We start from the raw sequence: 60,948 nt of genomic DNA, 5'->3' as shown, positions 1-60,948 counted from the left end.
AGACCTCCTCAACTTAAGTGCAATAGTCCTTTGGGTGGGGGGCAAGGATACCACCCGAGACAATGGCCTTCACTTTCCTCACTACTTCTGGTGTATGGCTGGTAGCTGGTCTTGGATTTGTCTGTTTTTTGCCTTCTGGAATTAACCCCAGCTGGCCTTTCCCTTTTTTATTCAATTTGATCCCGTTATTTGATATCAAGAAATCACGCTTCTTGCACATTCCTTCGATTGCAGAATAGCTATATTGAGCACTGGAAAGGGCTGTTATGTAGCTCTCCCAGTGCGGGTCAATCTGCTTGGGCATCGTTGCAGCTAATGTCACGAAGCTCTACACAGATATTCTCAGTACTGAAATTGATAACAGTGCCACCCATGGCCTTCAAGCTTGTCACCAGAGATCCCGAGCGATCTTCAACATAACACAACTAATACGGTGAAAGTAAATAATTATCATTAGAATAGCAGGGATCTCTCATAATATTTTCAGTTCCATAACACATCTGGCAAGCAATTTTATTTCTTCTGAAGGTGTAACACTGGTATAGTACAGTGTTCTGGATGTGTTATACTGGTACACTATACAGTTCTAAGATAAACTGCATTCAAAGTGAACTCCCATTGTGTTCTGGATTACAGTAAAACCTCGTAAAGGGATTACTTCAGGGGACAAGGGGGAAAAAAAAAAAAAGTGTCAAGCGAGAAAATGTATTACCGAATACACAAATAAAAACTATCCAACAGGAATATGGAAACATTAGATTTTTCCGACATGAGGGCATTTTATGTCGTGTCTTAGAGTATAGTGAAAACTATATCTACCATTTCTAAAGATAAGAGGAGAGTATTTAAAAGTGTGAAAATATTAGAGAACAAAGATGAAAACCTTTTCCGCTGGAGCTTATAAAATAACATATGAAAACATTTGCACGGAGCCCAATATAAATATGAACGTATTATTGCACATCACACTCTTTCTATAACAAATATTAGTAGAAGTCTTATACTTTAGACCGCTGGACTATGAAACATTATTTTCTGGTCACACTCTTAGACAATGAATTGAAGGTTACACTCAACCATGTGCGACTGCAAGAGAATGACCTAGGCCGCCATTTTGAATCAGACAAAAAATTGACCCACTCAAGTCGAAACTTGAAGGTGCGAGTTTCAACATTCGTGCCACCTCTGCGTGCTTAAAGATGCAGTTGCCACTTCACTGAAAGATTTTAATTTTGCCTTTGTTACCATGGAACTTTCCGTATCCATAACTAGGCTATCACACAACAAATATTCACTACACTTCACTGCAGGTACTACTCAGCTAAAAATAAATTTCTAACTTCTGAATGGAATGCAAAATACAAGCACAAACAGGCTCACTGTGTTATTCAGCAATCTCACTGCTGACCAGCAAGCAGAACTGAACATTCCTGAAGCTAACGGCTTTCTCCCCAAAGGTCCAACTTATCCCTGTGAAGTTCAGGAATTCAAGGCCTTTTCCCGTTATCATGCAGATGATGCCAGGGCTCTTATCCGAATTGGAAATCAAGTTCCTTTTACAAGGGATGAAAAATAACATATTCAAGGTTTGAAAAAATGTGATCGTACTACGCCGTAACAGCGAAAATTTGTGATGCGATAAGTGAGTTATCTTTACACAGATTTATACGATGAGAATCGGAACTCTGAATCTATGACATGCTATGCGGGAAAACGTGTTATTCTGGAATGCACTAACGTGGTTTCATTGTATTTAATAGCTGTGTGCAAGAAGTTGGTCACTTAACCATCCTGGAGAATAAATAAAGTTCAGGAAACTCAATCATCAAAAATTACCAGTGTTTCGCCCCAGTGCGGCATGGGCTCATCAGTTGGATACTGCATCATCCAAGACACTGGCTGGCTAGCACGCCGGTAGCGACACCACTGCAAGCTATACATGTGATAAGCACAATGCAGTGCCGACGTACTGTGGGGGGAGAATTGCATCTCTACTTGCTATATATGTTCTCCCGGGGTAGCATGACCAAAAAATACGGCTTCCGATTGAGATTTATCACATGTATAGCTTGCAATGGTGTTGTTATCGGCGTGCTAGCTGGCCAGTGTCTTGAGAAGGTGCGGTATCCAACTGATGAGCCCACGCTGCACTGGGGCGAAACACTGGTAAATTTTGACTATTGAGTTTCCTGAACTTTATTTAGCTATCTCAATCGGAAGCCATATTTTTTGATAATTCTGGAGAATACTTCTTTCCTCAGACCCAATAATTGCAGAATTAAAATCCATAATACGGGAAACCCTTGAGAAATGATATCCTGAGCCGCTGACTCCTCAGGCGATCCAGCACCTTCATATCCTTACAAGTATACAACATTATGTGAAGATCTGGGTTCTTCACATGACTAGAACCAAAATCAGCAGGAGGATCACGGTTTAGAAGATCAAACTTCAAAGTCTGAAGCTTAGCAAAGCTACACAAAACTAATAAACATTGTGGGGTTAGTCCATGACAAATTCTAATATCGAGATATCTCAACTCCAAGATTGCTTGCAGGTGAGTCACACAGGCATCTGTAATGTTATGGTTGCCATTCAAACATAGGAATGTAAGCTTCTTGAAGTTTGGAACATACCTGAGATCTTCATCACAGATACGCACAGAGGAGAGAGTCAACTTCTCAAGTAAAGGACAGTTGTTGGCAATGATAAGCAATCCTTGTTCCTTTTCTAGAATGCATTTATCTAACTCCAGCCCCACCAGATTGGGGAAATACTTAAACACTGACAAGTAGGTATTGGCATCGTCCAACAGAGATTGGCGGATTGTTAAAGATGATATCTGTTTCAAATGTTCTACCGACTCAACAGGTAAACGGCCAACTTCATAACACAGATCAAACAGAGTCAAACTTTTCAAGTTTGGGCACACTGATAAATACGGCAATCTACAGTTTTTAAAAAGATGCCTTCCAGGGGACTCTCCACAGCAAAAACCTAGAGTGTGAAAGGAGTGTCCTTTCTTCCTCAAATATTTGCAAAAGTTCTTCGCTTCAAAATTGAGTTCACTGCAGTCCAAATGTTCAACATTAGGAAAACAATTGTGAAGGTGCTCAAAATAGTCTTCTACGTCAACGTCAAAATCATATTCATGATGTTCGAGAATCAAGATCTTGATCTTCATTTTGAACAGAAATTTCTTGTATAAGCAATACCAACACACTGAGAGCTGCTTCAGTTGGGGACATGTATTCACTATCTCTGCAGCCAGTTCTTTGGTGACAGTTGAACATTCAACATCACTTAGGTCAAGTGTTCGTAACTCAGGGGATGCCTTCAAGTTTCCTATTATATCCTTGGTTGTGTCGCTCGTGTCTGGTTTGTACATGATGTATCTCCACAAATGTTTGTGCCTGGATACCTGCTGCCACCATCTGCAAACGAACTGCAATTTCACTATATCCCTGTAGGAGCAGTAAGAGAAAATTTTCAGGAGCACATCGGCAGGAAGTAGTCCTGGGTTACGCTCCATTCTCAACCAACACCTGGAAAGAAATCAAATAGTTTCACTTCTTAATAGCATATAACACTCTTTAAGATATGACTGCAGATGGTCTAGGAATAAAATTCATTGAAGCAAAAACTGGTCAAAATATTGGCCTGGATGGATAAGTTTGTAATCTCCCACTAACTAGTATTTACAGGTCCTCTGGGGTAAGTAATATTGTTGGATATGGAATAGAGCCCTTCAATGAGCATCGAAGCTAACCGTCCCCATGAAGCCGGGAAGTAGAATTGAGCTTGTCCAGTGTTCAGAAGAAATGGATGAAAAGAGCAAGTGGTGAACATTTGGCAAAGGAAATGGTCATTTCTTGCAAATGAAAGGTTCCCTAGGCCAACAAACTTAATACCGTCAGAGATGTATGAGAACACAAGTTCAAAAGGGAGGTCAGTTAGGAAAGATGAAAGCGAGGAGCCTTTCACAAGCAAGTTGATATTTTAACGGACACAGCAAGGGGACCCAAGGTCACCAACGCTCACTCCACACAAGAGAATCTCTTATGACAGGCAGGGGACACTGTGGATACATTCTATCCTCTGGGGTGTACAAGTTAAGAGAATAAATATCATGCAATTTTTCAATCATATTTTTGTCTCACCGACAGAATAGATCTTTTAATGAAAAAGTGATAGGAAAGTGCTAGGAGTGGGAATGAAAATTGTGTTAATTAAGGAACTGCTCCAGAATTGGCCTGGTGTGAAAATGGCAAAAATGTGGAAAACCATCTTCAGGGGTTCTGACAGTGGGATTAAATCCCATTATCTCCCAAATGAAACTGGACAGCTACGCAACCAAACAACATAGCCAGTTGCTCGGTCATGCAGAGACTGGTGTAAGATGATGATGATTATGACTGCTGTTTAAAGAGGCCAAAAAGCTGGTCAACAGCCTGATAGCACAGGATGAAATGATACATTTCCATACTGAACGAGACCAGTGGACATGAATAAAATGCATTATTTTAGTAAAATTCTTAAAACGTAAATTACATGTTAATAAAATTCAATAAGGCATTGATTAAAATGAGATGCATAAAAATGTAGAGCAAAATCATATTTAAAACATAAACCAGGTAGCTTCCGCTGTGAACCATGTGGCACTGTCATGGTGGGGAAACTTGTGCGTTCTGATGAAGCAGGTAGCCGAACTGTAGTTGCAACCATATCAAACGGTTTTCAGTCGAGTGCCCAGACAAACGAAGGTTTCATCAAAGTGTCAAAAGTTGCCACAAGCAAGTTGATATTTTAACGGACACAGGAAAGGGACCCAAGGTCACCAAAGCTCATTTCACAGAGGAGAATCTCTTACGACAGGCAGGGAACACTGTGGATACATTCTATTCTCTGGGGTGTACAAGTTAAGAGAATAAATATCATCTGAATGATTCCCTGATATGAGGCACTAACCATTTAGAGGTACCACTACCATACATTCAATAGCACCATTTAATATATACATACATACATACATACATACATACATACATACATACATACATACATACATACATGATATAGATGTTGATTCCCATAGGGAATCTGAAATATTTGTCCTGAATGAGTAAATTTATAATACCAATATAAATGGTCCGTTATTGGACATTATAAATTTTCCAGCTAACTCATTCTTGGTTGCCAGCGTTTCGCCCTCGTGTGCTAGGGTGGGCTCATCAGTTGGTACCTAGCACACCTACCAATACGCTGGCTAGTGCATACCGTGGAGGCCACTGCGTAGGCTAACTGGAGCCACCGGCAATGCCAATGCACTAAGAGACTTTGTCTCATTTTCAAAAATTGATGCCTGCTTGGCCATCAGATGATATAGATGTTGTTTCCCATAGGGAATCTGAAATATTTGTCCTGAATGAGTAAATTTATAATACCAATATAAATGGTCCGTTATTGGACATTATAAATTTTCCAGCTAACTCATTCTTGGTGGCTCCAGTTAGCCTACGCAGTGGCCTCCACGGTATGCACTAGCCAGCGTATTGGTAGGTGTGCTAGGTACCAACTGATGAGCCCACCCTAGCACACGAGGGCGAAACGCTGGCAACCAAGAATGAGTTAGCTGGAAAATTTATAATGTCCAATAACGGACCATTTATATTGGTATTATAAATTTACTCATTCAGGACAAATATTTCAGATTCCCTATGGGAATCAACATCTATATCATCTGATGGCCAAGCAGGCATCAATTTTTGAAAATGAGACAAAGTCTCTTAGTGCATTGGCACTGCCGGTGGCTCCAGTTAGCCTACGCAGTGGCCTCCACGGTATGCACTAGCCAGCGTATTGGTAGGTGTGCTAGGTACCAACTGATGAGCCCACCCTAGCACACGAGGGCGAAACGCTGGCAACCAAGAATGAGTTAGCTGGAAAATTTATAATGTCCAATAACGGACCATTTATATTGGTATTACATACATACATTCATTATCATTATAGACCGTTATGCCTTTCCGTGTTCAATCTGAAAACCTCTGCGAATTTACTAAATGTCGCCACAATCCTCTATTTGCAACTAGTGCTGTGGCCTTAGGCCTTATTTAGTTCTACACCTCTTATCTTTAAAACATTAGAAACTTCGTCTAACCATCATCATCTTGTTCTCCCTCTACTTCTCTTACCCTCCATAACAGAGTCCATTATTCTCACAGGTAACCTATCTTCCTCCATTCACCTCACATGACCCCACCACCGAAGCCAGGTTATGTGTACAGCTTCGTCCATCGAGTTCATTCCTAACTTAGCCTTTATATCCTCATTCCAAGCACCCTCCTGGCATTGTTCCCACCTGTTTGTACCAGCAACCATTCTCGCTACTTTCATGTCTGTTACTTCTAACTTATAAATAAGATGTCCTGAGTCCACCCAGCTTTCGCTCCCGTAAAGTGAAGTTAGTCTGAAAACAGCCCGATGTAAAGATAGTTTCGTCCGGGAGCTGCCTTCCTTCTTACAGAATACCGCTGATTGTAACTGCCTGCTCACTGCATTAGCTTTACTACATCTTGATTCAATCTCACTATATGCTAGAAACCCATTAATCCAAAAGGAAATATTCAATTTTTTTTTTTAAATATCCTTATTGAAATGAAAGAACATATTATAGAATGAAGATTTACTTTCATTTTATTAGTCATATTTCACTAGAATAACTTAATGGAAACATAATTACTCATCATAAACTATCAATCACTGGTTGTTTATCTTTACAAAGTGTGTTAGTTTCTTTTCCTGTAGTGATTGGAACCTACTCGAAGATGCAGTGTTAAACCAGCGCTTCATAACCATCACATCAGAAACGCTAAAGAATGGGCATTCCAAATTACAGTATGTACTGCACTGTATTGAAGAAACTATTTTCCTCAGACGGTTGAGGCACTGACCTTCTGACCCCAACTTGGCAGGTTCGATCCTAGCTCAGTCCGGCGGTATATGAAGGTGCTCAAATACGTCAGCCTCGTGTAAGTAGATTTACTGGGACGTAAATGAACTCCTGCGGGAGAAAATCCCGGCACCTAGGCGTCTCCGGAAACCGTAAAAGTAGTTAGCGGGATGTAAAAACAATAAGATTATTATTAGAAAATATTTTCCGGTTAATCCAAAAATTTCGTAATCCGAACACACTCCGGCCCCAATTAGTTCGGATTAATGAGAATCTACTGTATTACCATCCTGGGAGAATATACAACCTAAATACTTGAAATCATCTACCTGTTCCAGTTTTGTATCACCTATCTGACATTCAATTCTCTTGAATTTCTTACCTACTTTCATCAATTTAGTCTTTGAAAGGCTAATTTTCATACCATACTCACTGTACCTATTTTCAAGTTCCAAGATATTAGACTGCAGGCTTTCGGCACAGTCTGCCATTAACACCAAGTCGTCACCATATGCTAGACTGCTTACTACATTTCCACCTAACTGAATTCCCCCCTGTCACTTTATACCTTTCAGCAGATGATCCATGTAAACTAATAACAGCAAAGGTGAAAGATTACAGCCTTGACTAACCCCTGTAAGTACCCTGAATCAAGAACTCATTCTACCGTCAATTCTCACTGAAGCACAATAACATCTTTTCCCCAGTACTCTGTCGTGCTTTCTCTAGATCAACGAAACATAAACACAGCTGTCTATTTGTCTCGTAGCATTTTTCAATTACCTGGTGCATACTGAAAATCTGATCCTGACAGCCCCTCTGTGGTCTGAAACCACACCAGTTTTCATGCAACTTCCTCTCAACCATTGATCGCACCCTCCCTTCCAAGATGCCAGTGAATACTTTGCCTGGTATACTAAAGAATGAGATACCTCTATAGTTGTTGCAATCCTTCCTGTTCCCTTGCTTATAGATACTGTAGGTGCAATTACTGCTTTTGTCCAATCTGAAGGTACCTTACAAACACTCCATGCTAATCTTACTACTCTATGAAGCCATTTCATCCCTGCCTTCCCACTATACTTCACCATTTCAGGTCTAATTTAATCTATTCCTGCTGCTTTATGAAAATGGAGTTTATTTATCATCCTTTCCACTTCCTCAAGTGTAATTTCACCAATATAATTTTCCTTCACCCCATGAGCATGGCTGTTCGCAATACCACAGGAAGATTTCCTTTTACGTTGAGAAGACGCTCAAAATATCCCTCCACCTCTCCAGTGATTCTCTGGGATCTATTACGAGTTCACCTGAATTACCCAAAACACTGTTCATTTCCTTTTTTCCTGCCTTCCTAAGATTCTTTACCACTGTCCAGAAATGTTTCTCTGCTGCTTGATTTAGTAATTCCAGATTATTACCAAAATCTTCTCAGGACTTCTTTTTGGATTCAACAACTATTTGTTTTGCTCTGGTTCTTTCATCTACGTACAATTCCCCGTCTGCATCGGCCAATGTTTGGGGCCATTTCTGATAAGCCTTCTTTTTACGTTTACAAGCTGGTCTCACTTCATCATTCCACCAAGATGTTCACCTTTTCCCATCTTTACACACAGTTGTTCCTAGGCATTCCCTTGCTGTTTCTAATACAACATCCCTGTATGCCACCCACTGCCTTTCTATATCCTGAACCTGCTTACAGTTCACTGTTCGGAACTTCTCACTAATAATATCTGTGTACTTTTGTCTAATTTCCTCGTCCTGGAGATTTTCTACCTTTATTCGTTTGCAGACAGATTTCACTCTCTCTATCCTAGGCCTAGAGATACTTACTTCACTACAGATCAGATAGTGGTCTGTATCATCGAAACATCCCCGGAAAACTTGTACATTCCTAACAGACTTCCAGAATTCGAAGTCGGCTAAGATATAGTCTATTATGGATCTGGTGTCCCTAGCCTCTCATGTGTAGCGATGAATAGCCTTATGCTTGAAGAATGTATTTGTAACTGCTAAACACATACTACCACAGAAGTCCAGCAAACGCTTCCCATTCCCACTGGCTTCCATATCTTCCCCACATTTACCAATCACCCTTTCGTATCCTTCAGTTCTATTTCCAACTCTCGCATTAAAATCGCCCATTAGCACTATTGTATCCTTGCTGTTGACCCTGACTTCAATGTCACTCAATGCTTCATAAAACTTGTAAACTTCATCCTCATCTGCACCCTCACATGGTGAATACACTGAGACAATTCTCGGCCTAATTCCTCAAACTGCTAAACTACCCATATCATTCGCTCGTTTATGTGCCTAACAGAAACTATGTTGCGTGCAATATTATTCCTGATAAACAGTCCTATCCTATACTCTGCCCTTCCCTTTCTAACACCTGTCAAGTACACTTTATAATCTCCTATCTCTTCCTAGTTACCTCCCCTTACTTGAATATTCCTTACTCTTAGTACATCGAGATGCATCCTCTTTGCTGACTCAGGCAGTTCTACTTTCTTTTTTCCATAAGCCCCATTAATATTGATAGCTTCCCATTGAATTCCATTTCGTTCGCCAAGTTGTTTCCAAGGAGTCCCTCACCTGTCAAATGGGAGTGGGACTCGGTTACTCCCATAGGTCCGAGGCTTGATGCAACAACTTCACATTTACCAAGTACGTTCTTCTCAGGGAGATCATTACATGATGCCCTGCTGCATCATACAACCCTTTAAGTATTAATTCACACTAATAAATGTCAACGTATTGAATAGGTGAACCCCTAATAATTTCAATTATTGTACATATTAAAATGAATTAGTTGGCTGTTAAAACACTTGGCCAGTTTCTTCAAGTTGCTCCGAACAACTTAGTCGACAGTATAAACACGTGATAAATTCAGGTATCCAGTTGCTGAGAATGGTATATCAGTAGGGTCTCCTCTATTTTTGCGTGAGGACAAATTCTATAATGATGATAAACAATCTTGCTGGCAAGTATGCTCAGCTCAGTTGGTGTATGCTAAAATGCAAGACTTAATATAAACTTTGTGTGCTAAAAGAAGGTCTAACATCTTTTTGCCAGATAATTTTAAGGATGAGAAGAATCAGGAATAATAATAAATCCAAATTCTACATGTTATTAACCCAATCCCACACAAAGACAGATCTCTCAGTCCGAGTTACGCTGTGTTTTCTCGTTCTAAGACGGAGCCTGGGACCGCTCATGTTTATGAACGCTGTCTTTTGTTTATTAACTTCATATTACTACGAAGGGTTCTTCATAGATGGAAATGTTTAACATATATGATTTCCTTCGAATTCACGATGAAAATAACACGAGCGAGTAGGATATTTCGTATTTAAGCAACCATGGCTTTTGACGCTAGTCTATCAAGATGGCAGCTTCCAAGCAAAACAAGCAATAAGAGATATTGAAGCTTTTAGAAGAAAGTTACATAGAACTCCAGATAAATAATAAAAATTAGGTTGGAAATGACAGTAGTTCCTTTGACAGTGATAAATTTGTCAGTGACAATGAACAAAATACAGTTTTACCAGCAAGAACGCCATTGAATGTTAGGCTTGCTGCTGATGTATCACCAGCTGATTCTGCTTTTATTTTGGATGAAAATAAGTGGCAATGAGAGCACATGAGGAATTCTCCAAAGCATGATACTTGGAACGTTATTGGTGAAATTGATGCCGTAATTCAAAGACAGTTAGGAGAAGCTCGTAGCATATTGGAAGTTGGGAATGCATTCCTGACTGAACAGTTTTAGGAGCAAGTAACTAGGGAAACCAATGCTTACACTAATTTATTTTTGGAATCAGCTGTCAAGGATACCAAGGGCTACTACTAAGACTTCAGGGAAAGCAGTGGGGACATTTTCCATCCAAAATACCTCCAACCTCAATGAAAAACATTCCCTCAAGGAAATGCAAAGTCTGCACTGTTTGTAGGTTGCGGAATAAATTGTCTGTTGAATGCCATAAATGCAGTGTATCCCTTGCATGTGGAGAACTGTTTTATGGTATTCCATACGCAGTGTTCTCTCCAGAAATTTTTGTTTGCTGGGTGGCAGGAATGAGTAGCCAGGCGGGGAATGCAACGTAGAAAATGAATATGATAAAATTTCAACTTATTCCCCTCAGGCCATTAACAATAATATTAGACAGGTAAACATTAACTGCAAAAATGAACGATTTTAGTGTTATCACAAAGAAGACATTACAGGAGTATTTTGAACTTCTAGTGTTCTACTGCTCATCCATAATCACTCGGTTGCTGTGGAGAGCCAGACGGGTTTGTTGCGTCCCATGGAATCGAGTGCTCGCATGCGATTCCACACTAATCCATACACCGCTCGCGCACGACACTATGCGATAAGCTGAACTCCGATGTAACTCACGCAATTATGCTATCAGTAATGAAGATTTTTCATTTAAATAAACTGTTTTACAGTGTTTACATTCTAATTTGGAACACATAATGACTGAAATATGTGTAGAATCCATGGCACTGGTGGCAGTGCGCCGGCCTCTCGCCGCTGGGTTCAGTGGTACAAATCCCGGTCACTACATGTGAGATTTGTGCTGGACAAAGCCGAGGCGGGACAGGTTTTTCTCTGGGCACTCCTGTTTTTCCTGTCACCTTTCATTCCAGCAACACTCTCCACTATCATTTAATCTGTCAGACATTAATCATTGCCCCAGAGGAGTGCTTCAGGCCTCAGCGGCCGGCACAATTCCTATCATCGCCGCAAGATGGGGGCTTCATTCATTCTATCCCTGTACCGGTCACTGACTGGACAACAGGTTGTAGGTTTTCAACGACTGAAATATGTATTAATATTATGTAAACCGAGCAAGTTAGAACCGCGCAGCTGTGAGCTTGCATTTGGGAAATAGTGGGTTCAAACCCTACTGTCAGCAGCACTGAAGATGGTTTTCTGTGGTTTCCCATTTTCACACCAGGTAAATGCTGGAACTGTACCTTGTCGGTGCGACGTAAAGCAACTTTAAATATTACGAAACTAGCAGATTAGCAGATATCTAGGTTATGATAGCCGGGCGGTCAGTGAAAACTCTCACTAGAAAGGTCCTACGGAGAACACTGAACCTGAGAAGACACCATTCCTGTTTTTTTTTTTTTTGCAAATATAAGTGTTCCAATGCATTGTATATAGCTGCCAGAAATGCATTGCACCGATCCTCGGGGAATTATTTTTCTGCACCATATCGGGCGATCAGTCAAATGCTCCGGCTATTTCCCCTATTATGTCTGTCATATCTTCGGATCGAATGAACAGATCAATGCAATAAATATATGATGCTAAAATGTCGGCAGCTATCCAAGTTTGCATACGTCATGTAGAGTTTAACTTATTATGTCAAAATCATTTCAATCGACGTAGTAAGTCCATCTCTTCGACTCATTGCAATCGTCAAAATATTCTCTAAGTTGCTACGCGACACCTCTCAGGGATTTTTATTACGCATCACCAACAAAAAGAATATATATATTTTACGTAGGGTTCAACCGGGAACCCATTTCTTCATACATAAGATTCACCCACAAATTATTCGTCCGGCAATGTCAATTCTCAATTACTATCTAAAAATCAGTCTTTCAATAGCACGTTAATCATGCAAGTTCAACCTAAACTTATCTGCTAAATCAAATAATTTATCCTCAATAATATCCTTTTTTTTTTTTTGACGCAGACCTGGTAGATCACGAACTGGTGTCTGGTACACTTTATTCTTGACAACCCCCACAGGAAAAAATCAAGTGGCATAATGTCAGGGCTTCTAGGGGGCCAAGCAATTGATGGACTACCTCTCCCAATCCAACGATCTGGGAACTCACGATTCAAGAAATCCCTCACAACATCCGCATAATGGCATGGTGCACCATCTTGCTGAAAGATCACATCACAAGGAAGTTGTGGCACAACATACTGCTCCAATATGTCTAGATAACGTGTTCCATTACCTATAGGCTCCGCGAAGAAGAATGGGCCAATAAACCCTGTCCTTCAACAATCCACACATTCACTTTCGGAAAGTCCTGTTCCAACTATCACTACATGGGGGGGGTTCAGATCTCCATACGCGGCAATTGCGCTTGTTTACCATGCCGGAAATATGGAATGTAGCCTCGTCTGAGAAACAGATCGAATCGAGGAATGCCTTGTTTCCATCAATTTTTGCCAGAATTGTCTCCGCGAATGCCTTCCATAGCGGCCTGTCCTGAGGTTTGATTTTCTGATGAAGCTGCAATTTGTACGCCCGTAGACGCAACCTTTTGTGGATGACATCTTGTACTGTCAAACGAGGTAACTGTAACTGCCTACTTGCTTGTCGAATTGACCTACGAGGGCTCCGCTTGAAGGACTCACGGATTAAATCAACGGTAGCCTTTGAAACTGCGTGCTTGGCGTGGCGGCCCAACATCGACAGCAAGGTCCGAGATTCTCGAAGGCGCCTGTCCCATTTCATGATTGTTACGTAAGTGGGAACATAATCAGTTGCTAACAGTCCATACTCACGCCAAAATCTACGTTGTACTAGTGTAACGGATTTTATCTCTGTGAGCGAAAGCACACAGAACACCTTCTGCTGTGGAGTCCACACGGTTACTTGCGCGCTTCTCGTGAACAATGCAGTTACGCACACGTGCATGTGGTACCATCGCCACCGCAAGCGAACACAGAAAACATTTTGAGTTACCCTAGTTGTGGAAACAAACCGCCAATAAATATTTCCATTATTTCTCAAGTTAATAAATTTTATATTAGTATACCTTTAACCCAGCCACCTTCTATAAATTATGATACAGTGTTTGTTTAATCTGTGTGGTGACATTGTTTGAGCCGTGCAATGCACAGTCTGCTAAACTGAGAATTATCCATGAGGGAAGTTTAGAAAAAAAGCTCCTTGAAGGGACTGTGCCCCCCTGCTCTCTTTTGTGCCAGCCACTGTTCACAATGTTTATGATTTCTTTTTCTGCAGTAACTGGTAACAAAATCTGAGTGTGTTGATTTCTGGGAATGATCTCATATTGTATTATATTTTAGCCAAAGGCAGTGGTAGTAGCTGCAGGAAGTACGAACAATGATGCGTGCATCATTATACTTTAATATTATATAACAAGAGCAATAAGGGAGCGCTACCTGGCTATAAACACTAGAGGAAGGTTGCGGGGTAGATATGGTTGAGGGAGAAATCTGTCCTATAACAATCGTAGACAGAGTAACAAAAGAAAAATGCGTGCGGTCGAAAAGACCGCGGCGTGACGTCCCGAGGGTTAAAGTGAGGTAAAAATACAACGTAAATTACAGTGCAGAGCCGTGAAGTATGACAACCTACAGAAAATGATCAAAACTTGAATGTCACCTCACTTGTCAAAAGTTGAGAAATTCCTTTTCTTCTGCAGTCCGTCTATCACGTGTCTTTCTCCTAGATGATCCTTGGCCTTTATCACGGTGAGACTTCTTCTTTTTGGTAATTATGGGCTCCAATATAATGGCGAGTTTTGGTAGTGATATGCGCGAATGACGCCTGGCCCTGGAATCGCGAGAATCCGTTCTTCTTCTTCTTGATATTTTATTGGGCTCGGTATTTAACTAACACCCAGTTCCAATACTTTATGAATGAAACACTTCCGAATACTCAAAGCTGGTAAAACTGTGAACTTCTTGGCTATTATCATGTATGGATTGGACCGTAGTAAGTGGCAGTAATGCACTATTCAGAAAGTACTTTACAGTGGCGTATACTGTGGGCTATCAAGGCTATCAGTGAAGCCCAAGCCTCAAATGAGAACGATGGAAATCTAAATCTTATTATAATGTAAGCATCTGACACATTCTTCCATTTACAAAACTTGAAAGCATTAAGAAAGAACGTCGCTCGTATTTCTGAGAGCAAGGCATCGCAACCCAGGCCCTCGGCCAGTGGCGGTTTCTGGTATAGCGCAATGGAGCAATGAACCTCCAGTTTATATCAAATTATACTCAACTACGTAATTTTCATAACTCCCTTGTCAATCTCGAAGCTCTTGCTAAGTCCCTCTATCCGTAATATACTCGTACTGGCTTTCAATTCATGTGAACTGCGCAAGGTCTGTGGCTGGATACTTGTCTGGAATGAACCCCCTTGCAAGGGCGATCTCTCCGTCCGTACATAGGCGAAGGGAGTGGCGAGGTGCGGGGGGACGAAAGCCAGCACTAAGGCAAGACCAGGATATCTCAGAAACGGATCTCTGTTCTTTACGCATGCGCAATAGGCCACTGTCTCAAGACTAGCTAGCCGTGTTGGTGGGGTTGGGGTATGTGCCTGCCATCTGTTGGCCTTACGGGAATTTGACTAGGCAACAGAGAATAGTGCACGTAACTAGCGCTAGTGTTGAAAAGCATCGTTACTACCAAAAGTCACATTAAACTGTCAAATTCCAATTAATATCTTGTCCCAAATATATCATTACTTACTAAACATCTATGAATTTGCCTTCTTTGGAATAATTACCTTTCGGAGAGAAACTTAACTCAAAAATCATTGAGGCAAAGAATAGCGGCAAGGTAATACCAATGAAAACTTTTAAATATAGCTGTTACTATTCCCATGACATCGGAAGCAGAAAGGTGTTTCTCTACCCCGAAGAGAATAAAGACTTTCTAGCGCAGCACAATGACCGAGGATAGACCATAGAGTTAGTGTTATTTACTAACTCTATGGGATAGACTTTTTGCTCTTGCTATGTTGTCAATTGAAAGGAACTTTCTTCGAGACTCTGCGGACTTACGAAGCAGTTATTTCTTATTTTGCGTGTGGTAAAACTCTTGGCATGTAGGCCTACCGTATTTTCTGCTCCTCTCGTATTTGATCACATTTCTAGAAGTGTCATCTTAGTTTAGGAGGTTACGGCCCACGATGGAAGAGAAGCTGGCGGAGATGGGGAGAGGAGAGGTTGTGGGGAGGCAATTTTTTCTTCTTTTGAACCCCCAGTGATGAAAGTCACGCGCCGCCACTGCCCTCGGCCCATCGCGCGAGGCTTGCTGCCGAATGTCTGATTGGTGCGGGGAACGAGGGGATCCTAACCTTGAGCTGGGCTAGTCTTCGGTCCGTCAAATCGCCGCCGCTAACGAGAGAGACAGCGGTGGAAAAAGAAGGCCCAAAGACTTGAAGTTCTCCGGAAGTGTCCGAATTGATGGGATTACCCATGAGCTACAGTATCACGATTGTTGATTTGTTAAATAATTTTCTTAAAACTGTATGTATTGAATTTTGTCAGAGAAATTATATATTTTGTATAAACTACAACCCTAACATACCTTATGGTGAAATAGGGTTCACAGCACTTCGGAGATTTCATAATAATAATAATAAAAATTGGTAGCTTATAGTTGGAAATTATTGGTATATTTCAGTTGATCTTATAACAATTTTAGTTTATCTGAAGTTATACGTGTTTAACGTGAATGTGACCTTGCATGAGCGCCGATATGACAGTTTCTAGAGCGGGGCCCAGACCTCGGGGTATGTTGTAGGCCTAATTTTAATATTTTCGAAGATAAATGGCGATTTGTATTTTGCGTTAGAATAACCCACAGTATCCCCTGCCCGTTGGTGGGGGACGGTACTACCGCTTTTACGTAATACTGAATTTTAAATCATTTTCCTGAAAGGAAAAACGTGACTACACTAGATTTTTGCCTTTCCCTGAAAGCTAGAGGGGGGCCGCGGCCCCACCTTGCCCCCGGGTATGGGCGCCCTTGTGACCTTGTGATGTTACTTTTGTGAAATTGCTGAATCGTGTGTAAGTTGTTGGATAAACCATTCTCGCGACTGAAATATGAAGATAAATAGCTGATAATTAAAAATGGTAAGCCTACCCCACCTCTTACTAAGTTAGGCTACATTGTGAACAAGAGGAGAAAAACAAGAATCCATGCAAAGGGTATTTCAACTTAAGTATGAAAAGTATTTGTGGTTATGTGACTCATGCGAACCTCACAAAATTTATTGTTGGCCATGCTTATTGTTTGCAACTGAGATAATAATAATAATAATAATAATAATAATAATGTCCGCCTCTGCGGTGTAGTGGTTCGTGTGTTTAGCTGCCACCCCTGGAGACCCGGGTTCGAATCCCGACTCTGCAACGAAATTTGAAAAGTGGTACGAGGGCTGGAACGGGGGGCACTCAGCCTCGGGAGGTCAACTAAGTAGAGGAGGGTTCGATTCCTACCTCAGCTATTCTCGAAGTGGTTTTCCGTGGTTTCCCACTTCCCCTCCAGGCAAATGCCGGGTTGGTAACTAACTTAAGGCCACGGCTGCTTCCTTCCCTCTTCCTTGTCTATCCCTTCCGATCATCCCATCCCCCACAAGGTTCAGCATAGCAGGTAAGGCCGCCTAGACGAGGTAGTGGCCCACCTTCCCAGTTGTATCCCCCGACCCAAAGTCTCATGTTTCAGGACACTGGCCTTGAGTGTAGAGGTGTGATCTCTCGCTGAGTCCAAGGGAAAAACCAACCTGGAGGACAAACGGATTAAGAAATAATAATAATGCATAGCCTCTAGCTTGATGGTGACCTGATGAAATGAATGGTGAAGACTATATAAGCACCCAGTCCCCGAGCTAGGGGAATTAAGAGTACGAGAGGCTGATTCTTTAGCTACCATCTACATTTATCAGGTGTTGAGTATTGGCAGTAGCAGAGGCTAGGGCTTGTGAACCATCCTTAACACAGCAGGCTACTCCGATGGCTATTAGCTGCAGCTCAAAACCCTAAAGGCTTGAAGTTCACTAAACCAACTATCGAAAATGGGTAACCTGAGTCTAGTGATAGCCCATGTCTTAATTGCAGCATACGCCACTGGTACTTTAGTACAATGATCACTGGTATGGGTGAAAATCTACCTCTTGTGGGTGTAAGGGTAATAGACTTAGGAGTAAGCACGTGGACACAAGGTACTATATCTTCACGCCGAAGCAATCCATCTTGGCGTCTTGCTACTTTGACATACGAGAACGGGTCTACAATTGGGAAGCACAGAATATAACTCAACAACTAAAGGATCTAGTATTAAGGGTGGGATAACACAAATAGAGGGTGTAATGTAGATATTGCTCAATGTATAATGAAAACTTACCAAGGACGTGAGTTATTACGAACGACGTGTTACCCTAAACCAAATACAGTAGAGACAATACGTGACACTTACGGATTTCGCCTTGCTAAAATGGGAGACAATTCGACGGTGGCACTCCTAGTGACTTGACCAGAACAAATCGCACTAAATTCAAATATCAATGGAAATGTATATATGGAAATGGATAAATAAATTACGTCTAGAAAGAAAGTGGTATTGAGATATTCACTTCGAAGTTGCTAAAGCAATTCTGGATAAATGAATGTAGAATTATTTAAAAGGTTATTATTCAAAGACTGAAATTAGACACATAAACAAGATATGAAATGGGCTGCTGTGAAATGGCTTGATCTTTCATTTATGCATTACTTTTTTAGCTTTAGCATTCCTGCCTGAACTTTTACGGTTGGATTTGTCTTTTTTCTCATTTAAAAAACATTGCATGATCACATTAAGACACCTGTCAATAAAAATATCGGCACATCCCTTACACACATGATGCAATGAATTAACATTTAAAAGCTGGACAATTTTCCTCTTAACATGAAGCCTACTAACAGAAAGATAATCTATAAAATTCAGGCTTTAATCTGAGAAGAGGGATTAAAGAAAGAAAAGTATGAAAATGTTGTCGATAGTGATGCTTTGAGGAATATTTACGTACAATTAGAGTAAAAATGTAACATACCCTTGGCTGTATAGTACAGGATTTTTAAAGTCGCTGGCCTGGAAATGATCTGAACAGATCTTATAATTCTTATATAAGCGTAACGTCCCGTATTTCTTGTACACCTTACCCAAATCACTTCTGTGATATTTCAAAACTCACAGATCACACCTACAACAACACATCGGTATTGAAGGTTAACTGCTGCACTATACAATAAAATATGCGTAGCCTATTACATTTTATGCCAGTTAAAATATGGGTCAAGCAGATCAGAAGATTATGAAGTGCTATAAAAATCTCTGTCACTGGAAGAATATATATGCAAACACAATATTACTTACATGTTCTTGTCACGAGGGAACCTGAAGAATGACCGCGCATTTTTCTCTACTTCATAATTACTGCAGCCAAACACAGCACATACCTTTCCCCTCATGTTGAGAGGAGATATCAAGGAATGACACACACTACTATTTAATTATGTCAGCTCACTGAAAACGCATAAATAACACCAAAAACTTCACACAAAAATACACGTGCTCTTATGAGAGAATCAGTACTGCACGTTATAAATTTCTAAATTTTCACAAGAATCAGTACTGTTCAGGTCTATCCGCTAGAATGAGCTCCAATAGCTGTCCCTCGATATTATCTGTAGATGGTCTTGACTAGACTCGTCCTCGAGATACTTCTGACAAGAGCCGCTAGAGTTCTCTTTACTGATCCGTCTCGTCCGCTCATTGCAACACGTTCGAATATGAAAAAATATAAAAATTCTTTAAAACTAGTAATTTCAGAAGGCAGCAAACAGATATGAGATCAAAGATAGACCAAGAGCAATTGTTTGACTTATTTTCTACAACGTATTTCTTACAATATGCTTAAACGAAATAAGTAATTCACGAAAGAAGCAGAGAAATCTGGTAGCGAGTTTGTCACTTCTTACCGATTCCTTTAATTGCCTCAGAGTATCCGATAAGGGGATCGAGATTGCGGTCATAAATAACTGGGTTTAATTGCCCTTTCACCAATTATCAGCGATCCAATCTTTTCCTTCGCTCATTTGATATTTTGATATTCGTATGGAAGCCGCTGTTTGGTGAGCGATGTTATGCCCGTTACGCAAATATTTAGCGTCGTTTCACATTATTTCTCTTGTTTTTTCTTCCCGTAAAATTAAATTTGTGTTCGCCTCTGTGGTGTAGTGGTTAGTGTGATTAGCTGTCACCCCAGGAGGTCCGGGTTCGAATCCCGGCCCTGCCAAGAAATTTGAAAAGTGATACGAGGGCTGGAACGGGGTCCACTCAGCCTCGGGAGGTCAACTGAGCAGAGGTGGGTTCGATTCCCACCTCAGCATCCTGGAAGTGGTTTTTCCGTGGTTTCCCACTTCTCCTCCAGTCAAATGCCGGGATGGTACCTAAATTAAGGCCACGGCCGCTTCCTTCCCTCATCCCTGCCTGTCGTTTCCAATCTTCCCATCCCTCCACAAGGCCCATGTACAGCATAGCAGGTGAGGCTGCCTGGGCGAGGTACTGGTCATCGTCCCCAGTTGTATCCCCGACCCAGAGTCTGAAGCTCCAGGACACTGCCCTTGAAGCGGTAGAGGTGTGTTCCCTTGCTGAGTCCGAGGGAAAAGCCGACCCTGGAGGGTAAACGGATGAAGAAAGAAGAAGAACATTAAATTTGTTCTAACAGGAATAAAGCTCCTAAATGACCAATTTTAGCATGCTTTTCAATTTGGTTTGCTTTTTGGTCAAGTTCAGATACCGTAAAACTTTTTTTCTGATTTCATTACCTGTATGCTACTTCTCAATTTACAGATTGTTTTCTGTAATCTGATATTTAATTTTCTCATCTGTATATTTTTTAGATTTAACAGAGATACTCGTAGACTTTCCTTGATATAGAAACGAGACTTGTACTCCTTTTTCATTTGTGGCTGACGTATGAAGATATGGAATGTTTATCATTATTTGAATCGGAACTTTTACTAAATTTTGATGGCAATACATCATTCTTGGGAGCTGGACGCTTCCTGCGTTTGACATTTTCCTGTTTGTGAATAGGATACACAATGAAAACAGAAGGAAGTTTGATTGATGTGCTTACAATGAAATCTGTTTGTTGAGAAGAAATGCTAGGTACCTAAAGAGATCCTACTATTTCACCTTGCCTAGAAATAGTTTGCTTCCATTTCTCCCTTAAACCGCACTCGGAAGCGAAACTATGGAAAGTCAATTTTCATGCTTTTTTAGTGTCATCCGAAATACAGAGAGGTACACAACAGTGCACCTTCTTCTCAACCTCAGAGATACTCACCGACAGAAACAATATTAGCAATAAATTGCACAAAATCTACACAGCATCACAATTACTCCGCATATCACAATGTTAAAGTCCGCCAAGAACAGAACGGAAACCTGACATCTAGCGGCCAAACCGTGAACACGGTCGGGCTGCTTTTTTCAGCCACAAATTAGTAGCTATGTCCCGGCCTTGTATATCTCGTAGGCAAAGGCTGTACTCTATGAGAGATTTCACTCTTTTTGCACAACTGAGTAGATGGTATTTTGTACATGTTTTGTTGCAAAGTTCACATTTACACTTATCGCCTGGAGTATGGAATGACTTGATCACGCATATTTTATGATGGAGAACACTGACCGCGTAATGAGTCACCATATGCCTGAGCTCATAGTTTGCCATCGTCCAAGTTCTGTTCATCATGGCTTCAGTGCTGTAAAAATCTCCCCAAATACTTGATCTCTTTTCATACCTCTCTTTTATATGTTTCTCTGATGCAATCGTGTATGGAAGTCCTAGTTTGAATTTGATATCCTCTATATAGAAAGACTACTTTGCCAGTTCATATACCAGCCTCATTTGTGTGAATTTTGACACGCACAGAGTGAGTTTGAGGAAGCTTGCTTTCACTCTTTCTATGACTGCCAGGTCTGCAGTTGTTAGATTATTCCATATTAATTGAATCCTGTATGTGATTATGGGTGTTATCTTAGTATTGAAAAAAAACAATGCCATTTTGAGGTCTAATAGTTCCAGGTGTGAAATGTCCTGAAAGACTCAGATTGCTGCTATCGTTTTCTCTTTTACATGTTCTTGTTGATTGTAGTCGTATTCCTAGGTAGTTATAGTGGTTGACTACCATGAGTTCTTCTTTCCATATTATATGATATCCTTTTTGGCTATTTTGCCTCCCTTTCTGAAAATCATTTGCACGGTTTTGCTTCTGTTTATAGTGAAGTCATTCTGCTTAGCCCAGTTTTGTAGTCTGTCAAATTATTTTTGTAGTTCTTCTTTGTTATTGGAGCCGATGACCATGTCATCTGCATACATGTATATTACTACTGGTACATTGTCAGCTATGACCATCTCCACAACATCTGCAGTCGCCACGTTGAATAGTATTGGGCTTATTGGGTCTCCTTGTAGGACTCCATTTGTTTGTATAATACTATCTGAGATACTGGTTCCATCATCTATAGTTATTGTGTTTACTGTGAGAATGTTGTTTATTATGGTGAATAATCTGTTATTTTCTCCTAAGATTGCTTTTAGTTTCTTGATTAATTTCTGCCTACTTAGGAAATCAAATGCCTTGTTGTAATCAATGAAGATTGCAAAGATTTTTTTTGTTTTGGGTGTCTTAACCTGTCGTCGATACTATCGTACTGCATGCAGAGTTGATCTTCCTTGACGAAAGCCAAACTGGTTGTCCGGAATCTTTTCATCTACTTCGTTTGTCAGTCGTTGTGTAAGGAGTCTGGTGAAAACTTTGAATATATTGCCCTCCAGAGCTATGCCTCTATATGAGCCTGGTGCGCCTGTAATACCTTTGCATAAGATTTTTACTTTAGATTCTCTCCACATTTGAGGTACGGTATACAAGATATACAAGGCCGGGAAGTGGACCGATAGAAATGCGGGTCGCAAGTAGTCCACTAGAGGCCTCGACTTTGTGCTATGCTGCTCGCGCAAAATACATTCAATTAATAGTACATGTTGGTTTTTAAAGATGTATAAAAGTACAAATAATGAAGTTAGGACCACCTAAAGGTGATTTAGAGTAATTGGATGTATAGTAAAGCACATTTAAGTGATATTTGGAATTATTTTAGGCAATGTCAAGCGCAATAAATAATCTAAGTAATAGTCTACATTAAAATGGCTTATCATGGTCACTGTTCGTATCACCCACATTTGTAAGATCTTCCAACTTTTTGTCCTGAAGTGCTTTCCCAAGTCATGAGCATCTGTACTTTTGTGAGCTTCATTGTTGAGTATTGATTTTGTAATGAGAGTTACAGTCAGTGCTCTCTGATCACACTCGTCACATGTGAACGCCTCAGTGAACTTCGGAACAGCAAAAACGTTAAGTTTTTAAAACCAAAATCGTATTGTCCAGATAACGTAAGGAGTAATGCGTAAAATTCAACATATTTTGCAGAAAGTAAATACATTTTCTTGAGGGGCAACGTAATGCTCCACAATCTTGCATCCTAATGAGGCACATCAGCGGACTGTCAGTAGTGGCCGAGGATATCTGTTCCAAGCATGATTCACAATTGGAATTTTCTTCCGCAGTTCGAACAAGATAACCACCTATCATGGCCAAGGAAGACAACTCCAGAGTGACAGGTATCTCTGAAAAGGCATGATGTCATTCTTAATATCAATAGCGCCTAAGATAATATAAAACTTGCAGATATTTTAGGCCTATTGAAAATAGTATATCTGAAAGAAAATACAATAATCGCAAATTGATTAGTTAGCTTACTTTCGAGCATCTCATCAAGTAATTCCAAAACTGTTGTTGGTCAAGATTACGACTATAGTGTACTCTGGGCCATTACATCTATGATAAGGGATCCTCCATTCATGTCAAATTCATGGCTTCGTAATTGAGCCCTCCTTTAATAAGGAATGTTATTGTTCCTGTTTCTCCCTTCATAAAGCCAACATAATTCTTATGTGTCTTCTGATGCAGAAGTCGGAGGCAGTGACGTGATTCAATGAATCTGCAGCCCATATACTGAAGTTTCAATATTTAAAATGTAAATTACAGACTCTGGATGATGTCCTGGCAAACAATGGGAACCTAATTTTCCCCCTTCTCTGGATATAGAAATTCTTCACTTCTCCTTTAAAACTGGATCGGCAGGAAACGTTTGAAAACTCCAATTTTCTCCTTTCTTTGACGAACTGGACTTACAGTACGATACACCATATTTTATAGTGTATATAAAATTTACTTGGAGTTGATTTGAACACTAACAATAAGTGAAATCTATACGTAAATTTATTAAAGATACTTTTCTCCATATGTTAATACACTACAGCATGTGCAAACTATAGCACGATGTCGAGACATCTGGCAGCGGTACTGGGAACCTGGTTGAGGACGGTTTTATGTTCAGAACTAACGCACACTTCCCGGCACCGCCGTCTCGATCCACTTATACTGCCTGCTCTATGCCACTAGTTTAACACAGGAAGGCGCGACTACCAATATTTCTTCAAGTCGCCGTAAGAGTGTAGTAGTAGACACACAATCTTCACTCGATGTTAGCCCCTGACGGGACGTACTACAGCTCCACTTTGAAGCCTTACGGAGCAAGCCAAAGTTTTCCGAATGGCGTACTCCGGCTTCATGCATCGAGTAGTTCAGATGAACTAACTGATCTGAACTAAACTATTCTGAAGAACATTTCTGTATGTTTATTTTCACCTACTGCAGCTTCACATGGTCAGCGCTCAGCACTATTTCTATTATTTAATGCTCAGAGTCATTGCACTTGGGCTTCGTCCCTTAAGAGGCCACGGCTTGCCCGTGGTCCAACAGCTCTGTACTTGACCGGCCAACCCAGCAGAGGAAAGTTGGCCATGGCTCTACCGTGGCTATACGCCTCTGCATTCGGGAGACGGGCCTGGCGCACAGTGCCGGACTTCACGCCTGGCTCCACCCGTCGGCTGTCCCGAGAATGGTTTTCCGTAGTTTTCCATTCTCCTGCACTAAGGCGAATGCCGGGACAGTTCATAGTATAGGCCACGGCCACCCACACCCTCATCTTCTCCGCACATCTCCTTCACCGTAACAAATCTCCCGGCCTGAGAAACGGCGTCACCATCTAAGAGGCTCGCCTCCCCCTTCAGGGGAGGAATGAAAACGTTTAGTAGTAGTAGTAGTAGTAGTAGTAGTAGTAGTAGTAGTAGTAGTAGTAGTAGTAGAAGTAGTAGTAGTATCATTGTTTACTCTGTGGAGAAATAATGGGAGAGGCTCATCTATTGAGAGTATGTAGGTGAACTATTGTACTGAGAATTTAATCTTTTGGTGACAAATATAAATTAAAAATAGAAAGAGAGAAGGAATTTTATGCAATAACTAAATTGTTAAATAAAGAATGCATCACTCCAGGATGAATAGCAATTTTTTTCTGCATTTTAAGAAGTATGTGGCAAAAGGAGATGAAAAGAGATTAGCAATACTAGTAGGTTTAATTAATATTGAATGTAGTAATATATAAATTGTTGTATTAAATAAGCTAAGGAAGGGGAAGATACATGTTGCCCTAGACTATATAATATTGTTAACGTCTAGGACAAAATAAATTATATTTAGTATAGTAATAGTCAAATTTGCCATTGTCCGGTCCCAAGTCCGGAATAAGAAAGGAGGAGGGTTTGCTGGTCTGGCACCCAGCTGTAAAACTGCCAACGCCGAGTGTTGGGCGGCGGGAAATAACCTGACTCCCGAAGGGGGCTAACGGCTTCGGGCGAATGAGCCCCTTTGGGTGGGGTGATGGTCCCCACAGTGGAGGAAATGCCACTGCAATCCATTACGCAGCGTCTGTTCTCCAGGTTATGGGTGGCTGCACAAGGCGTCTGTACTCCAGAGGAGCGGCCTCATTATCACTTCACTGGATCACATCCAGAGTTGTAATTCGGGACCTAGTCCCACACAGGTGACACCTTGACAGTCAACCAAGGAAGGTCTTTTAAGGAATACTCCACTGGCTGAACCAAGAGTTCAGAGAAGGCAGCATTCGGATACGTTGGGCTGCCGCCTGAAAGATACCGTGTAGTCGGAGGCACGGAAATACCCCAGTACCACATACACGAACGAGACAAAATCAAGAATCAAACCAAAGCAGGTGTCATACTTCTCTACACACAATATAAACTCACTCATGCAAACCGGTAAACTAAAAGTGATCACCGACATAATGGACCAACACAAAATTCTTATCATGGGATTACAGGAAATTAGAAACACTGACCAGGATGCCTTGGAATATCAAGGGTACAGACTTTATAAAGGTATACCCAGGAAGCGAGTGATGAAGAATGTCCCACAATTTGGAACAGGATTTGTGATCAGCCTTAAAATAATAAACTCAGTTCAAGAATTCAAATCACAGTCTCCACGACTCTCAACGCTCACCTTAAAGGCATCTAATAAAATCTACACAATAATAAATGCCCATGCTCCCACTAATGATAAAAACAACTCCTCAAAAGACCAGGAGGAAACAGGAGAATTTTGGGACCTATTGGATCAGACCATAGATAACATTCCCAAACACCATGTAAAATTATTAATAAGCGACTTTAACGCTCAACTAGGCAGAGAAAGAAAATACCATGACATCATCGGAAAATGGCCAGCACACAAGAAAACAAATAAAAATGGAGAGAGACTAGTTGACCTGTATAGAAACCATAATTTAATCTCAAAATCTACATGTTTTAAGAGGAAACCTCAAAAACTCAAAACATGGAAACACCCTGACTACACTAAAGGAGAATGGCAACTGGATAAATATCTGCATGGACAAATACCACCACAAAGAGATCTATAACGTCAAAGTCCTCCGAGGAATAGACACAGGTTCAGATCACTACGTAGTTAAAATTAAAATTAAACTCACTCCCCAGAGGAGACAACAAAAGCAAGCCCTTAAAACTAAAAGAAAAATAGATCCTACCCAGCTAATCAACAACAAAAATTACCAGAAAGCAACTGAAAAAATAAAAATCACAGATAAACTTGAAGACTTAGTACACAACCTTAAACAAATTGCAGAAGACCTGGCTCCAATTAAACCACATAAAAAACACCAATGGTGGAACAGTGAATGTGATGAAAGAGTGGAGAAAAGACATCAGGCATGGCTATTACATCAGTCTCAAAAAGCAGAAATATCCTATCAAAATCTGGTAAAACAGAGAAAAGAAACTACCCGAAGCTTAAGAATAATAAAAAGACAACATCATAAGGACACGCTGAAGTTAATTGAAGAACAATCCAATAAAACCCAATCAAGGGACTACTACAAAACCTTTAGAAAGCAGCTCCAAAAATATGAACCCCCGACCCTACTGATGAAGGATGAAGATGGTAAGCTGGCTCATAACAATAAAGACAATGCAGAAATTCTGGCTAAATATTTCAACAAGATTTTAAATTGTGAGGAACCTACAGAACTCCTTCATTTGGCTACCAACACCCGATAAAAACACCACCAGAGAACATCAATCCCTCTACAATAAAGGAAGTCTACCAAGCTCTGAATAAATTAAAAAACGACAAAGCGCCAGGAGAAGATCAGACCTTTGCGGAAATCTGGAAATATGCAGGAACATCAGCAAAAGTTGCCCTCCATCAACAACTTGTCTCTATCTGGATTAAAGAAGAACTACCAGAACACTGAACAACAGCCCTCATTCATCCACTGCACAAAAAAGGAGACAAAACCGACCTTAATAACTACAGGGGAATCTCACTCCTAGACACAACATACAAAATATTTTCAATAATCATCCTTAATAGGATAAGTTTACAACTTGAGAAAGAACTAGGAGAATATCAAGGAGGTTTCGGACCCTGGAGGAGCTGTCCTGATCAGATCATGAGTCTTAAGTTGATAATTGACTATAACAGGAGAAGAAACAGAGATATAGTGATAACATTTATATATTTCAAGAAAGCTTATGATTGCATCCATAGAGAATCTCTTTTTAAAATTTTGGACTACACCCCAAATTAATAAACATGATAAAATTGTCTCTCACCAACCACCAAACCAAAAGTGAAGTTTAGGGGTGAAACATCAGAGACATTTGAAATTATAACTGGACTACGGCAGGGAGATGTAATAGCTGATCCCCATTTCTTTCCTATCAAAATTCAGCAATTCGTCGCTTAGCTAAGGCTGATTTATGTTTACGCATATTCTTTATTCCCTTGGATACAGGCTATTAATTATTACAGCACACTATCTTTCAATAATAATAATAATAGCATCTTGATACGCAACTCCAAGAGGTTACTTGCGAGCGTACTTCACAAAAGTAAACAAACTCGCTACCACCACAGAACTTAAAAAAAAAAAAAAAAAAAAAAACAACAACTTATAGTTGTTGGCACTATTGTAGTACCTTCAGGAATACCAATACAAGCATACAATGTTACTCAATGACGGTAGAGTACTGAAATATTAGTCTGTAACAGGCTTTACAGGCTTTACAAATTCATTCAGAAATATGTCAGATATGTCAGATCTTACAGCTGGATTCTGTATAACTATTGGGGGAGGGGCTGTTGGCCAACCCATGGATGCATAATTGCAAAGAAACAGGCATATTTGATTGAATGGAAACGTGACAATGACATTATTACCTAACAAAGCAGTTCAGCAGATGCCACGCTAATTTCTGTTGTGTGCAGTCCAGCAAACAAAGCATTATTAAAGTGATAAATTGTTTGAATTCAATGGAATAACTTCATGACAAGAAAGAAGAAACTCAATCCTTTCAATTTCAGTCATTTAAAAAAAATCGGCAAAATGACCAAAATATCGATTTTTATCTCTGGATTGTCGCCTTAAGAGCTCCTGGCACCTCTCTTAGTTGACTCTTACAACCTGCAGGGGATACCGTGGGTGTTATTATTCAACCACAGGGGGAATAGTGATTACGGTAAATAGTGATAGAGATACAGTATACAATATGAACAAGTATTGCTTCTGGTTGCAGAGTTCTGCCCTTTACACTCTCCAAATTGCGTTTTCAGGGATCAAGAACTCAAGTATCTTTCTAACTGTAAGAAGCTGACGTTCCTGTGTTTTATGAGGATCAGTTACATAACAGATGCTTCTGTGATCCACCCTCAAGCAATCTTGGAGTTGAGATATCTCAAAATATTTGATTGTGAACAACTGACCCCACAGTGCTTTGTAGCTCTGTGTAGCTTTGATAAGCTTCAGACTTTGAAGTTCGATCTTCAAAACCATGATCTTCCTGCTGATCTTGGCGCCACTACTGTGAAGAGTACAGATCTTCACATAATGTTTTATAGACGTCTTAGGCATCAATGGTTTAGAATAACTTTCCTTAAGTTTTTCAGACACAGGCAGAAGTGCTGTACTGAACTTAAGGAGGAATGTACTTAGGGTATACATACTCAGATGTAGCTTTAGTAGTTACTTGAGTGAAACAGTTGATGTGAAAACTTACAGCAAACATCTGTTGAATAGACTAAAACACAAACTGTGAAAAAAACCTGATTTAAAACACCGTGTACTATACCAGTATTACACCTTCACAACACTGTGTACTACACCAGTATTACACCTTCAGAACACTGTGTATTATACCAGTATTACACCTTCAGAACACTGTGTATTATACCAGTATTACACCTTCAGAACACTGTGTATTATACCAGTATTACACCTTCAGAACACTGTGTATTATACCAGTATTACACCTTCAGAACACTGTGTACTACACCAGTATTACACCTTCAGAACACTGTGTATTATACCAGTATTACACCTTCAGAACACTGTGTACTATACCAGTATTACACCTTCAGAACACTGTGTATTATACCAGTATTACACCTTCAGAACACTGTGTACTATACCAGTATTACACCTTCAGAACACTGTGTATTATACCAGTATTACACCTTCAGAACACTGTGTATTATACCAGTATTACACCTTCAGAACACTGTGTATTATACCAGTATTACACCTTCAGAACACTGTGTATTATACCAGTATTACACCTTCAGAACACTGTGTATTATACCAGTATTACACCTTCAGAACACTGTGTACTACACCAGTATTACACCTTCAGAACACTGTGTATTATACCAGTATTACACCTTCAGAACACTGTGTATTATACCAGTATTACACCTTCAGAACACTGTGTACTACACCAGTATTACACCTTCAGAACACTGTGTATTATACCAGTATTACACCTTCAGAACACTGTGTATTATACCAGTATTACACCTTCAGAACACTGTGTATTATACCAGTATTACACCTTCACAACACTGTGTACTACACCAGTATTACACCTTCAGAACACTGTGTATTATACCAGTATTACACCTCCAGAACACTGTGTACTATACCAGTATTACACCTTCACAACACTGTGTACTACACCAGTATTACACCTTCAGAACACTGTGTATTATACCAGTATTACACCTCCAGAACACTGTGTACTATACCAGTATTACACCTTCAGAACACTGTGTATTATACCAGTATTACACCTTCACAACACTGTGTACTACACCAGTATTACACCTTCAGAACACTGTGTATTATACCAGTATTACACCTCCAGAACACTGTACTATACCAGTATTACACCTTCACAACACTGTGTACTACACCAGTATTACACCTTCAGAACACTGTGTATTATACCAGTATTACACCTCCAGAACACTGTGTACTATACCAGTATTACACCTTCAGAACACTGTGTATTATACCAGTATTACACCTTCACAACACTGTGTACTACACCAGTATTACACCTTCAGAACACTGTGTATTATACCAGTATTACACCTCCAGAACACTGTGTACTATACCAGTATTACACCTTCAGAACACTGTGTATTATACCAGTATTACACCTTCACAACACTGTGTACTACACCAGTATTACACCTTCAGAACACTGTGTATTATACCAGTATTACACCTCCAGAACACTGTGTACTATACCAGTATTACACCTTCAGAACACTGTGTATTATACCAGTATTACACCTTCACAACACTGTGTACTACACCAGTATTACACCTTCAGAACACTGTGTATTATATCAGTATTACACCTCCAGAACACTGTGTACTATACCAGTATTACACCTTCAGAACACTGCATATTATACTAGTATTACCCCTTCAGAAAGTGGTGGTGGTAGTGATTATCGTTTTATGAGGAGATACAACTAGGCAACCATCCTCCATATAACTACATTCAAAAGGAAAAAATGGAAGGCATCCGACACTTCGAAAAATGATGGTATCAGCCACAGAAATACACAGGCCACAAAGGGTGTAAAAATTAAAAGACTCTCTAGCCCTCAGACCCTAATGGATTTGGAGTTGGGAAATAACAAGAGTTGATCAAGTGAGGAGGAATTGAATAGAAGAAAGGTAGGAGCCTGGCACAAGTAAGTGGAAGCAATGCCAAGACTCAGCTAAGAGCCCTGTGGTCGTCAACCCATGCTCCCAAGTTAAGAGCCACTGGGGCCGCTTGTAGTCGCTTCTTATGACAGGCAGGGGATACCGTGGGAGTTGTTCTACTGCCTCCACTCACAGGAGGGGCCAACCACCGATTTGAAAGTAAACAGGTTCAATTTGAGGAATTTCTTGGCGGCCGTGATTGATGCAGTATCCTTCTGTTACCGCTGCTTGATGGTTGGTTGCTGATGAGGACCTACTTTATTCTTACCAACTCCTAAGTATAACCAGGGGCGGCCGTACCTTATGTGCTGAAGTGCTGCAGCACATTGCCTAATTGAAAAATAAATTACTTTAAAAATATTATCTGCAATCAAATACAGTGCATTGAAAAATACGTTAGCCAAAGAATAGGAAATGATTCAACTCCCCTCACAACCAGGCAACTGGTCGTGTGCTCCACGCCGGGTGGCAGTGCTGGGCTGTGCGATCACAGCTCAGGGAAAATTTTTAAGCCTCTTACCAGAAAGCAGGAACTCTGCCAAGACTGACAAGACATCACTTCACAGCGATTCTTCGTTCTACCACAGAGAGGCAGCACTTGTATTACGACCAAAATGAGAAAGTGGCAGGTGGCACCCTCTTGACTCAGCGGTAGTATTTAAGAGGGGATCGCTCAAAGCAAACGGGAAAACAAAATACTGTAGAGGAAGCCATCAGCTGTTCCCGCCAGGTCTTTTAACACCAAAGATGATAGAATACTCTCAACTTGCCTATTCCATAGCCACCTTGGTAAATCGATGAATGATAAAAATTATACTTTTTATGTTGTGAAAATAAGGACATGATATTGTGATTTTCTTTAATAAAGATGTCTAATTTATAAATGTCACTATAAAACATAACATGTCATTTTGCATTACGACGTTGCTGGTTTTATTTCAGTGATGTTGGTAACATTGGGAAGTTCTGTTTTTGCGCGCTCACACCAACTGTTTGAGTTCATGAATATTTTGCCATTGCAGGTGTTATTGTATGTTTAAATATATAGTAATGTAGTTTTTTTTAAATGAGGAATGTGTATATGTGTTGGGGTTGTTTGCATGTTTGTTCAGTGTGAAAAACTCTGTGGTGAGCCTCTTGAAAGCTGCATTCTGGTATGTTTCTCAATATTTTTATTTTTTGGAAGGGGGATGGGTTACAGCACACAACTGATTTTCTGCACCAGCCGCCACTGAGTATAACCACTGATTTGTTTATAGCATAAGGCAATAGACTTTGTTTGCTTAGTGCCACAGATGGTAATGACATCTATCGGTATTGAATTCTGGTAGTGGTGGTGATTATTGTTTTAAGAGGAAGTACAACTAGACAACCATCGTCTATAAAACACTGATCAGAAAGAAAACAAGGAATGGGTCTGACAGTTCGAAAAATGAAGGTACCGGCCAAAGACAAGGTGATGATCAGAGTCTGCTCCTCGGTAGCTGTTCACATCTGTGACATTGCTTTCATGTCTCTTCTGCATTAGTACACTATTTTGGTTCTTGGTGTTGCCATGTGGCGATATTCATGTTATCTTGTGGGCCTCCATATTTAAATTAACTGAACTCTTTGGCATTGAGATTACATGACACAGAAAAACGAGCTAACCTTGGTACCGTTCAAATTCGTGTTGGAATGGAGGCCCTCCATTTCAGTATGCAGGCTCCAGATTCCTTTCTCTCCAATTTTGCATTAAAATCACCAATGATCAATTTAATGTCATAAATAGGCAAACTCTGGTAGACACACTACAGCAGGTCATAAATATTGTCTTTGCTGTCATTGAGGCTCTTGTTTGTTGGTAAGTATGCATTTATAATGGATTTGTTGAAAAATTTACCCTTCATTCTAATTGAACAAAACCCATTTTTCATATGTTCAAAACATACTGCATTACATAAAATTGTGTTGTTGACTATATAACCTGTAAAAAGTGGTGATGGGGATTATTGTTTTAAGGGGAAGTACCACTGGGCAACTATCCTCTATTAACAGTAATCAGAGAGAACAAATGGGAGCGGTCCGACACTTTGGAAAAATCAGGTATCGGCCAAAGAAAGACAAGGGCCAAAAAGCGTGTGAAAATGAAAGACACCCTAGGCCTCACAGCCCAATACCATCGGGGTCGGAAAAGAGTTGACCAATGGAGAGCGGATAGGATAGATGAAAGTGAGGAGCCTGACGCAAGTAGGTGGAAGCAGTGCTAGGACTCAGCTAAGGGTCCCATGGTCGCCAATCCGCACTTCTAAGTTCAAAGCCCCTGGGGTCCCTTTTAGTCACCTCTTAGGACAAGTAGGGGATGCAGTGGGCGTTATTCTACCACCCCTACCTACAGGGGGATCGGATACGATAGACGAAAGTGAGGAGTCTGGCACAAGTAGGTGGAAGCAGTGCTAGGACTCAGCTAAGAGCCCCATAGTTGCCACCCACACTCCCTATTTCAGAGCGCTCCCTTATAGTGGTCTCTTATGACAGACAGGGGATACAGTGGATGTTATTCTACCGGCCCCAGCCATAGCCAAAGGAAAAATGAAGGGGTCCGAAACTGGAAAAAAATGAAGCTATCGGCCAAGGAATGACAAGGGAATGAAGTGCATGAAAGTCAAGGATTTTCTAGGCCTCGAGTGCTCTAATACTATCAGGGTCGAAAAAGAACAAGAGTTGACCCAGTGAGGGCAGATAGGATAGATGATAGTGAGGAGCCTGGCATATGTAAGCAGAAGCAAAGCCAGGACTCATCTAAGGGCCCTGTTGTTGCATATGAACTCTCTGAAGTTAAAGAGACCCTGGAACCAAGGATATAGGCTGTGGCAAAGTAAGTAAAACCAGGCTGGTGTGCACGATTGGTTCATGCTGGTGGGTCGTACCAATGGCTGCTAGGACAGCTTGTAGACATCCAAACCCAGCATAAAGTGAGCAGCATCATAATCTGCATGCACAAACTGTTCACGTGCAACAATGACCTTGAGACATCGGTCACTCAAATGTCCATTATGTATTTTTTAGGAAGTGCTGGTGATGGTGATTATTGCTTTAAGAGGAAGTACAACTGGGCAACCATCCTCTAATAAAACTAATCGCGGAGAAAAAAAATGAAAGCGGTCTGACACTTCGAGAAACAAAGGTATAGGCTAAAGAAAGACGAGGGTCACACTTCCCTACATTAGGATGACCAGTTGGACACAGTTTCAGAACAGAATCAGGTAGTAGGATCTGTTTCCCATTAACCACAGTCCTAAAAAATGTACCACTTTCATGGGGGGGATATGTGCCTCCACAAAGATACTCCTCTTAGGTAATTTCTGGAAGTTACACGCATGTCTCTGGCACAACAATATTAACTGCGCTACCGACACTTTCAGTTGAAGTTCTCTGCCACACACTTCACAAGGAGAAACACGATAAATCACCCTGTAAGCGATAAAAATGTTTGTGAATAGCACTTCGTCTTTTGTCAATCAATCAATCAATCAATCAATCAATCAATCAATCAATCAATCAATCAATCAATCAATCAATCAATCAATCAATCAATCAGCACTGATCTGCATTTAGGGCAATCACCCAGGTGGAAGATTCCCTATCTGTTGTTTACCTAGACAAAGAATTTGGAAATTTATCAAACATATCCCTTGATAAATTATCCCAATCCCTAATTCCTCTTCCTATTAACGAATATTTGTCCCAGTTTGTCCTTCTTAATTCCAACTTTTGTATTTACGAAATAATGGTTGGAGAGATATGGCAGCTACCATTCGAAACAACTATATAAACTTATTGAAAACACTAATTAGATTTTAAATGCTGGTACATACAATTTTGTTGGTCAGATACATGTTGAAGGCAATGTGATTGCTGACTTGGAGAGCTTAAATGGAAAAAAATTCTAGACATTCTAGCCATCTTGAAACATTGTATATCTTCATATTAATTATTCCTACTTTTAAAAAACACCACTCAACTTATTCATCTACTAATGTCATTCCAAACCATCTCTCCACTAACAGCTCAAACATACCACTTAGTCGAGCAGTTCATCTCCTTTCTTCCAAGTCTTCCCAGCTCATATTTTGCAACATTTTCATAATTGCTACTCTTTTGTTAGAAATCACCTAGAACAAATCAACTTAATTTTATTTGGAGTTTTTCCAGTTCTTGAATCAAGTAATCCTGGTGAGGGTCCCATACATGAAAACCATACTCAAATTGGAGTCTTCCCAGACTTATATGCCTTCTCTTTTACATCCTTACTACAGCTGTTAAATCCCCATTTATGTTATTACCCCAATGATGATCTTTCCTTATGTTAAAATCTAGGTACTCACAGTGATCCCCATAAGGAACTACCACCCCATCAATGTAGTAATTAAAAATGAGAGGACTTTTCCTCTTTGTGACACTCATACCCTCACTTTCCACCCTGTTTATCATCATATCATTGCCTGCTATCCATCTGTTATATGGTAAACATGTAGAATTGAGTTATCACACCTGGCACGTGCTATGGCAGTTTGAAACTGCATGGTTTCCTTCTTTTCAACAAAGGTGGGAGCCTTGTGGGCATGCATGATGAGAGGTCTATTGGAGCAATGGAAAGACTTCAAGACAGCTGACCTTAGGGCCATTAGCAAAACAGAAAATGGTGGCAAATCTGAGATTTACAGTGATTCCGCTTTAATTATTCTATTTTGTCAGTCTCAGGCAAGCATCTCTCCTCTACACTACTTCAGATATTGTTTCACATCATTTTAATATGTTTTTTTCATCTGTTTCACCTGCAAAGTGTCTGCAGAACTACCACATTTGTAAGCAGTAAACTTCACAGATGGATATGTGGAATTTGATGACCTCAACCACAATATCAACAAGCAAACACTGCAAATCATGCTCTAGTATTTTATGTTTGAACAACTTTCAAAGCATTGGGTACAACCTACTGTGATAGATTCAAATCGTAATTCCATACCTGGTGTACAATTTTTTAACTTAATAATAAAAAACAGTGTATTAGCTGTGTATGGTCTAGTGCTTGCTGGTGATAAACCAAAAGTTAGTGCTAATAATCAGAGGGAACTCATCTTTAAAAACAAAAAAAATAAAAAAATAAAAAAAAATTAATAATAATAATAATAATAATAATAATAATAATAATAATTAAGCATCTCCAGAGGAAACTTCCTTTGGTAAGAATGCCGATCTAGATAGGGAACTTCAAGAAATGAAATAAATACTATATACTAATGAAAGACTTGAGTAAGAAACAGAAGATAATACTGTAATTAATATTATATTGAAAAAGAGCAATAGTAAATGTTAAAAAAAAAAGCATGCGTTATGCTAAGGGACTACTGGAAACACTCCTCTTGAAAATTTAGTCCCCGAAAGTTTACAGACATTGTAGACACTGTGACCTTCTGCCACTGCCATTACCATCATATCTTTGTAATCTGTTGAAACATCATTCAGTCAGTGCTATTTCTCAAACCTTTAACAATGATGGTGATGTTGATGATAAAAACAGGTTAGGAATATTTGATGAAGTGAACCTAAAGAAGAATTTGCAGTTTAATGGCACTTCTTTGAAAACAGATGGATAAGTGGACTTTGATGACTTCAACCAGAATATCAACAAGCAAATATTGCAAATCATGCCCTAGTATTTTATGTTTGAACAACTTTTAAAGCATTGGGTACTATTCAAGTCGTAATTCCACACCTGGTGACATACTGTCAAAAAATAACAACCCAAGTTATATTATTCAACTAGAAAATGCTGGGATTCACATTGTTGGACTTGTCTGTGACAGGAGTCAAACAAAAATATTTGGCAAAATCTTGATATTAGTGGAAAACTCAATAACTTCAGTGTGACCTCCTCCAGAAAGGTTTGGGCCTTTTCAGATGAAGTTCATATCCTGAAATGCATTAGAAACTATTTTCTTGCTAAAGAAAATTCCTTTCTTTAATCTTCAAGTTTTTAAGGATTTAAACAGATATAAGCACAAGGGTTTATACATTTCTAAACATGTCTGAGTGTGATTTGATAGAATCTGACGATGTTCTTTCAAGAACGAAACAAGTCATTCAATTTTAATTAAGTTGTTTCTTTTCTACGTATAATTCTGTTACCATATGTTTTCTTTTTTCAGTTAGTTTAAAAATTTATTTATTGAAAATTAGTTTCAGCAGACCTGAGAGCTTAATAGTTATAAAAGAAAATTCTGCCACTACACAATCTACATCTTTTCAACTACTACAGGCTAGTCCCTCCAGGAGGCACGCAGGTATGTCCAAACTGTCCCTCACTTGTCTGCGATCATCGCTGTCAGTTTGTTTTGGGTGCCTTATTAACCTTCAAGGTTTTACATGTAATAAATATCATTTTTGATCCGTATTGATGATATTTGATTAGAATAATAACAGTAAGTTATTTATTAAATTGACCACCTAATCAATACAATAAGTCATTGTCTTGGATGATTTACAATGATCTATTAACTAAACATGGTACATGTTTCGCCTAGTATGAAGGCATCATCAGCCATTATCTTAACTTCAGAATAAAAATAAGCACTTGATTAACATGTAACAAGCTGAAATTAATTTTAAAAAGTCTCGAAGAGACTAAAACTAAAATTAACATTAAAAATGACAATAAATTTAATTTCATCTTATTATATGTTAATCAAGTGCTTATTTTTATTCCGAGGTTAAGGTAATGGCTGATGATGCCTTCATACTAGGCGAAACATGTACCATTTTTAGTTAATAGATCAATGTAAATCATCCAAGACAATGACTTATTGTATTGATTAGGTGGTCAATTTAATAAATAACTTACTGTTATTATTCTAACCTTCAAGGTTTTCAACCAGGTTACATTCCTCTGCAGGGTTGTCCAGCAATGCCCACATTCTGTTGTCCGTCTGTTCATATTGTGTCCTTGTTTAGTGTATGTTGCTTATCTTTTCCTTGTGTTTATTATTATTATTATTATTATTATTCTTATTCTGCAGCCCAGAATCCTCTCAGCAGTTCAACTAGCAGGGGATCTATCTGTTCGCCAACATGGATTTCGGAGAGGACACTCGACGCTAGATGCAGTGTGGGAGGTGGTGAATACAGCAGAAAGGGCACAAATGGGCAACCATCATTCCCGTAAATTGACACTTCTTGTGACCCTGGATGTGAAGAATGCCTTCAATTCGGCAAGATGGAGCGACATGTTGGTAGCTCTTGAGGAAACTTTCAAGCTACCACAATATCTTATGCGCATAATGAGAGATTACTTCAAAGATCGCACTCTGTTGTATGATACGGAAGATGGAGAAAAGACAAAACGCCTGACGGCTGGTGCAGCGCAGGGATCGATCCTTGGTCCAGATCTTTGGAACATAATGTATGATGGCTTGTTACGTTTGGAGATGCCAGAGGACACGAAGCTTGTGGGCTACGCTGATGATGTGGCCGCCTTGATAGTAGCTCGTAATGTTGAAATGGCTCAAATCAAACTGAACCAGGTGATGCGGCGCATAAAAGAATGGATGATGAACCACAGTCTAACATTAGCCGAACACAAAACGGAGATAGTTCTTCTGATGAGGAAAAGGATCGAAACTCTTGTACCAATGACTGTGGGAGAGTTAGTGATTGAAACATCTGCGAGCACAAAAAATCTAGGAGTGACACTTGACTCCAAGCTCACATTCTGGAATCATATTCAGAGAGCGACAGACAAGGCAGTAAAATACATGAGTGCACTTAGCAGACTAATGGGAAATATTTAAAGGTCCGAAATCCAGCAAACGACGTCTTCTCATGTCGACGGTTCAGTCAGTGCTCCTATATGGCTCTGAAATCTGGGCTGAATCCTTGAGATTCGCTTGGTATCGGAGAAGGATAGCTGCCGTACAACGGAGAGGGGCTTTACGTATTGCATGCGCAAACCGCACGGTTTCCGAACCTGCAATCCTCACGGTGGCAGCAATAGCCCCCCAATAGACCTACTTGCATTGGAGCGACATGAAATCTGGCGTACCCAAGGAGAGCTGGGAAAGAAATGTGCAAAGAAGCGTGCCTTCAGTCAACGGATGAGGCAATAGGAACTCAGATTGGAAAGTGACCCTCGAGGCAAATGGACCAAGCGACTGGGACCACGCTTGGATATCTGGGTTGAAAGGGCCCATGGTGAAGTAAATTACTACCTCACGCAGCTTCTAACAGGGCATGGATATTTCTGGAAATTCCTGCATAAAGTGGGCAGAGCGAATGACGCAGCATGCATATACTGTGATGACATTGACGACGTATTTCACACCTTTTTTGTATGCGGCCATTGGACGATTCAGAGAAGATGTGTGGAAACTGAACTAGGAGAATTGACAGCAGATAATATTATTTCGGTGATGCTGTGAAACCAGGAATCCTGGGATCGCGTGGCAGTGTACGTGGAGAACGTCCTTCGTCAGAAGAAGAAGGATTTGGAAGCATACCGAACGTTCGTAAAGGAGAAATGAAGAAAGAAGACGTCTGAAAGACAAAGCACGATATCACCCTGAAGTAATGCAAGAGCGGTTCCGGGGTGATGATACACATCGTGGGAAAAGTGTGTGTGGTTTTTAGTGGGTAAGAATCCCACACACTTTTGGAGTGCGGACCCTTCACAAGTGTATTTTGAAGATTTTCCACAATCCCTCGTAAAAAAAAAAAAAAAAAAATTATTATTATTATTATTATTATTATTATTATTATTATTATTATAATATTTCTGTCATGATCTTATCTTATAATATCTGAATACTTGCTGTGAGTTGCTGGAAGTAGAAAGTTGTTTGTCAACTTACACAGCAGGTCAAAGTCAGCTTTTCAATTTGTAGAATGTATCACTAGGTAATGCTAGAAGTCCTTTTCTTAAAGTGATATTTACTATTATTCCAACTGACTCAAAAATCTTTTTTTATAGATTGACTCAAAATCATCACTTCACCTGGAAAAAACTATACACAGCTATAAAATAAAATTTCTAGAGAAGTGGAAATGGAACATTTTATTTCTTAGCACCATTCCAGTCAATGAGGACTTGGGAATTATGTACCACAGTTACAAATTCTTTTAGTTTTTCCAATTTTTTCTTCTTTACTCCTACTTCCAGTACCTGAAAGGAAAAGAAACAAAATAAATAAACAAACAAGCAAACACAGAGCTGACAACGTTTCTTTTATCAACAACATCAGCTCACGATCCTTTTACATCTATGCAAGACATCCAGAGTACAGAATAAAGAATGTCATGAACTTGTCTATCATTATAATCTCTGAATACTTGCTAACTGTGAGTTGCTGGGAGAAGAATGTTGTCCACTTACACAGCAAGTCAAAGTCAGCCCTGAACATTTTGTGTTAAGAGTAGAAAAACTACTTCACAATGAAACCTGTAAGAAGGTTGACAGGGGAATTTAGTTACCTATTTAGCTGAAGGGTTTTTCAGTCTGACAAGTTTAGGTAATTCCATGAAAGTAAGCATTTTTGTTATTGTCTTAACTTTAAATATTAAAAACTGAAATCTGTTTATGGCAGAGGAACTTCGCGGGATATTGCACAATAAAAAAGAAACTGTATAATATTGTATAAAACTCTAGCTGCGGGATTTTGAAATACCTACACTTTCCAGACATTCTTAAATTTTTCCTTTTTCCATGATTCCTCAACCACGTCCAGTTTACCTTCAACTGTGTGAAATTTCCGTCTGTCTGGCAACAGGCATATTGTGCATAAATCTTCCTACAACCCTGTGTGCCTCTGCCATTTATATCAAAGACCTAGGGTAGAATTTTCACCTGAATAACCATGTGGCGCCAGGAAGGACATTAGGAATGAAGTCCTCAGCTACCGAGTTGCAGACCTCCTTGAAGTGGTGCTATCAAAGCGTCAAAAGCTAAACTCTACTGAATGGTTCCTATAGCTCAGTGAATTTCATTGAGTGATACTGAATGTGTCACTGGAAATATTTAACATGACAAAAACAATGACATGATGTGCAAAGATTTCCAACTGTCTTCAACAATCTATTACCTCAGCTGGGACCAAACAAGAAATCACAAGTCAACACTCTACTACTGATTCAATACAGTGATAAGACAGAGGCGGTGTGACCGTCATGAAGAGAGATCTCTGTTATGTAGAATGAAGATCTACCATAACAGGAATGGCAGAAGAGAACTCACATGATATTTTTGGACACTGTCAGAGAAGACTTTGAGGATCAATATCAGCTGTGAGCAAACATTGCCAACAGAAGGGGTTAATGCTCTTAAATTAAAGAAGAATGTGTGTTCCTACTGTATTATGGTTTAAAAAATAGAAATTTGCGTATAGCGACTGAATATTATACATTCTGTCCCATATTATCTCCCTACACATAGCTCAGCTCAGGTAAGTTTGTTATCTTATATACATAGAAATCTACCACACTCAAGGGACAATGTGTAGATACTTCAGAGTTCAACTATGCAGTCATATCTCATTTTTAAGTGCTAAAAAACTTACCCATAGATGGCAGCTGTTGCCATGTCTTATCCTCATCATCAACATCTTCTATTTCTCCAGGAGATGGTAAAGCAGACGGAATTCATACCTCTTTAAAATGTTCGAGGCTCTCTCCCATCTTTTGAGCAGAACATCTGCACAGCGCTGTAAAATATAAAAAAAGATGAACGTAACTAATAGTTATTTGTACGCTTATTCACACACATATAACATAAAATGATCCGACAGACTTTGTTCCATGCACTCTCTTCGCTTGTCTGGCGGAAAACACGACACAGTCATCGTGGGGGTATACAACGGTGAGTAGCGCATGCCATGTTATCTGTGGTTTCATGAAACAAATTCGCAAATTACCATACAAAGTATACCATCAAAGCATGGTATGATCGATTCGTGAAAACAGGTTGTGTGGCACACCGAGAGAAAGGAAAGGGAATGTATGCACGAAGTACAAAGAAGTCTACACCTAGAGCAAGTTTCGAGCTGGCCAGTCCACAACCTATGGTTTGGAGAATGTTATGACAACAAGTGCAGTGTAATGGGTATATAGGTTGCAACTGGGTCAGGCGATGAGTGATCGTTACAAGCAGAAACGCACTGTTGTACACCTCCATGGCGACTACGTCACATTTGTGAACATTAAAACAAAAACGTCACATTTACCGCCAGACGAGCGAAGTGAGTGCATGGTTACAAGTGATTACTTTAATTTTGACCGTATTGAAATTCAATGATTAAATGTTAAACAATTAATTTATTGAAACCACCTATTCAATACTAGTAAAGTCTTTAGGACTTTAACATTGTCATTATATTAAGTTTAAGTATGGTACATGTTTCACCTGTCATTGAAGGTATCGTCAGCCATGAATTCTCTGACTTGGAGTTAGAATTCATGGCTGACGATGCCTGCAATGAAAGGCAAAACATGTACCATACTTAAACTTAATATAATGTTATAGTCCTTAAGACTTTACTAGTATTGAATAGGTGGTTTCAATAAATTAACTGTTTAACATTTAATGAGAGTGCATGGGGCGAAGTTTGATGGCTAGGCCTAAAACTTTATGACATGGCATGAGGTTTCACAAACATATGAATAAAATTCCATCAGTAATTTTGAAATTATTCATTGATACCTTCAGGTAACTATACCCTATCTCAAATAACCTGGGAGGTAAGGTAAACACCAAGGACACGTGATAGATGTGGTAGTCTGTCTGTCTTTTGGTAAGGCGTTAAAAATACTCCTCAATAGCCCCACCATTAGCTGTCGTAGATGGCCTAGGCATCACCTTAGAAGTGCACTCAGGAAATGAGGAGTGAGGTAGTTTTCCATTGCTTTCCTCACTGAGCAAGAAGTTGCTATTACATATCAGTCTACCAAGCCCACTGAAATGCATGCACCAACTGACAATATGAGCAACATTTTTGCACCATTCATAGCAGGGACTGGCTCCACAAGGAATGGAATTACTAACACTGCTCATACCTCAGTCACTTTCATATTGTCAAAGCCAACGGTAAGACAGACAGGTCAATGAAAGCAACATAATTGCTCTAGCCCATACCAGAAAACACAGTGCACTGAAAAAACTAGTGCTCACAAGCAAAGGCATAAAATACAAGCACACATACCCAAAATATTAGATAGGCTCTTGCTTCTTGACATGATTGAGTTCTCCAGCATAGACATCTGATAGATTAATTCTACCCGACAACATCATTGCAGCAGTCGTCCCAAATGCACGAAATGAGAACTAGTCAGCCAAACAAGAAAACAACAAGGTCACTTCAGAAAGAATGGACTGCAGCAAGTTTCAACTTTTACTGTAAGGATATTCTAACACACTAACAAACAAACAAACAAAACAAAAAAGAGCTGAAATAGACATGCGATGCAGGTCTCATGAGGGAAAATTCACGGCAGATAGTATCAGGTCACAGGAATCAGATGGATACATAAAGACCCGTACATCTCTTGTTATTACAAATCATATTAATTACATGGCATTCCATTTCACCTATTAACCTCAAAAGTCAATAAAGTGCATGTACACATACCCAAGGTATTACATAGGCTCTTCCCTCTTGACATAGCTGAGTCCTCCAACGTAGATATCAGACATTCATTTTACCAGCCGACATGCTTCCAGCAACCCCATATCCACCATGAAAAGGGAACTAGGCAGGCAAACAAGAAAAGCACAAAATCACATTCAGAAAGAAAAAGAAAGAATGGACTGTAACAAGTTTCAGCTTTTGCTGTAAGGATAGTCTAACAATAAAACAACATTTTTGAGCTGAAATATACTTGGACATGAAATGCTGGTCCTGGGATGGAAACATCATGGCAAGTTGTATTAGGTCACAAGAATTGGATGGATACATAGAGACCTGCATATACTTTTTCATTGCAAATCATATTAATTACAAGGCAATACTATTTCAGCTATTAATACATTGAGGTCTTGTTTACTTTCATATATTTTTATCCTCCCGACTGGCCATTTTTTACTATTTTTTGATTTTAATATTAAATACTAGTTTTGAACTTAAGTAATTTTTTTAATTTTACTATATTTGAGTTCATAATTTCTTAAACTGCAGTGTTTATCAACACACATAGTGTATTTCTTTCTTTCTTCTTCTTTTTCTTCTTTTATGACTGCATAGGATCACTTTAGTCAGTCCATCGTTCAGGTCTCTTTCAAGGGATTGTTCGGGCTTCGCGGTCCTCCCAGTATTTCTTCAGATGCTCCGATCTTCGTGCCCTTTCCTCGGTTGAAAAAATGCTTGTTGTTGGTTTGTTTCGTGTAAGGGTAAAGCAGAAGTTTGTATTCTTGAGTTCTGTATTCAATTTTATCTTATTTGTGGTGTCTTCTGTTGTAAGGCCTATTTCTTTCAGATCCTCTGTTACTTCTCTGATCCATTTACATCCTGTTGTGGCATTTTTTGAGACAAGATTGTGTTGTACTAGTTGTTTCAGAAGTCTCGAATCCTGCTTCGTCATGATATATGATAATAACATAATGAAAACAAGGGACTGTGTGCCACGCGGGCCTCATTCTCCGCAATAAATGAGACATCCCATATGGCATATTGCATTCAATCTCAACGTGTTAACCTCAGAACTCAATGAAATCCATGTACACATACCTGAAGTATTACGTAGGCTCTGCCCTCTTGATATGGCTGTGTCCTCCAGCAGAGTAGTCAGACATTAATTTTACCACCAACATCCCTACAGCAGCAATTCCAAATTTTACCATGAATTGAGAACTAGTCAGTAAACAAGAAAAGAACATGGTAACTTCAGAAAGAATGGACTGTAACAAGTTTTGACTCTTACTGTAAGGATATTCTAACAAAAAACAAAAAATAAAAACATTCTGAGCTGAAATATACTTGGACATGTCATGCAGATCTTGGGAGTGAAAATTCGCGACAGGTAGTATCAGGTCACCGGAATCAGATGGATACATAAAGACCCGTATATACCTTTTCATTGCAAATCCTATGAATTACAGTGAAACCTCATCAGTGCGTTCCTCACTAACACGTTTTTCCCACTTAGCACGTTGTAAATTCAAAGTCCCATTTCTCTTTGTATTAGATCTATATAAAAATACCTCATTTATAGAATCAAAAAATTTCGCTGTTACCGCTTAGTACGTTCACATTTTTCCTAGCCCTGAAAACATTTTTTGTTATCCTTTGTGAAATAAACGGGATTTCCAACTCGGGTAAGAGCAGTCCCCACCGTTGTGTGATTATGGGAAAAGGCTTTATATTCCTGAACTTCACAGGATAAGTTGCACCTTCGGGCAGCAAGCCGTTAGCCTCAGGAATGATCAGTTTTGCTTGCAGGTTAGCAAAGAGATTGATGAATAACAGCATGAGCCTATTCATACTTGTATTTCTCATTTCATTCAAAAGTTGGAAATTTATTTTGTGTTGAGTGGTACAGTGAAGTGTCGCAAATATTTGCCGCGTGATACAGGAGCCTATATCTGGATTAGGAACATCATCAAGTTGACTACCGTGGTGCATATTTGTCTTGTAATATCCTAATTATGGATACTGAAAAAGTCATGAAATTCCATACTAATGAAGACAAAATTAAAACTGTCATAAAGTGGACTGATGAACACATCTTAAGCGTGTAGAGGTCACGAATGTTGAAGTTGCACCTTCGAGTTTCGACTCGATCGCTGGAGTTGGTCGAAGTTTATTCAAAATGGCAGCCAAAGTCATTCCTCCTGGTCGCACATAGTTCAATTCACCATCTAAGATTGTGACCAAAAAATAATTTTAACAACCCACTGCTCCGAAATAAAAGGCTTCTACTAACATTTGTTTTAGAAAGAGTGTTATCTGCGATAATACTATGATATATTTATTGGCTCCTGTGTACATCTTTTCATATTTGTTGTTTGGTGTTTTTCACACCATTCAGTGCACCTGTTATCTTATAACCCCAGCGGAAAAGGTTTCAATATTTGTTCTCTCGTGTCTTTCACACCTTTTAAACTTTCCACTCATTTTTAGAAATGGCAGATATAGTTTCCACTGTGCCGCAGATACACGACGTAAAATGCTCTCATGTCTGAAAACAATCATATCTAGTGTTTCCATATAACTGTTGGATAATTTTTATTCATATATTCAGTAGTATGTTTTCTCGATTAACACGTTTCTTTTGGCTGTCCCCTGCAGTTAATTCTTAACAAGGTTTTATTGTACATGGCTTGTCATTTCACTTATTAACCTCAAAAATCAATAAAGTGCCTGTACACATATCCAATGTATTACGTAGGCTCTTCCTTCTTAACACGACTGAGTCTTCCAGTACAGACATCAGATAGATTAATTCTACCAGCCAACATCCTTGCAGCAGTTGTTCCAAATCCACAAAACGAGAACTAGGCAGGCAAACAAGAAAAGAACATGGTCATTTCCGAAAGAATGGAAGGCAGCAAGATTCATCTGTTACTGTATGGATATTCTAACAAAAAAAAAAAAAAATCCATAATTTTTGAGCTGAAATAGACATACGATGCTGCAGGTCTTGGGAGGGAAAATTCACAGCAAGTAGTATCAAGTCACAGGAATCGGATGGATACAACAGTCCGTATATCCTTTTCATTACAAATCATATTAATTACATGGCATGCCATTTCAGCCGTTGTTGTTTGAGTCATCAGTCCAAAGACTGGTTTGATACAACTCTCCATGTCACCCTGTCCTGTGCTAACCTTTTCATTTCTACATAACTACTACATCCTATATCTGGTCTAATCTGTTTGTCATATTCGTATCTTGGTATGCCCCTACTGTTCTTACCACCTACACTTCCCTCAAAAACCAACTGTACCGGGTGAGTTGGCCATGCGGTTAGGACCATGCAGCTGTGAGCTCGCATCCGGGAGATAGTGGGTTCAAACCCCACTGTCAGCAGCCCTGAAGATGGTTTTCCGTGGTTTCCCATTTTCACACCAGGTAAATGCTGGGGCTGTACCTTAATTAAGGCCATGGCCGCTTCCTTCCCATTCCTAGGCCTTTCCTGTTCCATCGTCGCCATAAGACCTATCTGTGTCGGTGCGACGTAAAGCAACTAGGGGGGAAAAAAAAAAAACCCCAACTGTACAAGTCCTGGGTGTCTTAAGATGTGCCCTATCATTCTCTCTCTTCTTCTGGCCAAATTTAGCCAAATTGATCTCCTCTAACCAATTTGATTCCGTATCTCCTCATTCATGATTCTATCTACCCATCTCACCTTCAGCATTTCAGTTATTAACCTCAAAAGTCAATAAAGTGCATGTACACATACCGCAAGTATTACGTAGGCTCTTCTTGACACAGCTGTGTCCTCCACCATAGACATCAGACATTCCCCAAGTATTACGCAGGCTCTTCCTTCTTGACACAGCTGTGTCCTCCACTATAGACATCAGACATTCCCCAAGTATTACGCAGGCTCTTCCTTCTTGACACAGCTGTGTCCACCACCATAGACATCGGACATTCCCCAAGTATTACGCAGGCTCTTCCTTCTTGACACAGCTGTGTCCTCCACCATAGACATCAGACATTCCCCAAGTATTACGCAGGCTCTTCCTTCTTGACACAGCTGTGTCCACCACCATAGACATCAGACATTCATTTTACCAGCCGACATCCTTGCAGCAACCCCAAAACCATCACGAAAAGAGAACTAGCCAGGCAAATAAGAAAAGCACAAAATCACACTCAGAAAGAAAAAGAATGGACTGTAGCAAGTATCAACTTTTACTGTAAGGATATTCTAACAATAATAACAATATTTTTGTGCTGAAACATACTTGGACATGAAATGCTGGACCTGGGATGGAAACATCATGGCAGGTCATAGCAGGTATCGTATGGATGGATACATAGAGACCTGCATATCCTTTTTTTATTACAAATCATATTAATTACAAGGCAATACCATTTCAGCTATTAACACATTGAGGTCTTGTTTACTTTCATACATTTTTATGGTCTCGACTGGCAATATATCACTAATTTCATATTTTAAAATTACCAGTAAATACTAGTTTTGAACTTCAGTAATTTTTTATTCCAGTATATTTGAGTTAATACTTTCTTAAACTGCAGCCTGCCTGGTGACCATGATCATTAAGGTGCTGAAGTCTAAACGGTCTGACACCGTGGTTAGTCGGTTCGAGTCCCGCTGGTCAAAAAAAGTTCACCATCAGAATGTTGGCCGGCAGGGTACGGGAGGTGGTGGTATACAATTTATAATCACTAGACTGCGTGCCAAAAGCCTGAATAAAATTCCAAAACTCTCCGCAGTGCTCATATGGAGTAAGGGCATATGACGCTGCTGATGGTGATTCGTCCATCGGACGGGGACGTTAAGCCTTAAGCAGACTCCTTGGTGCTATTCAACAGGAGCAGCCAGTTATATCTGACGCTGAGTAAAATAAACAGTTTTATAGACAGCAAGAATAATTTCCTAATGTTCAACACAACAAGCCTTCAAACACATCGGCACAAGACTTCCACAACAACTATAACTACAAGAACAAACGTAGACGAGAGAGGTGTTGCCACCAACTACTTCTAAACACAAGCTCGAGACCTGCTGTTTGCTATATTGAAACTTGCCATAGTATATCACAAGTTGGGATATATAACACAACAAAATTTCTTCATGACAAAGGCCCATATCAATAAGACGTACACCAGTTTCAGAATGTTCTCGAAGATTACCTTATGCAACTAAAATCAACATAACTTAGAAGCAAAGGAACTGCACAGAGGACAGAAGAATAGAATCTATGTAGCATGAATTGAAAATTTTTAACAAGTGTCTACTTATACGTACCATTTTAATGTGTTGAAACCTTTTTAAATGTCATATATTGTGGCCTGTGTGTTTTTAATATGTTTTACATACTCATGTTCTAATTTGTAACTTTTTACCCTGACTACTGATATTTTAATTATATGCTATTGTATACATTTCCATCCCCCATTAGACATCTGGATGCCTAATACAATAACAACTTGTGAATTGTCTAATGGCTAAAACAAATCATGTACTAGCTGATGATGGCCGTTAAAGAGCCGAAACCGGTACTAGTTTAATCTATTAAAATAAATTGTGTATTGAATGGTGGAAAAACACATTTCTTATCTATGCTTTGAATCTGTTAATACGGAAAATGAAATTTATAAATAATAGTATAGCCCTAATCGCGGACGTAGAAAGTCAACGAACAACTTTATTGCGCCACGGTATGGCCATTCCGCCCTCGCGTTTTTCGTGCACATACCTCACAATTTTATCTTCGACTTCTTTAAAGCGTCCTTGTAACGGACCACTGAATGCATCGTATCTTTGTCTTCATGCTAACGCCAAATACTGGCTTTAGTTAGGCGTATGCCGTATTTTCTTGTGCCTGCACAATTATTCTATATTTACGAGTGTTTAATAATCATTAACTTAAAATTGGTATCATAATATCGACTAGAACCCGTTGAAAATTTGCCGGCAATACCTTTTCCACGTAATTTTACAATAAGACTATCCATCATGAAAATATTCCTGCTGTCTCATCATCATCATCATCATTTCCCTTTATCCAGCTGTAGCCGGGTAGGGGCAAATATGGTTCCTCTCCACTTTCTTCGGTCTTTCCACCACTCCTCCTCCAACACTGTGTCCCAGTCCAGGTTTCTTTCTATAATGCTGTGTTGGATGGTATCCTTCCATCTCAATCGAGGTCGTCCACGGCCTCTCCTTCCTTGGATTTGCATTTCCATCACCTTTTTTGGCATTCTTTCGTCGCTCATTCGCTTTATGTGCCCAAACCATCTTAGTCGGCTCTTCTCTATTCTATCATTCATTTTTTCCACTCCAATTTCTTCCCGGATTTTTTCATTCCTTATTTTGTCTCGTCTACTCTTCTGTATCATACTCCTCAAGAATTTCATTTCGGCTGCCTGTATTCGACTCTCATCCTTCTTTGTCATTGTCCAAGTTTCTGCTCCGTAAGTTGTTATGGGTACGTAATACATCTTGTACATAGTATCCTTTGCTTCCATTGGCACATCTTTGTCCCATAACATATTTCTTACACTATGATAGAAACAACTTCCAGCTTGAATCCTTTTACTAATCTCAGCATCCAGTCGAGCATTCTCCATTAATTCACTCCCCAGGTATTTAAACGTTTCCACTACTTCCAGGGGCTTGTCTGCAAGTCTAATCTGACCTTTCCCTTCTTTCTCCCCTCTCGTCATAACAAGAGTTTTACTCTTTTCTACACTTATTTTCAATCCACATTCTTCAATCTTCCCATTCACCACATTCAACTGTTCTTGAACCTTCCTGTCGTCTTCTCCCCAAATCACAATATCATCTGCAAATAACATCATGTTCATTTCTCTTCCTCCATACGCTGCTTTTGCTGTTCTCATGATGTCATCCATTACTATTGTAAACAGGATTGGTGATAGAACACTTAGCTGTCTCAGCCCACTAGTTATTTTGAACCAACTTGTCCTGCCAACTTGTGTTTGCACGCAACTACAACATTCCTTATACAATGCCATGATCATTTTTATTAATCCCTGTCCAATTCCTTTTTGCACCAGACTGTCCCAAACTTTCGTCCTAGGGACACTGTCATATGCCTTTTCAATATCAATGAATGTCATCACCATATCCTTCCCGTACTCCCAATGCTTTTCCATTAGTTGTCTCATAATGAAAATGGGCTCTATTGTTGATCTTCCACTTCTGAAACCAAACTGATTTTCCTGTATCTGCTTCTCAACCCTCAACCTTATTCTACTTTCCAGTATTCTTTCCATTATCTTAGCAACATGGGATATTAGAGTAATTCCCCTGTAGTTCTTCAAAACTTTCTTATCACCTTTCTTGAAAATTGGGATGATTATTCCTTTTTGCCAATCCTCAGGGACCTCCTTATTCTCCCAGACATTCCTGAAAACCCGATATGTCCACTGCAGGCCTACAGCTCCAGCTGCCTTTATCATCTCCACTGAAATTTCATCTATTCCAGCAGTTTTTCCATTCTTCATCTTTCTTACTGCCATTTCAATTTCAATTTCTTTATCCATTTCTTCGTCAACTAATTGTCCTTCCTGGTCGTCCATTGAATGACTGTCATCCGTTCCTGCTGTCTATAAAACTTAATTTTACTAAGCGTGAAGTACAATAGACGCGTTATAACTGCTACTGAGTAGCCATGGCCTTTCTAAGAATTCGAAGGCTAACGCCATTTTGATGCCGTTCTGCAGATTTGAGAAACGTTTTTGCAGAAGCTAATAGAATGCCATACTCTCTTCACTATTTCCTGAGATTCAGTGACGTTACACACAGGCACTGCACAAGCGGTTGTCGCAGCTAGCGATGTAAGCTATAGTAAGGAGGCAGTCGTTTATAGTCAATGAGTTTTGTGCGCGTATGAAAAGAAGCAGCGTGGTTACTGCGGTAGTTGCTAGTGGTATCCATTAATTTACTGTTAGGCCGCGAATGCAAGACAACCCCTTGAGTTTTCGCATGAGATTCTGAGAAAGAAAAGTCTTTGATTCGGAGTAATACGGTATCATCCAGAGGTTTCTGTGGCAAACACTTCAGTTTTCTTCAAACGGCATTACCTACCGTAACCGTACATGTATCATGAAAACATATTTGAAACGCATGTAGGGAAATAATAACCTTCACGCAAAAAAATTTACATGTAAATAGCCTTTCCGAAATTTAACTAGACGCGAGAAGATACGAAATATCGTCTGAAATCAGTGATGTAGTCCGCCATATCTTGAGGTGTATCACATTCTTACTTCATTTCTGTATATAACATTAAAATCAAGATATCGTTTACTTCAATCATTATTTTTAAAGAGTTAACAACTGCTCGGCCACGTTATTTACGCATTTATTACGAAAATGTGTTATCCTCTTTCATTTCGAATTTTCTTTAGAGAACGGCAGTCGACGGGTATTACATCACCTTTGAATGTCAACAAGAGAGCTTGCAAATACACAAAGTGAGAAAACTATACCATACTGAAGATTATCGATTGCAATTTGTTGCAAACATTTCAGTATTCTTATTCAAACGGCGTCACCTATCCAAACTTAACCGTACAATAAGTATGATGAAAACACACTTCAAGCGCCAGTAAAGAAATGATAACCTTCTAGCTATAAATTTTCATAATAGCCTTTCCGTAATTTCTCCAGACGCGAGAAAATATAAAGTAACCTCTGAAATCAATTAAGCACTCTGCCATATCTCGAAGTGTATCCCATCTTACTTAGTTGCACTATTTAGCCTCAAAATTAAGCAGTCGTTTAGTCAGACTTAATTTTTAACGAGTTAACAGCCGTTATCCGACATGTTATTTACGCATTTATTATGAAAATATGTTTTCTTTAATTTCAAATTTTCTTTACGGAACAGCAGTCGACGGGCGTTACTAATCGACTCCGACATCACCTTCGAATGTCGACGAGAGAACTCGCTAGTGCACATAGAGAGGAAACGATGCCTGGGGTAATCGATCGCACGCAATATCATCGCTGGGGTGCATAAATATTGGTAACGGAACATATCGTGCGCACTTAATCATTCGTAATAACGGATGCGTCAGTGATAGGGCTCTTGCTGTAACCGCAGGATGATACAGAGTTTAATATAGGAATTTTGAAGGGACAGAAAACAATCGTCGCTATAGCGGAGTTCTTGTTATATGCCGTACTCGCTATATCGGACTTCTACTGTACTTAGAATTGCAATGCTGGTCCCAGGATAGATACATCACAGCAGTTGGTATCAGGTCACAGGAATAGGATGAATACATAGAGGAATGTGTACCCTTTCCAATATGAATCATGCTTTCAGCTTGCTCAGTTTCACATTAAAACCTCCGGAATGTCAATTTAATACTCACTTTTGATTTTTAAATCATATAACAGTTTTTAAGTTAAGTAATTTCTTACATATTTTGCAATATTTGAGTTTATAATGTCTACTTCATATCTGTAAAGGGTGTATACAATTGACAGACACCTAACGATTGATATAGTGGATTGAAATTATTAGGGCTGATCAACAAAGACTGAGAATGATTTTTTCCTGTAGCTTCCGTGATAGTTTCCTATCTGTGACATAAATATTTGAAAAAAGCGGGTTTTTATGTATAATGTCAATAGGCGGCAGTGCCCTCATATCGGTTGGTAGTAATGCTCTATTTTGTAGCCGCTATGCGCAATTCGCATACCAGACAATGGAGGTGACGCGCAGTACAGTACAGTACAGCGCAGTCAAATTCTGTTTTCCTTTCAACCATAGAGCCACTGAAACTTTCACAAAGCTGAAGCATCATTATGATCCTGAAAGAAAACAAGCCAGCACAGTGTGGAAATTGCCAAAAAAGGCAAAATTTGTTCCATCTGCAGGGAAAGTGATGGTGATCACATTTTTTGACTGTAATGGAATGATTTACCAGCAAGCAGTTTCCCCTCATACTAGTGTTACTACACATCAGTATTGGCTACACTGAGGAAGCACATTGCAAAGAAACGACCAGAGCTTTCTCGGACTGGACGGTGACTTCATCATGACAATGCATGGCCTCACGTCGCAAATCAAGTCATGCAGTTTCTGGCTCAGTTCAACATTACCTGTGTACCACATCCGCCTTATAGCCCTGATCTTCAACCCTGTGATTTTTTTTAAAAAATTCCCATCACTAAAGGCAATGCCTAGGGGCATTCGATTCGAGAACTCTGAAGCATTGCTCAAGAAAAGTGAGGACAATCTCAAGGACCTGACAAAGAATAGTCTGCAGCATGTGTTTTAAGGACTGGCAGTGACGCTATAAAAAGTGCACTGAAGTAGTAGGGGACTACTTTGAAAAAGATCATGTAAACATTGAAATGGAGTAATAAACATCTGTGAAAAAAAATCAGTCTCAGTCTTTGTTGATCAGCCTTCGTAGTATCTTTGACATATCCTTTAAAAGTTCAACATATAATCCTTGCTAATGAAATATCCCTGACATTGATTTTTTTGGTTTGTTTCATTTACAAGTATTTATCACCGCCGTCAATCTATGTACGCTTGCAGCTGCCGTTATTTGCACACTGCTGCCGAGTCGACAAAGCTCTGACGCAACTTGAAAGGAAGAAGTATATTTATGTAGAGCTGTAGTTTACTGCCAGCTATGCTTTCTTGAAAAAAACTAAATCTTATACAGCATGCATGCACGAGTACATTTATTTCATAGTAACAACAATGAAAATCAGAGAACGTAGACCATGTGGGGTTCGTTCTCTGCCATAAATTACACAGCTTGTACAGCCTATGGCATTCAACCTGCATGTTTCAAACTCAGAACTCTGTAACATCTATGGACACGTACCCAAAGTATTAGGTAGGCTCTTCCTTCTTGACATGGATAAGTCCTCCAGCATAATGATCAGACTGAATAATTCAACCAACCAGCATTCTTGTTGCGGCCATCCCAAATCGACCACAAAACAAGAACTGGCAAGGCAAACAAAAAGAGCATAAGGTCATATTGAGATAAAAAACCAGAGAAAGGACTGTAGCAAATTTCAGCTTTGAGCTAAAATATACTTAAGACATGTGATATGGGTCCCAGGAGGGAAACATCATGGCAGGTTGTGTACAGGAAGATGAATATACATACAGTAGAACCTCGATAATTCAAACTCGGTTAATTCAAATTCTCGCCTAATTCAAAGCAGCTCTCATTCCCAGAACATGAGGTACAGTTTTGCATGTTATTTATATCGTTTAATGCGAAATATGGATAATTCGTAATTCAAAGAACAATGTCGGTCCCGTTACCAAAATTCTGACTTTAATTCAAAACTGCCTTTACATTTTGAAAAAATAGTATTTTACAGAGTAATTTAAATTTAAAATTTCTCTGTGTCATGAAAGAACGTTTCTTCCAGAACGTGAAGGGGTAACTTTGCGCACTTTCACCTACTTCAGCGTGTCTACAGTGTGCTTCATATCTGCTATGTTCGAGCAGAATCAAAATTATTTTGTATTTGGCGTTTTTAGGAAAGCCACAATATCACCTAGCAGGCAGTGTGCGGAGAGGTAGAATCAGCCAACACTGGTGATGCGGACAGTAGTTGGTGAAAAAGCATGGCTTATAGCCTATAATTAATTTTTACGCACCAAACAATATTGTCAATGCCGATGAAACTCCATTGTTTGTTTGTTTGTTTTATTTTTTTAAGTGCTAAGGCCAAACAGACTTATAGTTTTAAAGGAGAGAATTGCCAGCTGGAAAATGTACTGTGATGCTGTGCAGTGCACACTGCACCAAAGAGAATGAGTGCACTGCACAATGAAACGAGAGACTTCTTTCCCCTATCATAGGAAAGTTCGAAAAGCTACGAAATTTTAAAGGCGTCGGGCACTTTCCATGCCAGTACAAGGCATCTAAAAATGCAGACAGTACAGTAATCCAAAAGATAAAGCATTTGCACAGGGGAGCCAGCATAATTTTTTCTCGTCTTAGAATCGTGTTTTTCTTCCTTTCGTTGCATGAGGTTATGTTTGTCATTGTTTTATACAAGAGCATTATTTGAATAATGTAAATGCACCTTGTTGGATGAATTTCTGAAATAGTGTTTTTCATGGCATTTGAAAAGTTTACACTGAGAATCAAGGTGATTCCATGCATTAATGAGTGTTAGAAGTGCCATGGCAGGAAATTGTACAAGTACAGAATAGTCACTGTACTGTTGTTGTTGTTGTAATGTGGACGGAAGCGAGAGACTTTCTTCCACGTCATAGGAAAGTTCGATAAACCGCGATGTTTGAAGGGCATCGGGTACATTAAGTGCAAGCACAATGTATCTAAAATGCATACAGTACAGTAATCCAATGAATAAAGCACTTGCTCAGGAGAGCCAGTATTGTAGAATTCTCCTCGTCTCGAATCATGTTTTCTTCCTTTTGATTTCAATGCGTGAGGTTATGTTTGCCGGTGAGTTATCCAAGTGCATTATTTGAGTACTGTAAATGCACCTTGTTGGATACCTTTTGGAAATAGATTTTTTCCATGACATTTGAGAGCTTTAAACTGTGATTCAAGGTTAATTGCATTCAGTAACGGGTCTTAGAATATATTGTGACGCCGCAAGGGTTGGCATATCCGAAGTATGGGTTGACAGTTAATTCGAAATCACGTAATTCGAAGTCCAATTTTTGCGTCCCAACGACTTTGAATTAATGAGGTTTTACTGTGTGTATAGAGACAAGTATAACCCTTTTCATTACAAATCATCTTAATCACATGGCAATGCTATTCCACCTATTAACTTCAGAAGTCAATAAAGTACATGCACACTTACCCAAAGTATTAGGCAGTCTCCTCCTTCTTGACATGGCTGAGCTCTCGAGCATAGATATCAGACAGATTCATTCTTCCACCAACACCCTTGCAGCAGCCGTTCCAAATTTACCACCATACGAGAACTATCCAGGCAAACAGGAAAAACACAAGGTCACATTCAGAAAGAAAAATAACAATGGACTACAGCAAGTTTCCGCTCTCACTGTAAGCATATTCTAACATAAAACTATCATTTTTGAGCTGAAACATACCTAGACATGTGACGCTGGTCGCGGGAGGGAAACATAATGGCAGCTCGTGTACAGGGATCAGATGGTTGCATTGAGACCAGTATATCCCTTTTCATTACATATCATATTAATTACATGCCAATGCCATTTCAGCTATTAACTTCAGAAGTCAATAAAGCATGTGTACACATACCTAAAGTTAGGCAGGCACTTCCTTCTTGACATGGCTGAGTCCTCCCGCACAGAGATCAGAGAGATTACTTCAGAACGATGAATTCAATCAGCCAATGTCCTTGGAGCAGAAATCCCAAATCGACCACGAAACGTGGACTAGCCGGGCAAACAGGAAAAGCAAAAGGTCACATTCAGAAAGGAAAAAAATGGACAGTAGCAAGTTTCAGCTTTTAATGTAAGTATGTTCTCACAATAAAATATTATTTTTGAGCTGAGATGCACTTTAACTGCAATGCTGGTACCAGGATAGAAACATCATGGTAAGTGGTATCAGGTCACAGGAACAGGATGAACACACAGAAACCTGTATACCTCTTTCCAATAAGAATTATGCTGACTACATGGAAATATCATTTCAGCTTGATCACTTTCACATTAAAGCTTCCGGAATGTCTATTTATTACTAATATTTGATTTTTAAATCATATAAAAGTTTTTTAGTTAAGTAATTTCTTACACATTTTGCTATATTTGAGTTCATACTGTCTACTTCATATCTGTAAAAAGTGTATACAATTGATAGAACCTAATGATGGATATATTGGATAGAAATTAGTATCTTTGACATATTCTTCAAAATTTAAACATATAGGGCCAATTGCAGAAACAATGACTAGTTTTAAGCCTTAGACAACGTCTACCAAAACAACATCTACATCGAGCTCATGGTCTTTCATTGCATAAACAATGTTCAGCTGATGTTTAACTAGACATTGTTTAAGGTTTCAATATTGGTTTGAAAGTGGAGATGAAGTATCTTTCATGCAAATCTTTGCTTGTCGCAACCAATGAAATTCATTGGTGCGCACACCGAATGCCAGTCAGCTGTTTGTCTTCCTACATATTACTCAAATATGGCTAAGAATGAGCATGACTTGCCCACAGATAAGAGTATAGCTTTTGGTCGAAATTAAATCTCATGATATTGTCGACACTACAGCGACACGCCACCGTACAAGAAGTTTAGCTTTGATTATAGCGTTGTTACAGTGAGTGGAATCTATTCACAAATACGGTAACTTCGACGAAGGGGAGATGAAGCAATGGTAATGTGTAACCTAGTGTGGAGATGGTAGGTTCGAATTGCACCATTGGCAGCCCTGAAGATTGTTTTCCGTTGTTTCCCTATTTTTACTTGAGGCAAATACTAGGGCCGTTATTATGGCCACGGCTCTTCTCTCCCAGTCCTCCTCTTTAAACAATAATCACCACCATCACCACCGCTTGCCTTTTTCTATCTGATAGTTGCTGAAAACTTACACAATTATATGTATAAAAACCACATACAACCTAAGTTTTAGTTTTCACTATTATGTGTGTTTACTTGGCAGTAAATATAAGTGAATCCCTCCCGGTTAATGTATGTGACAGCCCTCTGACGATCAGGACACGCAATTCTGACATGTATGTAGTCGACGTGACCTATAATTCCATGGATATTACCCCATGTATATAATAAAATATATCGGTTGCCAAGAATTGTATTCAAGTTGACAGTTACCGGACTGCCCCGTTTTCAGTCTCAAGAAACAAGTCTCTTGAAAAGTGAAACCTTATTTTAAGATCTATCTCCCCGTACGTTAAATGAATTGCTGTGATTTAGCAGCGGGCGACCCACAGAGAGGCCGTCGGACTAATCTTTCTTTCCGGAAATAACTCAACATGATAACACAAATTACATGTTTCATGGTACATAACCTCGGATTGTGATTCACTCCTCTCATTTGAGGTTAAACAGTGCTCTCAGCAGTGTTTAAACAGGACCGATTGAACATAGGTTTTAGACAGCGTCTAAGTGATAAATAACGTCTCTGCAATGCGCCAGCCATACTTAGGAATTGTTTAACTGTAAAAATTGTCTAAACACCGTTTAAGCAATCCGCCCATAATCTCTGCTAATGAAATATCGCTGATATTGAGTTTATTTGGTTTGTTTCATTTACAAGTGTTTACAAATCACTGCTGTTCAATCATGTACACTTGCAGCCGCCGTTATTTGCACACTGCTGCCGAGACGACAAAGCTCTGACGCGATTTGAAAGGAAGAAGTATATTGTATGTAGAGCTGTAGTTTACTGCCAGCTATGCTTTCTTGCGAGAACTAAATCTTATACAGCAGTGCCAATGCATGCAAAGAATACATTTCTTTCATAGTAACAACAATGAAAATCAGAGAATGTGGACCATGTGGAGTTCATTCTCCACCATAAATTACACAGCCCATACAGCCTATGGCATTCAACCTGCATGTTTCAACCTCAGAACTCTATAACATCAACGAACACTTACCCAAAATATTAGGTAGGCTCTTCCTTCTTGACATGACTGAGTCCTTCAGCATAGTGATAAGACTGAATAATTCAACCAACCAGCATCCTTGACGCGACTATCCCAAATCGACCACAAAACAAGACCTAGCCAGGCAAAAAAGAAAAAAGCATAAGGTCATACTGAGATAGAAAACCAGAGAAAGGACTGTAGCAAGCTTCAACTTTGAGCTGAAATATACTTAAGACATGTTCTGTGAGTCCAGGAGGGAAGCATCATGGCAGGTTGTGTACAGAAAGATGAATATATATATAGACAAGTATAACCCTTTTCATTACAAACCATTTTATTACATGGCAATGGTATTTCACCTATTAACTTCAGAAGTCAATATAGTACATGCACACATACCCAACGTATTAGGCAGGCTCTTCCTTCTTGACATGGCTGAGTTCTCGAACATAGATATCAGACAGATTCATTCTCCCACCAACAACTTGCAGCAGCCGTCCCAAATTGACCACCATATGAGCACTATCCAGGCAAACAGGAAAACACAAGGTCACATTCAGAAAGAAAAATAACAATGGACTGCAACAGGTTTTCGCTCTCACTGTAAGCATATTCTAACATAAAACCATCATTTTTGAGCTGAAACATACTCAGACATGAAACGCTGGTTATGGGAGGGAAACATAATGGCAGCTCGTGTACAGGGATCAGATGGATGCTTAGAGACCAGTTTATCCCTTTTCATTACATATCACTTTAATTAGATGCAAATGCCATTTCAGCTATTAACTTCAGAAGTCAATAAAGCACATGTACACGTACCTAAAGTATTAGGCAGGCACTTCCTTTTTGACATGGCTGAGTCCTCCAGCACAGAGATCAGAGAGATTACTTCAGAACGATGAATTCAATCAGCCAACGTCCTTGGAGCAGCAATCCCAAATCCACCACGAAACGAGGACTAGCCGGGCGAAAAGCAAACATTCAGAATGAAAAATAGTGGACCGTAGCAAGTTTCAGCTTTTAATGTAAGTATGTTCTCACAATAAAATATTATTTTTGAGCTCAGATATACTCTAACTGCAATGCTGGTACCAACATCACAATAGGTGGTATCAGGTCACAGGAACAGGATGAATGTATACCCCTTTCCAATACGAATTATGCTAACTACATTGCAATACCATTTCAGCTTGATCACTTTCACATTAAAACTTCTGGAATGTATATTTATTACTCATTTTTTAATTTTTAAATCACATAACAGTTTTTAATTTAAGTAATTTCTTACAAATTTCGCTATATTTGAGTTCATACTGTCTACTTCATATCTGTAAAAAGTGTATACAATTGATAGACCCCGAATGATGGATATATTGG

The 60,948-nt window shown here is 39.5% G+C and overlaps 1 protein-coding gene and 1 long non-coding RNA gene across 3 annotated transcripts; both read right to left on the bottom strand.

Annotated features, from left to right (window-relative positions):
* Positions 1 to 649: 649 nt before the first annotated feature.
* Positions 650 to 14,497, bottom strand: LOC136884627 (F-box/LRR-repeat protein fbxl-1). 2 transcript variants are annotated; one of them, XM_067156854.2, is made up of 2 exons: positions 14,347 to 14,497; positions 650 to 3,545 (listed from the first exon to the last, which is right to left on the bottom strand). In XM_067156854.2, the coding sequence occupies exon 2, from the start codon at positions 3,530 to 3,532 to the stop codon at positions 2,279 to 2,281; it is 1,254 nt and encodes a 417-aa protein (XP_067012955.2). In that variant the 5' UTR covers positions 3,533 to 3,545; positions 14,347 to 14,497; the 3' UTR covers positions 650 to 2,278. The 2 variants fall into 2 exon arrangements, with proteins under 2 accessions (XP_067012955.2, XP_067012954.2); XM_067156853.2 differs by having other exon boundaries at positions 14,352 to 14,497.
* Positions 14,498 to 43,550: 29,053 nt separating this feature from the next.
* On the bottom strand, positions 43,551 to 47,850 carry LOC137502893 (uncharacterized). Its single transcript, XR_011018903.1, has 3 exons — positions 47,727 to 47,850; positions 43,958 to 44,077; positions 43,551 to 43,653 (listed from the first exon to the last, which is right to left on the bottom strand). It is a non-coding gene; the product is annotated as an uncharacterized lncRNA (long non-coding RNA).
* Between the last annotated feature and the right edge of the window lie 13,098 nt (positions 47,851 to 60,948).

Source organism: Anabrus simplex, chromosome 13, assembly GCF_040414725.1.
Source record: "Anabrus simplex isolate iqAnaSimp1 chromosome 13, ASM4041472v1, whole genome shotgun sequence".
NCBI lineage: Eukaryota > Metazoa > Arthropoda > Insecta > Orthoptera > Tettigoniidae > Anabrus > Anabrus simplex.
This window is presented reverse-complemented; position numbering and strand designations above follow the sequence as displayed.

Bases quoted from the DNA above. Each gene is read 5' to 3' on its own strand.
- LOC136884627 (XM_067156854.2), bottom strand. From the start codon at position 3,532: ATGGAGCGTAACCCAGGACTACTTCCTGCCGATGTGCTCCTGAAAATT.